General features: G+C 38.2%; 1 protein-coding gene and 1 long non-coding RNA gene across 2 annotated transcripts in view; one reads left to right on the top strand and one right to left on the bottom strand.

Annotated features, from left to right (window-relative positions):
- Positions 1-9,386: 9,386 nt before the first annotated feature.
- LOC115894003 (putative uncharacterized protein encoded by LINC00474) lies at positions 9,387-56,204 on the bottom strand. The gene is made up of 3 exons (XM_030920222.1): positions 56,133-56,204; positions 38,668-38,936; positions 9,387-9,706 (listed from the first exon to the last, which is right to left on the bottom strand). Coding segments are annotated over exons 1-3 (279 nt in total). The 5' UTR covers positions 56,135-56,204; the 3' UTR covers positions 9,387-9,698.
- A 14,885-nt stretch (positions 56,205-71,089) lies between these two features.
- Positions 71,090-72,089, top strand: part of LOC115893907 — a 16,866-nt gene continuing 15,866 nt past the window's right edge. Inside the window, exon 1 of the long non-coding RNA XR_004053921.1 lies at positions 71,090-71,195. This is a non-coding gene — a long non-coding RNA (uncharacterized LOC115893907). The remainder of the gene's footprint in view (positions 71,196-72,089) is intronic.

Genomic DNA, 72,089 nt, shown 5'->3' on the forward strand with positions numbered 1-72,089 from the left:
TGTACTGTGACAGTTTCTCAGACTTTTTATGCTCTTGACAGTATTGAGGAATACAAGTCAGGCATTTCATAGAACGTCCCTTAGTCTGGGTTTCTTTGATGTTTTCCTCATAGTGAAACTGGGGTTGTGGGTTTTGAGTTTATGGAGGGAAAAATCTCAGAGATGAAGTGTCATTCTCATCACAGTATACCAAGGGTACATGCTAGCAACATGATTTATCACTGAGGATGTTAACCTTGATGACCTACCAATAGTGTTTGCCAGGTTGGAAATGGATTAATTTTCAACCAACTCATTTTTAGCATTCAGAGAAGCAACAGGACAGAGGTTTCAGGTATGTGATGAAGTCAATACTTGTAAGTTCTTATTTTGGCCTTACCAACTTCCTGTGGAACTTCACCCTTCCACATCTCATCTGTATTCTATGGGGTTTAGAGAATTATTAAAAGGAAAAAGGAAACATACTGAGTTCTTCTTTATTTCATAAATTTTATGTTCTCACTTTGTATGTTTATCCCACTTTTATCAGTCAGAGTCTCATCAGAAAGAAAGATATGTAATTTGAGGAGAATATAATAAAGGAAGTATTGACAATGGTGAGGGCTGGGCATAGGGAAACTCAAGGTTTGAGGGCAACCTGCTAGGTCTAGTATGAGCAGGGTGCCTGTACTGACAGGGTGAGAGGAAGATGTTCTGTGGGGACCCCAGAGACACACATGCGGCAGGTAAAAAGCTTCCTGGACGGGGCTGTGAGAATCACCCAAAGAACACAGCCAGCCATTGGCAATCCTGGAGGCAGGGAGCTGATGGGTTAAGTCCCCTGACCTCATGCTCCTTCCCCACTCCTCCCTCTAATCTTCTGGATGAATCCAACCGGAAGCCAGAAGGCAAGGAGGGGCATGGAGATCAGATACCTGGGCCACAGGGAAGAGTGTAGAAGGTTAGAAAGTGTATCTGGAGAGACCAGTCCAAGATATCCAGCACACCTATATTTTGAATACTATGAGTTACAACTGAATCAGTTTAGCTCAGCATATAGCATGTTCAACATTATTTAATACAACTTTTACTTGCATATTTGCAGAGTCAGAGGACTCAATGAATTTCCAGACAGCCCACGTCGATGTGGTATAGTTCAAATTATTGAAGTCTGCCAACTACGTTTTCTGTTATTTAATCTCACACAATAGGTCTGATTTATCTTCCATGTCATAACTTGAAATATGTGCAGATAGCTCCAGCAAGCTCTCTGGAAGAGCAGATGCTCTGTTCTCCAGCTAAAAACCCCAAGTTCTTTGAAAATCAGGTAGGATATTGAACCAGTACTTTAAAGATTCACCCATATCTCAGATCTGTAAGTCATTGGAAATGCAAACCACTTTTCCCAAAATATTTATAACTGTAAGTTTCATTGATGTTGCATTAAGAATTAACATAAAGAGAAAAAAACATTAACATAAAGAGATTAACTGAAAGAAGATCAAAATCCTGAGGTTATGGGTCAAAAAACAGAGGACTAACTGCCTCTGTAAGGGCCATATATACAACAAATTGTCAATCAAAATGGCACTGGGAGGAGAGGGGGTAATCTGAGCCAGCTGGCAAGTGAGTCAGGAACTTCCAGCTGCATCAGATAGCCAACTGTCCTTTGCACAGAAATGATACCATCTTGGATTTGATTTGAGGGAAAAGATAAATAATACAAAAAATAAACTTTGAACCTGTTGCTTTACATTTGACAGAGCTTAAATATGTCTTATGTCATTTGCAAGATTGTGATGTAGACATTATTATGTCCATCACAAAGATGAAGAAAAAGAGGCTTGACTCACTAAGCACCTGGTCCAAAGTCACACTGTCCTAGCACAGGACCAGGCACATATTGGACACTCAGCAAACCAATCTGAAGGAATGAAACTTAATTAGCTTAAGTGCTGAGCTAATCTTCTAGAAAGGGCTGCCTGACCAGTTTCTACTTCCTGGCACAATTCTTGGGCACAGAGAGAAGTCAGCCAGAGCTCTTTTTTCATATTGTAGCCAGAGACTCATTTGGACACCTGAATGAAAGTAATTTTTATATTATCTAATGACTATAACTCACTTTCTATTACTTAATAAATGCGATGAATAAAACAGTCCTTGTGAAGCCAGACAGCATTTGCAAATGGGCTGCTGTGACTTGACAGATGGATTTGGAGCCCGAAGCAGGGACGAGAGTTGCTGAAAGCTGCAGGTGTCGGCAGAAACTGACTTCCGAGTCATTTCTCTTTCCTTGGACGGTGATAATCTGGGCTTTTTAAATGATTAGAAAACCTTAAAAGTGCTACTTAATTGTTTTAGTTTGTATATGAGAATCAGCTAACTGTTGGAATACAGAAAGCTTTTTTTCTTCATTCTTCCTAGCTAGTTCCAGCTTCTCTCCTCACTTTGAGAACTATTTAGCACTCTGAAAATAAGGTCATGAGGCCACCTGAGAATATCCTGTATACCTTTGCTAGGAACTGGGGAACGCAGGAGAAGCCACAGTATTGCTTTTTTTTTTTTTTTTTTTTTTTTTTTTTTTTTTTTTTACAAGCTATGCATTGTTTAATTTGTTGAGTTTACAAGATATTTTAAGTATTCTAATAAAAGATGGATTGGGGTCTTTAAATACTATGCCATGATCAGCATAACGGAAAATAACCTGGGTTTGGAGTTAAGAGTCCTAGGATTTTTAACATATCACTTATATCAGTTTGTTTTTTTAATCGGCCTGTTTTTAATTTTTACAAATGTCTCCATGTCCTTTATGAAAAAGTTACTTTGTTTCAGAATTCACAATTTAGCACAGTGGTTCTGAATTTGGGCTGCACATTAGAATCTCCTTAGGAGCTACAAACGCCCAAGTCAGTTAAAGCCTGTGTGTGAGACCAAGGTATTTAAAGATACAACACTCGCATGCATCTAAATTAAAAAGCTACTGCTTAGCAAATCAGAATGGAAGGTTCAGTTTTACAGGGACACAGAAGTTTTCTTTTTTTGTTTTGTTTTTTTAGACAGAGTCTCGCTCTGTCACCAGGCTGGAGTGCACTGGCTGGATCTCGGCTCACTGCAAGCTCTGCCTTCTGGGTTCAAGCGATTCTTCTGCCTCAGCCTCCCAAGTAGCTGGGACCACAGGCATGCGCAACAACACCCAGCTAATTGTTGTATTTTTAGTAGAGACAGGTTTTCACCATGTTGACCAGGATGGTCTCAGTCTCCTGAACTCGTGATCTGCCCCCTTCGGGCTCCCAAAGTGCTGGGATTACGGGCGTGAGCCACCGAGCCCGGCCGGGACATGGAATTTTTCAACGTTTACTCTAAGCCTCCCGTAGGTGGGAAAGTTGAAGCTCAGAGAGATTTATAAGCTTGCCCAGAACCATACAACTTGAAGCAGAATTCAGGTCTCCTGAAATCTAGGTCATAATATTTCCTGTGGAAGTATAACATTAGTCTCAGTTGCTCATAAGCTGCCCAGAGAAGACAACAGAGTTTGGGACAACAATGGCTTAATAAAATAATCTAGAGGGAGGCTAGCAATGAAGTTAGCCTCTATAATGGCCTGCACTCTGATTACCAACACCAAAACCTTGTATTTGACATAAACCAAGAGCCATGTAATCACATGTCCACCAGTGAGGTCAAGCAGACAACTGACCTGCATAGGATAGCACAGAGAAATAGGAACCAGGATGAAATGGAGAGTCATGTCCACCCAAAATCTTTAAACTTCCAAATTGTAACAAATTTCAGAGTAAATGAATCAAATTGATGAACTGGATTCCCTTATAGGCTGCTGGTTTGCAACCTTTGACTTCAATGTCAACTGATATATTACAAACTTCAGTCCTAGATTTAGGAGGAACTTCACAGTATGATATGACCGGGCATTTTGCCTTTAGTCTGGTTTTGTATCATCTCCATTCTAGATCTAAGGAAACCAGAGGCTGACGATGTGGAGTAAAGATGCAATGTCTCATGACGAGTGGGTAAGAACTAGAAGATAAGTCTTTGAATTCCCTGCTTCATGGCTCTTCTGGGTGTTGGAAGAGTATGAAACCTGAAGTTGGAAAGAAAGAGATTCAAAATAATAGTGACACCACTTCCTAGCTGGGAGACTGGGGCCAAGTTACATTTGCCTTAGCAAGCCTTGGCTTTTTCCACTATGAAATTTAAAATTGTAAAAGTAGTGATTTCATAATGTTGTAGTGGGATTAAATAAAACAACACATGTTAAATGTTTAGCCCAGTGCCAAGTACAGCGTGAGGATTTCTGCGCCGATGCTTTGTCATTGCTGTTTTGTTGTGCCTTGTCGCTTCCTATTTCAAAGTAATGCATTCTTAGAGTTCCTGATTTTTTAAGGGCCAGCTAATTTCAAATTGGCTTTCTCTCCACCAGCAAGCCTAGTGTCTCTGCCACCAGAGTGCAGACACACTTGAGTTCACCATATTGAGAGCTCCACCTGCAGTATGTTCTAATTGGCAGTGTGGTGTTTGGAACTAGGGCATCACAGCTTTAGGACTGACTGGTATGTACCTGAGGTCAGGGACCTGGTGCACGGCCACTCCAAGATGTGACAACCCCTTTTTGTAATGTATTCATGAGAAAAGATGTAGTTATATGTAAAGTAAAGGGAATCAGAAGCTTGAAAATCTTCAGGCCTCCTGGACCCTGGAAATGACTTACTTTTCCCATGGCCTGAGTAAGAGGAGTTTGGTCTGGAATGTTGGCTTGTGTTCGTTCCATCTCTGTCTCCTGTGTCTTGCCCCAGCCTGGTCCCATCTGTCATCATCTAGCAGACCTAAGGAGAGACATGTGAGTGTGGAGTGATGGGGGCGGACACATTTTGCAAGCCTCCAGGAAGCCCCAAACTGTGTTACTAGAGTTCACTCTTGGTGATTCTATGCGGGATGAGGCTTCCAAGGGTTATGGGACGTGGACTTGAAAGGAAACTCCTGTTTCCCATTCAGTGCATCCAGCCTCAGGGGAGGGAAGAATAAACCGGCATCTTCTGATGTGGGCTGCTGTGTTGCACAGCCTCTTCCCTGTCCTTGGTGCGGTCTGTGTTGATAACCACAAGGTGGCATTGCAGATTAAAGTGAAATACCGCAAAGTTGCTTCCCTGTTCCCAGGTGAGGCTCTGGTATTCATTCCACACCTGGGAGTTAAGAGGATATTTATCACAATCTGTTCATTTTACAGATGATGACATTGAGGCCAGAATCAAGGCATAATCTGCCTGAGCGAGTTGTGGTATAGAACATAAATCACCCAAGTACTAATCAGAAAGGGAAATGGATTACCCATTATTAAGTACCCAGGTAATGGAACTTGCCCTTCAATGTAACAAAGTGTGAAATATGTCAATGTGTATTTTAAAGAATTATTAGTATAAGAAATTCAAATGTATCCACCATGAGGGCAGGCATTGTGCCTATTTTGCTTGCCACATAGAAGATCCTGGAGGTTTTTTGTCTGTTTGTTTTCTTTTTGGAGTATTGGTTTATGTTTCCTAACTTGTATAGATTTAGATTTTTCAGCTCTAAATTAGAAGTTATTGGGGGCACACACTTTCGCCTTTAGCTCTCACTCACTCAATTAACAAATGGTTATTAAGAAGCCAACAAATGTGGGGGCTGGGTTGTGCCCCTACTAGGACCCTGGCCCTGTTTTTGGTACTCAGGGGATGACAAAGGGACACTGAGGACCCTGCCCTGCTCTTATATGTCCACTGTGAACTCACATATTGACTTTTCAAGATGATAGAGATGGAGCAGGGATGTTTGAGCTGCCTTAACCCTTACCTTAACTCTCACTCTCTGGCTCCTCCACGGAAATCAGGGTCCAGCTTAGTTTCCGACTCTAGGAGAAGTCAAGTGGTCTCTGAAGTTCATTGGTAGCATCCAGACCTCTGGATGAGCTTCCTGACATTGCTCTGCTGCAATACTAATACACAAGGGTTCCTTCTCATTCCAGGTTTGTCACTCTCTGAGGTGCCTTAAAAAAAGTTACTTTTCTTGGGACCTCAGTTTCCCTGTGTTTCTCAAAGCCAAATATCCTAATTTTCTAGATCAACTAATACCCCCCTGTCATGAAGTTTGTAAGCAATTGAATTGCCTCTCCTACTGCTTCTGCTTCTGTTCAGATTCCTTTATAGCAAAACATTGGCTGTGCAATGAGGAGTCCCTAATGACTGAATGTGGAATGTTTATTATTTGGGAAGCTCTGAGGTTGGGACTTCAGGGAAAAAGAAATGTCATCATGCTGTTTTAGAAAAATGCTCTCCCATCAGAGGAAGAGTCAGTGATTCTCAGTAGGAAAAGTTAAAAAAAAAAAAAAATCACGTGCCCAGACGAAGCTTAGTTTTGTTTTGTATTTTAATGCTCAAATAAGCCAAGTGACCTCACTTGGGACACTGAATTTCTTAGAGTAATATTCAAGAGTAGATAGATTTTCTGGTTTCAAATTTGAAAATTCCCACGGGTAAAAATCTCCACAGCAAGTAAAATCACCAATGTTGGGGAGGGGAATAACATTAAATCATTACAGGTGTGGGTATTTTTTAAAGTGATACATACTAATCGTACATATTTACGGAGTGCTTGTGATACATTCACACAATGTGTAATCACTGAAGCAGAGTATTTAGGATATCCATCACCTCTACCATTTATTATTCATTTGTTCTGAGAACATTTTAAATCTTCTTTTCTACCTATTTGAAATATATAATATATTATTGTTAACTGTAGTCACCCAACTGTGCTATCAAGTCCTGTAACGTATTTCTTCTGTCTACCTCTATGTCTGTACCCATTGACCAACATTTCTTCATCTTACTCTACTCTTCCCAGTCTCCGGTAGCTATCATTCTACTATCTACCTCCATGAGATCATTTCTTTGGTTCCTACATGTGAGTAAGAACATGCCATACTTGTCTTTCTCTGCTTGGCTTATTTCACTTAACATAATGTCCTCCAGTTTCATCCATGTTGCTGCAAATGACGTGATTTCATTCTTTTTATGGCTGAGTCGTATTTCATTGTGTGTATATAACAGATTTTCTTTATTCATTCATCTGTTGATGGACACTTAGGTTATTTCCGTATCTTTGCTACTGTGAATGGTGCTGCACTGAAAATGGGAGTACAGGTACCAATTCGATATTTTCTTTACTTTATATAAATACCCAGTAGTAAGATTGCTGGGTCATATAGTCATTCTATTTTTAATTTTTTGAGGAACCTCCATATGTTTTTTACAATGGCTGTACTAATTTACATTTCCATCCATAATGTATAAGAGTCCTCCTTTCTCTGCATCCACACTAGCATTTTATTTTGTCTTTTTTATAATAGCCATTCTAACTGGGGTGAGATGATAACTCATTGTGGTTTTGATTGCATTTCTCTGATGATCAGTGATGTTGAACATTTTTTATGTACTTGTTGGCTATTTGTGTGTCCTCTTTTGATTAGTCTTAGCAAAATCCTTCCTTCGTGTAAAATCCTGAGCTCTGGATTTAGTCTCCCAAGGCACAAGGAGATTTAACTGACAGTTCTCATGCTGTCCTGCCACCCTCACTTCAGTTCTGAGTGTTCCAGTATTCTAGCTTAGAGCTGTTTTTGTTCTTTCACTAGTTTCTCATATAACATTGTTTCTAGGCCCCTTTCCATCTGCTCCAGTTGTCCAATGTCCTTTTTGAACAGTGGTGGCCAGAACTGCAAAATCCCCATGTAATTCCTCCATGTAATTTATTTGTGTCCATCTCTGTGCTAAGCAAAAACAATAAGGAGATGTAGAAGACATGGCCTGTGTTTTTGAGGAGCTCTTCTACAAAACAAAGCTATCAAGTGGCAGGTAAACACAGAAACAGAAACAAAAGGCAAAAGTTTTAAGGTGGTTTTCCACGGATGGGACAGAAATCAGCACAGAGAGCAGACAAAAGCTTCTTAGTACTCATTTGTATTGTCAAGTTTCTGGGTGTTCTTATTTTATTTCGAATACAGTATGCCATTAAAATGCACGTCTACATTTATTGCCAATGAATGTTACCCACATGAATATTAAAGGGAAATAAACTCCCAGTGGGGAGCAAGGCTGGTTATATTTTTTCTTTTGTTTCCCTCCTTTCTTCTTTTAAGTCAGGGATAGCCAAGTGCTCAGAGTAGACATTTTGTTTCATGAATCCCTTTCTTTTTTGAATATTGACACAGCTGAGACTCAGAGACAGAATGATGTTTGCACCCAACGCAGAATGGACCAAAGTGCTAGATTTCCTTTGCAAAGAAACTCATCTTTGCAGTAAATGTGTGTTTCTTTTTTTTTTTTTTTTTTTTTTTTTTTTTTTTTTTGCTGATGGCCCTTATGAGATCATCAGGCTCTGGGTGTGAATGCAGCTTCATGGCCTCAACCTTTGCATCTTTGCTGACTGAGCACTGTTCTTGGCTGTTCAAGGCATAGGTGGAGGGAGGAGTAATTCCCCAACTAATTTGGAGACCCCTTTGCTTTCTCTGTAATTAGTGTAGAACCCACATCTTGGCCACACATTTGTAGACCATGTTACTGGTTACAGAGCAAAGTCATGTCCATCATTTTACTTCCTCCTCATCATAGCCCTGTGAGGCAGGTGAGAATACCACTATTTATACCTAAGGAGACTGAAACTTTCAGATTGCAAGAGATAGGCCCTATACCATGCAGGAAAGACCAGGCAAAGGGGCAGAGGCTGAATTTGATCTCAGGGCTTTTGACCTCAAAGCTCTTGGTAAATATTTACACTTTATGGCTGCCTCTAAAACATTCACCTTTGTGTATAATGTGTAACCATCTGCAAAGCCTTTGACACATAATTCTAGTTCAGTTATGCCTCACAACAAGCCATATAGGTTGATGTGCCTATTTTACAACCAAAGTGCAGTTAGCTTTCCTTGAATTTCTTCACTTTGTGTTTGGGAGAAATAGGACAATTATATAAAGTTGAAGAATGGAATTGTGTGTGTGTGTGTGTGTGTGCACGTGCACGCATGTGTGTATGCATATATGTGTGTATGTGTGTTTAATCAGCACAAATCTCCTTTCCTGTGTTCTAGAAAATCTAGTGGGGAAAAATTAGAAACAACTCAATTTCCTCTGCTTCTCTTCAGTCCAGGACACTGAAAATATTCCTTCACAAAAAATGTACCCCAAACCATATAAGATACAAAATATTTAAACAAAATTCACATTATTTTCAATATAATCCTCTCCCATGAGTAAAAATGGGAATTATGTGGTTTTTAAAGATGCTAAATATGTTCATCAAAGTTTGATTCTCTCAGTTAACAATAACTTATGCTTCCTGGTAATTTACAATTGACCAAAAGATTTTGAATATAATGTATTTCATTCTTCCGGGAATCACACAAGGTAGACATTATCATTTCCACTTTACAGATGCAGAAACCAAGGCATAGAGATGGTCATAAATTTCCCAACCACTGAGTGACAGAGCTCAGTCATGCAGAACTCAGGTTTGCATGACTCAAATTATGTACAAGTTCTTGGAATTTTCCATAAGGAACAACTGTATCTTTTGTCCACCAACAACTAGAAACGACTCAATGACTCTTTCTGTGAGCAAATATCGAGGTCTTAACCACTTTAGTTCAAGGAAGTTCCTTTTTTCTTTTTTAAAAATCAGGTTGCTGGAGATGGTACACAAAATAAGAGAAAGAAGGCCTAATTCATTCTGTCAGCTCAACTTGTAGTCACTTGACATGTGAAAATTACAGATGACAGCTTCTCTATCTGTGACTTTGACACACTAAATCATAAATGTGCCTCTCACGTCTTTGCTGAAACAGCAGGAACAATAAGTGTCCAATTGCAGCACTGGTAAGCAGTCAGGACCAAAATTATTAGAGGTATCAGTGTAAGTAATAGTCATTCCACCCAGTACAAACCAGTTTTCAGATTTGGCAGTGAACTTCTTAGAGCCTGGACTTGGGTTGCACCAGACCCTGGAGTTAGAGTGGACTCTGAGGAAAAATATAAAAATCATCAAAGCATTTCATCCTATAGTTTGATAAGTTCAATAACATTATGTAATTAGAAGACACCTTATTTACCTTCTAATTCATTCATTCTATGTCTCAGATAAAATTACAGAGGCCCAGGGAGGGAAATGATCTGCCTAATATCCCACAATAGGCCAATTGTGAAGCTGGACATTTGGCTCCTATAGAGATTTTTTTCTTCCGTTACACAGTAGAGATTCACTGCACTCCTATCCCATATCTGGTTCCTGAGTAATGACACTAAAGAAAAAACAAACACATGAACCTGCCCTTCAAGCTGATGAGAAAAACCGATCAGTTAATAGAATAATGATGCATGTAACAATGACTACAATAATTTAAAATAATAACACCAGCCAACATATATTGAGTGGAATCTATTATTCTTATAGTGACCCCAAGAGGTATATGTGTAATTATCTTGAAGAGGTAAAAGGAAATAGGATACTGGAGGTTAAGTATCAACCAAAGTTATGGTCTTCAAGTAATGGAGCTGGGACTATGTGTACAACTGGTGGTTTGGGTAATCAGAGAAGGGGAAACGCCCATAGCATCCTAGGAGGAAGGAAAAAGTGATGCCTGCACTGGGTTTTCAAGGAAAAATAGAAATTAGACAGGTAAAGAAGGAAAAAGAATGTTAGAGACTGAGGAAGAACGTATACAAAGTTAGAAACGCTTGTGTCACATCAAACAACTGGAGGAAATTTATTTTTTTGGAATATCGGATTTGTGTGGGAGAACAATGATGGCTGAGGATTGGTCGGCAAATTTGGGAGTCTCAGATTATGAAGGGTCTTGGTCAACACTTCTAAAGAGCTTAAATTTTATTTTAGTGCAATTTATTAAGGGCAATGGGGTGTTTTAAGCAAATGAGACAGCATGACCAGAGTTTCATCTTAGATTGATATTTTTAATCAACAAGCAGAGGTAGAGTGGTCTGAAGAGCTTAGGAAAGAGTCAAGCAACCCACTGCAGAAGAATTTACATCGACAAGGATGTGCTGGTGAGTACGCTCCATGGATAGGAATTAAGAGTCAAACCATAACTGTGCTACACCTGGCATAATGTGTATGCATGCGCTTGCATTCATTTCATGTATACATATACATATTGCCTATATTATGTCATAATACATATAACATACAAATAGATAATTTACATATATATGTACAGGCATAGAGTATAGATCAATTACAATTCTTCCAGTAACGCATAGTCACTCTTCTTACAACAAAAAATGAAAAAGGATACTTTCTAAACACTTTAATCCAACTCACAAAGCTTTTTGTGTCTGTTCCTGTTCACCAATCTGGCCTCATTCTTCACCAATGTACCCCCAGTCTACCCTTTAGGCACACTGTGCTTCGTTTTTTACCCCTTCTAAGACGCTTTGCTCTCTTTTATTTCTCCTCCCCTGATTATTTCCCACTTGACATTCAGCTCTCAATGTAGATGTCACTTTCTCTAGGAATTAAGTCTGCCCTAACTGTCCATATTAACTTAGGGAGCCCTGCTATATGATTTCAAAGTACACTCTGCATTTATCCATCATAGCAGCTATTGTACTCTATGAAAAAGCCTGTTCTCAGCATTGTCCATGTCCTTATTTTTATCTCCATGATTATTGCTCTGTTGTGTCATCTTTACATCTTAATTCTTATTGCCTATGCCTAAACAGAGGGTAAGAAATGAGGTTTATATGGCCAATAGTAGGCAACCAGTAAATATTTGTTTATATTTATTTTAAATAAAGAAGCAAACTAATGAATAAGTAAATAAGGAAATGAATGGAGTACAGATACACCAGCCAATAAAACTAAAATATTAGAGTCCTCACAGACTCCATTACCTCTCACTATTTGGTGGTATTTGAAGTAATTCTGAAATTTCTACCTTCTTCCCTATGCTAACCTGCCACTGAGTTTCTAAGGATCCATTCTATGGCAAGAAAACTCTCACTCGAAAATTTTTAGGAAGTGCTTGAAAGAGATGAACCTGCCTTTAGTCACCTGGAAATACTGGGTTGAGCTTTACACACTGAGCTATGACATTCACAGGCTAGAGAAGGCTTTTAAAAGTTTATTTATTTTTTTACTTTACTAGCACTTTTGTTGGTTTTAATAGGCCCCATTCAATCACTTTCAAAGAGTAGAATCATTGCTACTGCATCAGTCATACAAGTGATGACCAGTTAGCAATTATAATTTGAATACTTGATATTTTGGCAATTTTCAAAAGTTAAAATGTCTCCAGAGTGTCTAACCAATATTTTAAGTTATTCTATTGTATTACATTATATTCTATTCTATCCTAGACTCCCTGGTTCTATTCTATCCTATTCTCTTCTAGTTTTTCCATTTCCAATCTTTTCTATTCTTTTTCATTTACATTTTCCATGCCATGACTCACACTAGGTATTAGCAAAAGTTGTGATGGTAGCAAAAAATAAATAATCCTTGACCTCAATACTTCAGTAAAAATATTAATTTACAAAACTATTTCAAATATATGTTGGTAAGTGCTCTATTCAACCTTGTGCGAAGTTCAGCTCTACACAGAAGAATCCATTTATTTTTATAACATCAAAATTATTTTCTTGGAGAAGATAATAAAAGAAACATTGTTTATAAGGGTGAGTAGGAGTTTGTGAAAAAAAAAAGGACTACAGAAGGTCATATTCTAGTCAGTGAAAACAGAATATTGAAAACGATAGGTGAAACACAACGATAAGCTCAAAAATCTATAACTAATGACATTTTGCTAGTATACAAAGTGCAAGGTGCTTCTTCCTTCAGAAAGATTTGGCAACCATCTCTGTCTTCTTCCAAATTCATCAGTCAACCACATTAAAAGTAATAATAGTATAATACCATATACAATGGCTTGTACTTAGGTGACTTAACAAATTCAAATTCAAAGTGAAAGTGATGTCTTAGTACTTCAAATTTCCATATATTTGGGTCTTACATTTTTAATTTTAATCTAAATCCCTTAAGTACAGTGACTGCATCTTTAGTCATCTTCATTGCCATCAAGATCAATATACACACTGATCTCAAACTGTGTGTAGGATTTTTTTTTTTTTCTATATAAAAATCTACATGCACAATGAGATACCATCTTACACCAGTTAGAATGGCGATCATTAAAAAGTCAGGAAGCAACAGGTGCTAGAGAGGATGTGGAGAAATAGGAACACTTTACACTGTTGGTGGGACTGTAAACTAGTTCAACCATTGTAGAAGACAGTGTTGTGATTCCTCAAGGATCTAGAACTAGAAATACCATATGACCCAGCCATCCCATTACTGGGTATATACCCAAAGGATTATAAATCATGCTACTATAAAGACACATGCACACGTATGCTTATTGTGGCACTATTCACAATAGCAAAGACTTGGAACAACGCAAATGTCCATCAATGATAGACTGGATTAAGAAAATGTGGCACATATACACCATGGAATACTATGCAGCCATAAAAAAGGATGAATTCATGTCCTTTGTAGGGACATGGATGAAGCTGGAAACCATCATTCTCAGCAAACTATCACAAGGACAAAAAACCAAACATCACATGTTCTCACTCATAGGTGGGAACTGAACAATGAGAACACTTGGACACAGGAAGGGGAATATCACACACTAGGGCCTGTCGTGGGTTGGGGGAGGGGAAGGATAGCATTAGGAGATATACCTAATGTAAATGACGAGTTAATGGGTTCAGTACACCAACATGGCACATGTATACATATGTAACAAACCTGCATGTTGTGCACATGTACCCTAGAACTTAAAGTATATTTTAAAAAAATGTACTTGCAATAAAAAAAGATAATAGAGGATACAGTTGTAATAGAGAGTATGTTTAGCAACACAGATCATATAATTTATTTATTTATTCAACCAGTAACAATCACTTACTATGATCTAGCACATTTTAATCTAAAACATGTGTGCCGGACCACAATGACACATTGATATATGTTTGCAGAGGAATGGCTAAATTATTGACAATGAACTTAGGAAACATTCCCGGGTTCTCTACTAATCCAAAGACAACACCATTAAGCAGATGGAGCATCTAATTACAAAAACAAAACAAACAAACAAACAAACAAAAAACCCGAGGACACTCATCTCAACTAGGTCTCCTGCCATTAAAAAACTGAAGCATCACATGTATAGTAAACGACTGTCTTCAGATATTGAGCAACAGGTAAAGCATAACAGTGATCACTAAGAAATGGGAAACAAATGTAGTGAATCCTCAAATCAACAGGCTTACAACCAGGGAATACATTTTGGCCCATAGGGCAGGAAGTATTCCAATATGGAACTGAAGGAATAGAACTTATACTTCCAAACTGCTGGTACGAGCTTGAGAGGAAAGAGTTATATGGAAATGTGGAAATCTCCACACAGAAATTTGGATCTCCCTTTGAGTATTTGACTGGATACTTAGTTGAACCTAATATATAGCCTGCAAGTCTAGGCAAGAAATAAAATAAAGCAGTAGGAAGACAACTACTAGGGGTATATTAGCTAAACATCTATGAGCTGTGAGATTCTTAAGTTTGTACAAAGCAAGCCAGAATGAAGAGATATGATCCATCTTAGATGAAATTCTAAACAGCTTTCACCTTAGGAATAAGACTAATCAATTCACAGAGTATAGGCTAATCTACAAGTTTTCCTAAGAAAACTTACCAAAAAGCCCCAGAAGAAGAAAAAGACTTACATAAAAGCCTCAGAAGAAATTAACTGCCTGGCAAAACAAACATCAACTATCTAAGTAAAGGCAAAATCCAGGCACTTAGTAATGAAGTATCCACATGTTCACGTACATAAATCAAGATTACTAGACTTGGAAAGAAGCAGAAAAGTTTGACTGACAATCAGTAGAAAGATTACTCAACAAAAAATGCCTACAAATAACACAACTAATGGAATTACCATACAAGGACTTTTAATCAGTTACTATAAATATATTCAAGGACTTAAAAGAAAATGTGAACATAACTAGAAAACAGGGATCTCAATGTAGAAGTAAAAATTATGTTTAAAAAACAAAATAAATTATAGATTAATAAACCCAGTATCTGAAATAAGGGATATTAACTGAATGTATTTAACAGCAGACTAGATGCTGCAGAAAACATAAGCAGCCTTGAATGCATAGCCATAGAAGTTATATTGATAAACATTCTAATTAAAAAGCAGGGATTAAAATGACTTTAAATTATGAATATACCTTCAATGATCTGAGGGATAATAGCAAGCAGTCTAATACATGTTTAGAGTTTTAAAAAGAGGGAAAAAACAGATCAAGAAGGGAATATATTTCTTTAAATACTGGCTGAAAATTCCCCAGTTTAATAAAAATTGAATAAACCATGTATTTAAGAAACTCAATGAAACTAAAAAAGACTAACACAAAGAAAACTACATTTAGGCACATCATGATCACACTGATGAAAACTCAAGACAAAGAGGAAATCTTAAAAGCAGTCCTCAGGAATAGTGACAACAATTATCAGTAACTTTTCATTAGAAACAGGCCAAGAGTATCCAGAAAATAAAAGAACAACATCTTCAAAGTTCTAAAGTAACATGGAAGTCGGCATTCAACAATAAAATATTTTAAATTAAAAATATTCCTTATGAATGAAAAAGACAGTCAAACACTAAAACAGTTTGTCAGCAGCAAACATGTTAAAATAATATATAAGAAATATTAAAGGACATTTTTCAGACTAAAGGAAAGTGATGCTAGGTGGGAAACAATCTATACAAATGAACCGCACTAGAAATGAAACTTTAAAATATGTGTTTTCTCATTCCATAATACCTGTAAATATAATTGGCTGTTCAGTGCAAAAAGCAATAACAATCTATGGTTGGATTTACAACATATGAAGAAGTAAAAAGTATGTAAACTAATTACTACAGGCAATGTGTTTTAAGTTAGAAGACACATACAGGCTACAAGTATAAGAATAAAAAATATTTATAAAGTGGTCATTGATTATAAGAAAACTGGCATGCTAGGAGTGCTGGGTTAATATCAGTCAAAATAAACATAAAAATGAATATTTCCAGAGAAAAATAGAGACATTTCTTAATAATAAAGATGGTAAAGTCAATTCACTGGGAAGACTGAATAATCCTAAATGTGCACGAACATAATAGGAGTTTCAAAATGAATAAGAACTAATAGAAATAAATGGAGAAATATACATATTTGTTGAAAATTTTAACATTCTGCTTTTAATAATTAATATAATGCATAGAAAATCATTGAGAATGTAGATGAAAGAAACAACTCTCATATGAACTTGTTTTAATTGGAATTTATGGAAGACTCCACACAGCGGGAAACACATTATTTTCATGTATACATGGACCGTTCACCAAAATAAACCATTTACTGGGCTATAATAAAAGGATCAATACATCTATTGGGGAAGAATAAAAGCAAAGGTAGCATTGAGATCTGATTTCATTTTTTTACATAAATTGATTATAGCTGCATTAAGTCATTAAAATATCCAAATTAATATTATTACAGTTCAAGTTTGTTGCTCTATTAACTCTTTGTGCAACTTGGCACGTTTTTTTTTTTTTTTTTTGTATCCCTGAACCTCAGTTTTCTCAAGCATCAATGTTTAGTTTTAACTAGACAATGTCTCCTTAAACTAATTTCTACTATTATTTGGGAAAAGAGCATCCATCACAATGTTTTGTATATAGAAGAGCACCTCAACAAATATTTGTAAAAAATGTTAAATAAATTAATAAAAGAGAGACTTTGACAGTACTTTGCTGCATTTCATCCTTTACATTTCTATCTTTAAAATATGCCTTCTTTCCTAAGTGCAGTAGACTAAGTCCCATAGGATAAGGAATTGGAATTTCTTATCCTTACTTAAATACTTGCCCTTTCCTAATTTATTGTAGATATGGAAATAGAGTATAATTTTCAGTCATCTGTTTATTGAAGTAATAGTGTGATATCATTAGGTAATTTACAGTATTTATTTGCTGGAGTAGTACATAAAAACATGTTGGCTTTTCTGTTATACAAAATGTTATTAATGCCTGTGAAATATAAAATAGCAATAAGGGAATTAATGCAAAAAATTCAAAGTATTACTATCTTTGGCCCCTATCTGCATATAATATCTTGCTAAGTCCATTTTGCTGTTGAAAGTGTGAATTCTGGATTGGGTGTGGTGGCTCATGCCCATAATCCCAGCACTTTGGGAGGCCAAGGTGGGAGGTCACCTGAGGTCAGGAGTTTGAGACCAGCCTGGCCAACATGGTGAAACCCCATCTCTACTAAAAATACAAAAATTAGCCTGGCATAATGGCAGGCACCTGTAACTCCACCCACTTGGGAGGCTGAGACAGGAGAATCGCTTGAATTCAGGAGACAGAGGTTGCAGTGAGCCGAGATCACGCAGTTGTACTCCTGCCTGGGCAACCAGTGTGAAACACCATGAAAGAAAAAAAGAAAGAAAGAAAGGAAGGAAGGAAGGAGGGAGGAAGGAAGGATAGGGAAGGAAGGAAGGAAGTGGAAGGAAGGCAACGGAAGGAAGGGAGGAGGGGAGGGAGGGTGGATGAGCTGGAGCCATTTCTCGAAGTGATGCCTTCTTGTCATCTTGAGTCCCGGCCGGAATGGACTTCCCCCATTGGCTGCCCGCCGCTCCGCCCGTCCTTCCCCTTCCGAAGGAAGGAAGGAAAGAAGGAGGGAGAAGGCAACAAAGGAAAGGAAAAGGGAAAAGAGAAAGAGAAAGAAGAAAGAAAGAAAGAAGAAAGAAGAAAGAAAGAAAGAAAAGAAAGAAAGAAAGAAAGAAAGAAAGAAAGAAAGAAGAGAAAAGAAAGAGAGAAGAAGAGAGAGGAGAGAGAAAGAAGGAAGGAAAGAAAGAAAAAGAAAGAAAGAAAGAAAGGAAGAAAGACAGAAAGAGAGAAAGAGAGAGAGAGAAAGGAAGAGAGAGAAAGAAAGAGGAAGAAAGAGAAAATATGAATTCACAGGATTGCCACCTAAAGCGTAAATAACAGTGTGTCAATTGTTTTAAGAATGAAAGAGAACAGGGGAAGCAGCAGAGGCCTGAGCAGACGCGAACAACTCTGTCTGACAGCTTTGAAGAGAGCAGTGGATCTCCCAACACGGAGGTTGAGATCTGAAAACGGACAGACTGCCTGCTCAAGTGGGTCACTGACCCCTGAGTAGCCTAACTGGGAGACATCCCCCACTAGGGGCAGTCTGACACCTTACACCTCACAGGGTGGAGTACACCCCTGAGAGGAAGCTTCCAAAGTAAGAATCAGACAGGTACACTTGCTGTTCAGCAATATTCTATCTTCTGCAACCTCTGCTGCTGATACCCAGGCAAACAGGGTCTGGAGTGGACCTCAAGCAATCTCCAACAGACCTATAGCTGAGGGTCCTGACTGTCAGAAGGAAAACTATCAAACAGGAAGGACACCTATACCAAAACCCCATCAGTAAGTCACCATCATCAAAGACCAGAGACAGATAAAACCACAAAGATGGGGAAAAAGCAGGGCAGAAAAGCTGGAAATTCAAAAAATAAGAGCACATCTCCCCCTGCAAAGGAGCGCAGCCCATCACCAGCAACGGATCGAAGCTGGTCAGAGAATGACTTTGACGAGATGAGAGAAGAAGGCTTCAGTCCATCAAACCTCTCAGAACTAAAGGAGGAATTACGTACCCAGTGCAAAGAAACTAAAAATCTTGAAAAAAGAGTGGAAGAATTGACAGCTAGACTAATTAATGCAGAGAAGGTCATAAACGAAATGACAGAGATGAAAACCATGACACGAGAAATATGTGACAAATGCACAAGCTTCAGTAACCAACTCGATCAACTGGAAGAAAGAGTATCAGCGATTGAGGATCAAATGAATGAAATGAAGTGAGAAGAGAAACCAAAAGAAAAAAGAAGAAAAAGAAATGAACAAAGCCTGCAAGAAGTATGGGATTATGTAAAAAAACCAAATCTACGTCTGATTGGGGTGCCTGAAAGTGAGGGGGAAAATGGAACCAAGTTGGAAAACACTCTTCAGGATATCATCCAGGAGAACTTCCCCAACCTAGTAGGGCAGGCCAACATTCAAATTCAGGAAATACAGAGAACGCCACAAAGATACTCCTCGAGAAGAGCAACTCCAAGACACATAATTGCCAGATTCACCAAAGTTGAAATGAAGGAAAAAATCTTAAGGGCAGCCAGAGAGAAAGGTCGGGTTACCCACAAAGGGAAGCCCATCAGACTAACAGCAGATCTCTCGGCAGAAACTCTACAAGCCAGAAGAGAGTGGGGGCCAATATTCAATGTTCTTAAAGAAAAGAATTTTCAACCCAGAATTTCATATCCAGCCAAACTAAGTTTCATAAATGAAGGAGAAATAAAATCCTTTACAGATAAGCAAATGCTTAGAGATTTTGTCACCACCAGGCCTGCCTTACAAGAGACCCTGAAGGAAGCCCTAAACATGGAAAGGAACAACCGGTACCAGCCATTGCAAAAACATGCCAAAATGTAAAGACCATCGAGGCTAGGAAGAAACTGCATCAACTAATGAGCAAAATAACCAGTTAATATCATAATGGCAGGATCAAGTTCACACATAACAATATGAACCTTAAATGTAAATGGACTAAATGCTCCAATTAAAAGACACAGACTGGAAAACTGGATAAAGAGTCAAGACCCATCAGTCTGCTGTATGCAGGAGACCCATCTCACATGCAGAGACATACATAGGCTCAAAATAAAGGGATGGAGGAAGATCTAGCCAAGCAAATGGAGAACAAAAAAAAAGCAGGGGTTGCAATCCTAGTCTCTGATAAAACAAACTTTCAACCATCAAAGATCAAAAGAGACAAAGAAGGCCATTACATAATGGTAAAGGGAGCAATTCAACAGGAAGAGCTAACTATCCTAAATATATATGCACCCAATACAGGAGCACCCAGATTCATAAAGCAAGTCCTTAGAGACTTACAAAGAGACTTAGTCTCCCATAAAATAATAATGGGAGACTTCAACACTCCACCGTCAACATTAGACAGATCAACGAGACAGAAAGTTAACAAGGATATCTAGGAATTGAACTCATCTCTGCACCAAGCGGACCTAATAGACATCTACAGAACTCTCCACCCAAAATCAACAGAATATACATTCTTCTCAGCACCACATCGCACTTATTCCAAAATTGACCACATAATTGGAAGTAAAGCACTCCTCAGCAAATGTAAAAGAACAAAAATTATAACAAACTGTCTCTCAGACCACAGTGCAATCAAACTAGAACTCAGGACTAAGAAACTCAATCAAAACTGCTCTACTACATGGAAACTGAACAACCTGTTCCTGAATGACTACTGGGTACATAATGAAATGAAGGCAGAAATAAAGATGTTCTTTGAAAGCAATGAGAACAAAGATACAACATACCAGAATCTCTGGGACACATTTAAAGCAGTGTGTAGAGGGAAATTTATAACATTAAATGCCCACAAGAGAAAGCAGGAAAGATCTAAAATTGACACTCTGACATCACAATTAAAAGAACTAGAGAGGCAAGAGCAAACACATTCAAAAGCTAGCAGAAGGCAAGAAATAACTAAGATCAGAGCAGAACTGAAGGAGATAGAGACACAAAAAACCCTCCAAAAAATCAATGAATCCAGGAGTTGGTTTTTTGAAAAGGTCAACAAAATTGACAGACTGCTAGCAAGACTAATAAAGAAGAAAAGAGAGAGGAATCAAATAGATGCAATAAAAAATGATGAAGGGGATATGACCACCGACCCCACAGAAATACAAACTACCATCAGAGAATACTATAAACACCTCTACGCAAATCAACTAGAAAATCTAGAAGAAATGGATAATTTCCTGGACACTTACACTCTCCCAAGACTAAACCAGGAAGAAGTTGAATCCCTGAATAGACCAATAGCAGGCTCTGAAATTGAGGCAACAATTAATAGCCTACCCACCAAAAAAAGTCCAGGACCAGATGGATTCACAGCTGAATTCTACCAGAGGTACAAGGAGGAGCTGGTACCATTCCTTCTGAAATTATTCCAATCAATAGAAAAAGAGGGAATCCTCCCTAACTCATTTTATGAGGCCAACATCATCCTGATACCAAAGCCTGGCAGAGACACAACAAAAAAGAGAATTTTAGACCAATATCCCTGATGAACATCCATGCAAAAATCCTCAATAAAATACTGGCAAACCGGATTCAGCAGCACATCAAAAAGCTTATCCACCATGATCAAGTGGGCTTCATCCCTGGGATGCAAGGCTGGTTCAACATTCGTAAATCAATAAACGTAGTCCAGCACATAAACAGAACCAAAGTCAAGAACCACATGATTATCTCAATAGATGCAGAAAAGGCTTTTGACAAAATTCAACAGCCCTTCATGCTAAAAACGCTCAATAAATTCGGTATTGATGGAACGTACCTCAAAATAATAAGAGCTATTTATGACAAACCCACAGCTAATATCATACTGAATGGGCAAAAACTGGAAAAATTCCCTTTGAAAACTGGCACAAGACAGGGATGCCCTCTCTCACCACTCCTATTCAACATAGTGTTGGAAGTTCTGGCTAGGGCAATCAGGCAAGAGAAAGAAATCAAGGGTATTCAGTTAGGAAAAGCAGAAGTCAAATTGTCCCTGTTTGCAGATGACATGATTGTATATTTAGTAAACCCCATCGTCTCAGCCCAAAAGCTCCTTAAGCTGATAAGCAACTTCAGCAAAGTCTCAGGATACAAAATTAATGTGCAAAAATCGCAAACATTCTTATACACCAGTGACAGACAAGCAGACAGCCAAATCAGGAATGAACTTCCATTCACAATTGCTTCAAAGAGAATAAAATACCTAGGAATCCAACTTACAAGGGATGTAAAGGACCTCTTCAAGGAGAACTACAAACCACTGCTCAGTGAAATCAAGAGGACACTAACAAATGGAAGAACATACCATGCTCATGGATAGGAAGAATCAATATCGTGAAAATGGCCATACTGCCCAAGGTTATTTATAGATTCAATGCCATCCCCACCAAGCTACCAATGAGTTTCTTCACAGAATTGGAAAAAACTGCTTTAAAGTTCATATGGAACAAAAAAGAGCCCGCATTGCCAAGACAATCCTAAGTCAAAAGGACAAAGCTGGAGGCGTCACGCTACCTGACTTCAAACTATACTACAAGGCTACAGTAACCAAAACAGCATGGTACTGGTACCAAAACAGAGCTATAGACCAATGGAACAGAACAGAGTCCTCAGAAATAATACCACACATCTACAGCCATCTGATCTTTGACAAACCTGAGAGAAACAGGAAATGGGGTAAGGATTCCCTATTTAATAAATGGTGCTGGGAAAATTGGCTAGCCATAAGTAGAAAGCTGAAACTGGATCCTTTCCTTACTCCTTATACGAAGATTAATTCAAGATGGATTAGAGACTTAAATGTTCGACCTAATACCATAAAAATCCTAGAAGAAAACCTAGGTAGTACCATCCAGGACATAAGCATGGGCAAGGATTTCATGTCTAAAACACCAAAAGCAATGGCAGCAAAAGCCAAAATTGACAAATGGGATCTAATTAAACTAAAGAGCTTCTGCACAGCAAAAGAAACTACCATCAGAGTGAACAGGCAACCTACAGAATGGGAGAAAATTTTTGCAATCTACTCATCTGACAAAGGGCTAATATCCAGAATCTACAAAGAACTCAAACAGATATACAAGAAAAAAACAAACAACTCCATCAAAAAGTGGGGAAAGGATATGAACAGACATTTCTCAAAAGAAGACATACATACAGCCAACAGACACATGAAAAAATGCTCATCATCACTGGCCATCAGAGAAATGCAAATCAAAACCACAATGAGATACCATCTCACACCAGTTAGAATGGCAATCATTAAAAAATCAGGAAACAACAGTTGTTGGAGAGGATGTGGAGAAATAGGAACACTTTTACACTGTTGGTGGGATTGTAAACTAGTTCAACCATTATGGAAAACAGTATGGCAATTCCTCAAGGATCTAGAACTAGATGTACCATATGACCCAGCCATCCCACTACTGGGTATATACCCAAAGGATTATAAATTATTCTACTACAAAGACACATGCACACGTATGTTTATTGCAGCACTATTCACAATAGCAAAGACTTGGAATCAACCTAAATGTCCATCTGTGACAGACTGGATTAAGAAAATGTGACACATATACACCATGGAATACTATGCAGCCATAAAAAAGGATGAGTTTGTGTCCTTTGTAGGGTCATGGATGCAGCTGGAAACCATCATTCTTAGCAAACTATCACAAGAAGAGAAAACCAAACACCGCATGTTCTCACTCATAGGTGGGAAGTGAACAATGAGATCACTTGGACTCTGGAAGGGGAACATCACACACTGGGGCCTATCATGGGGAGGGGGGAGGGGGGAGGGATTGCATTGGGGAGTTATACACCATATAAATGATTAATTGATGGGTGCTGATGAGTTGATGGGTGCAGCACACCAACATGGCACAAGTATACATATGTAACAAACCTGCACGTTATGTACATGTACCCTAGAACTTAAAGTATAAAAAAAAAAAAAAATGAAAGAAAGTATGCTATGATTTTGCAACTATTTTTGACCTAATTTTAGGATTAGGAATATTTAATTCAAGATTCTTCAAAGTGTACTTTGTAAATCATAGTCACACAGGCTATCAATGTTATGAAGAGAGTAGAGAAGGAATGAATCCCAGACTCAAATAAGTTTTGAAAATATTGACCAAATAAATTCACTGACTTAATAGATCTTTTAATATATTAATGTATATTATAAATCTCTAAAAGGTGGAAGGGAGATCATTGTATAAAGGGATCCCAGAACTTTTCACCATGTGTATTAGAGTCCTGTGGCTGTAGTAACAAAGTAACACAAACTTGGTAGTTTAAAACAGCAGAAATGTATTCTTTTATAGTTCTAATGGCTGGAAGTCCAAAGCTAGCATATCAGAAGAGCCACAGTTTTAGCAAAATAGCCTCAAAAAAAAAACTTTCCTGCTAATCAATAAGTGTGCTTTAAAAAATGCTAAGCATTCACTAAAACACTTCAAAAAATATACAATGAATAAAATGTATCTTTTCTTTCGCTAATTTAGCACATTTAGCAATTTGGCAAATGTTTTTAAGAATGTCATATTTTCAAAGAACTGAGATATAAAAGTTGATGTATAAGACATGGTCCTTGCCTTTATGAAGCTTAGATATGCTTAGGAAAATAGATGTAAACATAAAAAATCATCTTCAGAATAATAAGATAGTCTATTAGAAATATAAAGCAAGAAAACGAAATATAAAAAAAATCATGGTGATAATATGTTAGCAAAATAAAAAACTAAAATAAAGTTCTTATGGTGAATAAATGAAAGCATGGATTCAATGAAGAGTTAAAGAATCAAGTGGAAATTCAGACTAATGAATGTACATGGAAGATATTGGAAAGAAATATATTGATTAATATTCTTTTAACTTAAGGAATGTAAAGGAGTAAAAGAGAGTTGCCAATTTTTATATAATAGGAATACTGGAAAGAAGTTAGTGGGGGATGCATAAAAAGCATGCTTGAAGAAATAACAATTGAGACTGTCCTAAAATAAAACAGAAGCAAAATTACAGATAGAAAGGTCTCAGAGTGCTAAATCATGTGAAAAAGAAATCAAAACAAACAAGAAACAAGGAAATAAAAGAAGACTGTACAGTAAAATTAAAGACTTCAGTAAAGGAGAAAATGTTATCCAATTCTAGGGGAAATAAAGACCTGATCTATAGAGGAAGAGGAAATCAGGTAGAAACCAACATTGTGTATGAAGCACCAGATGCAAGAGGATAGTGGAGAAATATTTCCAAAGTGCTAAAAAAGAGTTCGTGTATATCAACTCTAAATGAAAAAGCGAAATAATCAGTCTTAGGCATAAAAAGTCTAGAAAGTTTTAATACAAAAATATCAGTTTTGCAGACATTTTTATAAAAAAAATTACAAGTAGACTATTAAATTCAGGAGAATTATAGAAGATCTTGCTAACAAAGTTAATTAATTACCTTAATAAAAGTTATTGTCTTAATGATCACTCACAAAATAAAAAAAAAAGTGAGAAAAGAGAAAAAATGTATAGGAATTAAGATTAAAACTCAGTATGATACTATGAGAGGGTGAAGAAGAAGAGGACAAGTAAGAAGAAAATGGGCTAAAGTGTTTTTCTTGATCATGGAAGACATGCACATTGAAAGTCTTAAAAATTGATAAGAAAATGGCAAAACAATATAAAGTTCTTAATAAATGTTCTCTAACTATCAGAAATAATTCAATATAATTTTTCTAAACTGCACAATGAAATTTACTCCATTAATTGGAGGCAGGAAGGAAGATGAAAAGAGAAATAACCATGGCAAACAGAACTGCAAAATAAAGTTACAGAAATAAGTACAAATATAATCATGATACATTAAATGTTCATGGTTTAAATTTACTGTTCAAGACTCAGAGATTCTTAAACTGTACTTTTTAATGCCAAAATCCACTAATTTGTTATCTTTAAGAAAAAAAATTAAAAACAAAGGATATGGTGCACACAAAAAAATAGAAACATATATATGAGGATAATATGTACTACAGATGTCTGAGATAGCAATTTTTATAACGTATTAATATAATTTTAAGTAAAGTCAGAAAAATAGTAAAATAACATAGGTAACAGAACAATAGATCAAAAAAGAAACAATATTCATAAACATACATGCACCTAAGGAAATAGACACAGAATTAATAAAACAACAGTATAAGAATATCAGAGAGAAATAAATGTGGCAATAACTTACAGGGTGAGATTTTTACATGTTCCTCTAACGGATCAAGTAGATTTTTAAAATAAGTGAAAGTGTTTTAAAAAAATACAAAAATATGATTAGTAGGCACTATCTAATAGATACATACAGACCACTGTACCCAACAAAGTATATACATTTTTAACGGACATATAAAACAGTGACAAATATTAACATGTAAGAGATTACAGAGTTCTATTAAATAATAAAAAGAAAGGAAAGGGAATATAAAGTGTGGGAGTTGCAATTTCAAAAAGAATAAAAAGTTTGGGGTTGCAATTTTTTAAAGAGCTTCAGTGAAGTCTTCATTTATAAATTGACATTTGAATAAAGACTTGAAGGAGAGGGAGTGACCCATGTGAATGTCTAGGGGAAGAATATTGCAGGCAGAGATAACATACACTGCGTTATATTTAGCTGATATTTACAATTGTGCCTTATTGTATATGGGGTGAGAGAGTTGATATGGTTAGGCTTTGTGTCCTGACCCATATCTCATCTTGAATTGTAATCCCCATAATACCCATAGGTCAAGGGAAAGACAAATTGAAGGTAATTGAAAGTGGGGGCAGTTTCCTTCAAGCTGTTCTCATGATAGTGAGTTCTTCATGAGATCTAATGGTTTTATAAGGAGCTCTTTCCACTTCCCTCCACAGCTCTTTCCTGCCACCTGTGAGGAAGGTGCCTTGCTTCCCCTTCGCTTTCCACCACGATTTTAAGTTTCCTGAGACCTCCCCAGCCATGCTGAACTGTGAGTCAATTAAACCTCTTTCCTTTATAAATTACCAGTCTCAGGCAGTTCTTTATAGCGGTATGAAAACGGACTAATACAGGAGTGAAATGGGAACCCACTCCCTGCCCTGCAGGTGGGAGCCTGAACTGGTGTGGCCAATTTCGAGGGCAAATCTTGGTAGTACTAAGTGAAATGTGTATGTGGCTAGGGATGTAGGAATCCTACTCTTGGGTATCTACTCCAGAGAAAGCCATGCACAAGTCTATCAAGGGATGTGCATGACAAATTTATTCATAAGATATGTATGGTAATAAGGAAGTAGATCAATCTAAATGTCTATTACCAAAAGGTTGGGTAAATTAAAAAGAAGAGGGTGATCAATACAAAGCAGAATTATAGATAGAAGACAAAAACTAGATGTACTTAGAGGAATAAGGTTAAATGTTAAAAACACAGTATTTATTGAATAAATTAAGAAATAGGATAAGTAACAAATGTATAATTTTATTTGTGAAAATTAAAAATGTATATTTACATAAAACAACAACATATGTGTTAAGCTTGACTGTATATCTAAGAAACATCAATATGCTAGTCTGGATGTTTTGAGGAACAAAGGGGAAAAGAGGAGGGAGAGAAAATGAATAGAAGATAAAATGCAATGTAAAATAAAACAAGTATGAGGCCTTGAAGGAATCAAGATAATTACCATGAAATAGAGTAAGATTGACTCAATTATATGCTTCATCTAAGGTTGAAAACAAAAACAACACAAACAACAAAACAGTTGAATATAAAAGTATGCAAGTAGTATATAAAGATGAAAAATAAAAAGTTTAGACTGAAAACTAGAGACATATAGATCATATTTGTGTGTGTATGTGAGTGTGTGTGAGTGTACACACGCACACTCACACACATTTTCAGTTGGTGGGATATAGGTGTTTTATGCTGTTTTTAGAACTTTATTTATTTTGTATATTACCACACCGAAGCTCCTTTCTTATAATCAGAGACAAGGAAAAAAGAAAAGAAAAAGTGCCTAAAGGCATCTATATTTCATTTTGATATTTTCCTTTTTAATGTCATAAAATATAAAAATGTAAAGTAAATTAAAAAGATATCAAGCAAAGAAACCAAATAGTCAAGAAAAGGCAAAGGCCTAACTTACGCATACCTCCTGATTATAAGACCAATACACAGGCAAGCTTGACTGCCTCTCAAAGCTAGTTTTTGCTGCATTTTTAACTGTTTCTGTAGCACATATCAAATTCAACATTTTACCCAAGCTTATTAGTTGAAAGACTAAATATGGAGCCTTTGGTTCTCTCCTAAAAGGTTCTCATTACTATGACTAAAGTTTAAAAAGAGTATCATTACTAAGCCTGCAAAAATGGTCATGCCAATAATGAGATGGAAAAATCCAGACATGTGGTGCTTTCTAAAGAAATAATAATTTTTTAAAAGGGTAATTCCCTGATGTCAAGGCTTGGCCATTTTTAACTTCCACAAGCTATTTAAAAGATCAGACTTTTGATGCTAAATCAAGAAATCCAGTTTAGACCCTTGCAATTTCGCTGCCTTGGGTCACTAAAACATAGGCTGTAGCTATCCTGGAATTCCAAGAAATTCACAAGTATAGAGCACTTGGTCCTAAGAGATGTTGGCAGACCTTTGTAAAATAAGGATGAAAGCAGCTTCATCCCAATACCTCTTACGGTATCCTTTGGTAGAGACAAAGTCCACCAGGACTGTTCTGGGCTGAAAACTCTAAAAATTATTTCAAACTGATAGTATTTCTTTTTTCTTAATAATACACATATCACATTTTACACTCCTTTATAAAGATTTACAATTTTCTCATCTTTCTGTAAAAATTTAATTCATCTTCTCCTCTTTCCCCTCCTTCCTGTCTTCCTCCTCCTCTTTTTTCACCTTGTTCTTCTTCCTTCTCTTCATCTCCCTCATCCTTCTCCTCCTTTTCCTGCCCCTCCTCCCTTTTCTTCATCTTATTTTTATGTCTTCTTACTTGTTTTTATTACTTTCTTCTTCATCAGAAAACTAGCTTCTAACTGACTCAAATACATTTCAGAAAGTAGTGCTGGTTTTCAACAAAAGAGTTATTATGATGTCACCATTTTCATTATTTTAACAGACATATATTGAATATCAACCATGGCCAGTAACTAGGCATACCATTTTCATAGACATGGCTACATCCTCTGATGCATTCTGTCCCCAAGATCCTAATTTTATAAATGGAAAAACCAGTGTGCATTGTGTATTTCACATAGGGTAGATTCTATGTTAAATTCTTTACTTAAATCATTTTACAAAATATTAAGAATACCCTATGTATTATATCTAATTAGACCATGATACAGATGAAAGAATTGCACTTCAAGAATATACTACATTTCACAGGTCAGTGAAGAAAAAGATTTAGAAAAAGATATATATATATCTCAACTGAATCCAGATTTGTCTCATGCCAAAACAAGTACTCTTTCTACTACTAATTTCATTGCCCCCAAGAGATTGAAGGGAGATAATTTAAGTGGCAGAACTAGGTTTAAGACCCACTTATATCAGTATAATTGACTTTCTACTTTAATGCGTTGATACTTTTCTATAATTTTATTTCAGCTTAACTTGGAATTATATATTATTTTTGATATCCAGACTTTGAAATTTTTTCTATTTGTTTCTTCAGGTGGGCAATGTAAAAAAAAAAACAAATTATTGTCAACATTAATATGAACTCATTATAAAATGATGACTGGCAATTTTTGTCCCAGTGGCATATGGAGGACAAAAACTCAGTTCAATTCAAGAAACATTTATTGGTTGGGTGCAGTGGTTCAAACTGTAATTCAAGCATTTTGGGAAGCCAAGGCAGAAGGATTGCTCGAGCCCAGAATTTCAAAATCAGCCTGGGTAACTTGCCCAGACCCTATGAGCTGTGTTCATATAACTGAACTCCAGCCTGGGTGACAGAGAGAGACCCTGTCTTAATAAAAGATTATGGAGCATCTATTATGTGAAAGGCACTGTGAGTCTTTCAGGATACAAAGAAAAAATAGGGGGGCGGAGCAAGATGGCCGAATAGGAACAGCTCCAGTCTCCAACTCCCAGTGTGAGCGACACAGAAGACCGGTGATTTCTGCATTTTCAACTGAGGTACTGGGGTCATCTCACTAGGGAGTGCCGGACAATCGGTGCTTGTCAGCTGCTGCAGCCTGACCAGCGAGAGCTGAAGCAGGGTGAGGCATCGCCTCACCTGGAAGCGCAAGGGGGAAGGGAATCCGTTTTCCTAGCCAGGGGAACTGAGACACACAACACCTGGAAAATCGGGTAACTCCCACCCCAATACCGCACTTTAAGCAAACAGGCACACCAGGAGAATATATCCCACACCTGGCCGGGAGGGTCCCACGCCCACGGAGCCTCCCTCACTGCTAACACAGCAGTCTGCGGCGATCTATCCGGAAGGCAGCAGCGAGGCTGGGGGAGGGGCGCCCGCCATTGCTGAGGCTTAAGTAGGTAAACAAAGCTGCTGGGAAGCTCGAACTGGGTGGAGCTCACAGCAGCTCAAGGAAGCCTGCCTGTCTCTGCAGACTCCACCTCTGGGGACAGCGCACAGCTGAAGACCAACAGGGGAAGCAGCGGGGGCTGGTGCAGACGCGAACAACTCTGTCTGACACATTTGGGGAGAGCCGTGGATCTCCCAACGCAGAGGTTGAGATCTGAGAACGGACAGACTGCCTGCTCAGGTGGGTCCCTGACCCCTGAGTAGCTTAGCTGGGAGACATCCCCCACTAGGGGCAGTCTGACACCCCACACCTAACAGGGTGGAGTACACCCCTGAGAGGAAACTTCCGAAGGAAGAATCAGACAGGTACACTCACTGTTCAGCAATATTCTATCTTCGGCAACCTCTGCTGCTGATACCCAGGCAAACAGGGTCTGGAGTGGACCTCAAGCAATCTCCAACAGACCAACAGACAATCCTTCTGACTGTCAGAAGGAAAACTATCAAACAGGAAGGACACCTATACCGAAACCCCATCAGTACGTCACCATCATCAAAGACCAGAGACAGATAAAACCACAAAGATGGGGAAGAAGCAGGGCAGAAAAGCTGGAAATTCAAAAAATAAGACCGCATCTCCCCCTGCAAAGGAGTGCAGCCCATCGCCAGCAACGGATCAAAGCTGGTCAGAGAATGACTTTGACGAGATGAGACAAGAAGGCTTCAGTCCATCAAACTTCTCAGAGCTAAAAGAGGAATTACGTACCCAGTGCAAAGAAACTAAAAATCTTGAAAAAAGAGTGGAAGAATTGACAGCTAGACTAGTTAATGCAGAGAAGATCATAAACGAAATGACAGAGATGAAAACCATGACACGAGAAATACGTGACAAATGCACAAGCTTCAGTAACCGACTCGATCAACTGGAAGAAAGAGTATCAGCGATTGAAGATCAAATGAATGAAATGAAGTGAGAAGAGAAACCAAAAGAAAAAAGAAGAAAAAAGAAATGAACAAAGCCTGCAAGAAGTATGGGATTATGTAAAAAGACCAAATCTTCGTCTGATTGGGGTGCCTGAAAGTGAGGGGGAAAATGGAACCAAGTTGGAAAACACTCTTCAGGATATCATCCAGGAGAACTTCCCCAACCTAGTAGGGCAGGCCAACATTCAAATTCAGGAAATACAGAGAACGCCACAAAGATACTCCTCGAGAAGAGCAACTCCAAGACACATAATTGCCAGATTCACCAAAGTTGAAATGAAGAAAAAAACTTAAGGGCAGCCAGAGAGAAAGGTCGGGTTACCCACAAAGGGAAGCCCATCAGACTAACAGCAGATCTCTCGGCAGAAACTCTACAAGCCAGAAGAGAGTGGGGGCCAATATTCAATGTTCTTAAAGAAGAGAATTTTCAACCCAGAATTTCATATCCAGCCAAACTAAGTTTCATAAATGAAGGAGAAATAAAATCCTTTACAGATAAGCAAATGCTTAGAGATTTTGTCACCACCAGGCCTGCCTTACAAGAGACCCTGAAGGAAGCCCTAAACATGGAAAGGAACAACCGGTACCAGCCATTGCAAAAACATGCCAAAATGTAAAGACCATCGAGGCTAGGAAGAAACTGCATCAACTAACGAGCAAAATAACCAGTTAATATCATAATGGCAGGATCAAGTTCACACATAACAATATGAACCTTAAATGTAAATGGACTAAATGCTCCAATTAAAAGACACAGACTGGAAAACTGGATAAAGAGTCAAGACCCATCAGTCTGCTGTATTCAGGAGACTCATCTCACATGCAGAGACATACATAGGCTCAAAATAAAGGGATGGAGGAAGATCTACCAAGCAAATGGAGAACAAAAAAAAAGCAGGGGTTGCAATCCTAGTCTCTGATAAAATAGACTTTAAACCATCAAAGATCAAAAGAGACAAAGAAGGCCATTACATAATGGTAAAGGGAGCAATTCAACAGGAAGAGCTAACTATCCTAAATATATATGCACCCAATACAGGAGCACCCAGATTCACAAAGCAAGTCCTTAGAGACTTACAAAGACACTTAGACTCCCATACAATAATAATGGGAGACTTCAACACTCCACTGTCAACATTAGACAGATCAACGAGACAGAAAGTTAACAAGGATATCCAGGAATTGAACTCATCTCTGCACCAAGCAGACCTAATAGACATCTATAGAACTCTCCACCCCAAATCAACAGAATATACATTCTTCTCAGCACCACATCGCACTTATTCCAAAATTGACCACATAATTGGAAGGAAAGCACTCCTCAGCAAATGTAAAAGAACAGAAATTATAACAAACTGTCTCTCAGACCACAGTGCAATCAAACTAGAACTCAGGACTAAGAAACTCAATCAAAACCGCTCAACTACATGGAAACTGAACAACCTGCTCCTGAATGACTACTGGGTACATAACGAAATGAAAGCGGAAATAAAGATGTTCTTTGAAACCAATGAGAACAAAGATACAACATACCAGAATCTCTGGGACACATTTAAAGCAGTGTGTAGAGGGAAATTTATAGCACTAAATGCCCACAAGAGAAAGCAGGAAAGATCTAAAATTGACACTCTAACATCACAATTAAAAGAACTAGAGAGGCAAGAGCAAACACATTCAAAAGCTAGCAGAAGGCAAGAAATAACTAAGATCAGAGCCGAACTGAAGGAGATAGAGACACAAAAAACCCTTCAAAAAATCAATGAATCTAGGAGTTGGTTTTTTGAAAAGATCAACAAAATTGACAGACCGCTAGCAAGGCTAATAAAGAAGAAAAGAGAGAGGAATCAAATAGACGCAATAAAAAATGGTAAAGGGGATATCACCACTGACCCCACAGAAATACAAACAACCATCGGAGAATACTATAAACGCCTCTACGCAAATCAACTAGAAAATCTGGAAGAAATGGATAATTTCCTGGACACTTACACTCTCCCAAGGCTAAACCAGGAAGAAGTTGAATCCCTGAATAGACCAATAGCAGGCTCTGAAATTGAGGCAACAATTAATAGCCTACCCACCAAAAAAAGTCCAGGACCAGATGGATTCACAGCTGAATTCTACCAGAGGTACAAGGAGGAGCTGGTACCATTCCTTCTGAGACTATGCCAATCAATAGAAAAAGAGGGAATCCTCCCTAACTCATTTTATGAGGCCAACATCATCTTGATACCAAAGCCTGGCAGAGACACAACAAAAAAAGAGAATTTTAGACCAATATCCCTGATGAACATCGATGCAAAAATTCTCAATAAAATACTGGCTAACCGGATTCAGCAGCACATCAAAAAGCTTATCCACCATGATCAAGTGGGCTTCATCCCTGGGATGCAAGGCTGGTTCAACATTCGCAAATCAATAAACGTAATCCAGCATATAAACAGAACCAAAGACAAGAACCACATGATTATCTCAATAGATACAGAAAAGGCTTTTGACAAAATTCAACAGCCCTTCATGCTAAAAACGCTCAATAAATTCGGTATTGATGGAACGTACCTCAAAATAATAAGAGCTATTTATGACAAACCCACAGCTAATATCATACTGAATGGGCAAAAACTGGAAAAATTCCCTTTGAAAACTGGCACAAGACAGGGATGCCCTCTCTCACCACTCCTATTGAACATAGTGTTGGAAGTTCTGGCTAGGGCAATCAGGCAAGAGAAAGAAATCAAGGGTATCCAGTTAGGAAAAGCAGAAGTCAAATTGTCCCTGTTTGCAGATGACATGATTGTATATTTAGAAAACCCCATCGTCTCAGCCCAAAATCTCCTTAAGCTGATAAGCAACTTCAGCAAAGTCTCAGGATACAAAATTAATGTGCAAAAATCACAAGCATTCTTATACACCAGTAACAGACAAGCAGACAGCCAAATCAGGAATGAACTTCCATTCACAATTGCTTCAAAGAGAATAAAATACCTAGGAATCCAGCTTACAAGGGATGTAAAGAACCTCTTCAAGGAGAACTACAAACCACTGCTCAGTGAAATAAAAGAGGACACAAACAAATGGAAGAACATACCATGCTCATGGATAGGAAGAATCAATATCGTGAAAATGGCCATATTGCCCAAGGTTATTTATAGATTCAATGCCATCCCCATCAAGCTACCAATGAGTTTCTTAACAGAATTGGAAAAAACTGCTTTAAAGTTCATATGGAACCAAAAAAGAGCCTGCATTGCCAAGACAATCCTAAGTCAAAAGGACAAAGCTGGAGGTGTCATGCTACCTGACTTCAAACTATACTACAAGGCTACAGTAACCAAAACAGCAAGGTACTGGTACCAAAACAGAGATATAGACCAATGGAATAGAACAGAGTCCTCAGAAATAATACCACACATCTACAGCCATCTGATCTTTGACAAACCTGAGAGAAACAAGAAATGGGGAAAGGATTCCCTATTTAATAAATGGTGCTGGGAAAATTGGCTAGCCATAAGTAGAAAGCTGAAACTGGATCTTTTCCTTACCCCTTATACGAAGATTAATTCAAGATGGATTAGAGACTTAAATGTTAGACCTAATACCATAAAAACCCTAGAAGAAAATCTAGGTAGTACCATTCAGGACATAGGCATGGGCAAGGACTTCATGTCTAAAACACCAAAAGCAACGGCAGCAAAAGCCAAAATTGACAAATGGGATCTAATTAAACTAAAGAGCTTTTGCACAGCAAAAGAAACTACCATCAGAGTGAACAGGCAACCTACAGAATGGGAGAAAATTTTTGCAACCTACTCATCTGACAAAGGGCTAATATCCAGAATCTACAAAGAACTCAAACAAATATACAAGAAAAAAACAAACACCCCATCAAAAAGTGGGGAAAGGATATGAACAGACATTTCTCAAAAGAAGATATTCATACAGCCAACAGACACATGAAAAAATGCTCATCATCACTGGCCATCAGAGAAATGCAAATCAAAACCACAATGAGATACGATCTCACACCAGTTAGAATGGCAATCATTAAGAAGTCAGGAAACAACAGTTGTTGGAGAGGATGTGGAGAAATAGGAACACTTTTACACTGTTGGTGGGATTGTAAACTAGTTCAACCATTGTGGAAAACAGTATGGCAATTCCTCAAGGATCTAGAAGTAGATATACCATATGACCCAGCCATCCCACTACTGGGTATATACCCAAAGGATTATAAATTATTCTACTACAAAGACACATGCACACGTATGTTTATTGCGGCACTATTCACAATAGCAAAGACTTGGAATCAACCCAAATGCCCATCTGTGACAGACTGGATTAAGAAAATGTGGCACATATACACCATGGAATACTATGCAGCCATAAAAAAGGATGAGTTTGTGTCCTTTGTAGGGACATGGATGCAGCTGGAAACCATCATTCTCAGCAAACTATCACAAGAAGAGAAAACCAAACACCGCATGTTCTCACTCATAGGTGGGAACTGAACAATGAGATCACTTGGACTCAGGAAGGGGACCATCACACACTGGGGCCTATCATGGGGAGGGGGAAGGAGGGAGGGATTGCATTGGGGAGTTATACATAATATAAATGATGAATTGATGGGTGCAGCACACCAACATGGCACAAGTATACATATGTAACAAACCTGCACGTTATGCACATGTACCCTAGAACTTAAAGTATAATAAAGAAAAAAAAAAAGAAAAAACAAGTTGTTAAATAAAAATACCTCATTATAAAAAAAAAGAAAATAAATAGATAGATAAATAAATAAATAAAGCCACTTGAATGTAAAAAAAAAAAAAAAGAAAAGAAAAAAGAAAACTATCTCTGATCTCAAAACAAAACAAAACAAAACAATAAAACACTGAAACAGATAATCACAATTAAATGTACCCATGCCAAGTTAAGGTTAAGCCCTGGGAACTTTGCCAGCATAGCAGAGGGGATCCTAAATGTGCCAGGTGAGAGTGAAGAGATGGCAATGGAGATTCTCTTGAGAAGACAGTTGATGATGAATGTCAATAACAAGAAAAAGTCAACTGGATGGAGAAAAGAACAGAAGGCTCTCAGAGGAAGTACTGTGAGCAGAGGCCTAGGGGCAAGAAACACCTGGAGAATTTAGAGGATGGTGATTAGATTAGTTCATCTTAAGCTTAAAGGTCTTGTTGAAGACTAGTGTGAAATGATAAGTGGAAGTTTTCCCTGAAAGACCCTTTAAGTGAGACTGAGTGACCCGGGATGAATTATCTGGACTGAGGATAGGGTCGTTGTGAATTGGGATTGCTATTGGGAGCCATAGATCAGCAGTGTTCTCCTTCCTCTACTGTACTTAAGAGAAATCTGCATCCTAGAGAGAGAAAGCGAGTTTCTCCAACTCACATCTAGTCAATTGGCAGAGCCATTTATTCAGTCATTCAATAAACATAATGGTTATTGAGTGCTGACGATGATAAGGATACTGCAAGACCCACAGTGTTCTACCTTCATAGATTTACCTACCACTGAGCATTTAAAAATAACTACCATGTATTGAGCTTTTACAATGTACCAGAAATGGTGATGAGCTGTTTAAGTAAATTATCGTAATTTTAATAGAATTAATTTTAATATAATTATCTTAATACATAATAGAATTTTTAATAGAATTATCTTAATTTTAATATGAAAATTATCTCACATTACCTACTTCCCACTAGATTCTAAACTTGTAAGAATACGCAACCTGTCTTATCTCGTTTCATTGATGTATTTTCAGAGCCTAGAACTGTTCCTGGCATGTAGTAAAAGCTCAATAAATATTTCCATTAAAAAGTCCTCTTTATTAATTGGCCACTTTTGTTAAACCCATTTTTTCATTAAGATTAAATAATCCTTCTGACTCTCAGGCCAGGGTTCTTGGCTCTGAGCAAATCTTTCCTCTCCTCAGTACCCATCCCATCTCTTTTCACTCTCTGGGAAGCCACATAAACAACTGCAAATATAATCTCATTTTCAAAGAGCTTGATCTTTCCTCCCAAGGCCCTGACATAATCCTCCACATGTGCAGGAAGGCAAATGTGTTTCCCAGAAGCCTCTTCTAAGCAGGAGGCAATAGTCCCATGGTATGGCTTGCAGGTGGTACCCATTCTAACATCAGGGAGACAGAACTTGGAGGGAAGGTTTCAGCTTGGGACAGGATGGTAGAGCCCTGTCAGGGAAGATTCCCAGGGAACTGTGGGAAAAACCCTACAGATGAATCTGAGGGTGGTTACAAGGGCCCACCTCCAGAGGCTGTGGACCTGATGTGGGGACTGAGATGTCATCAACCCTACCAGAGTGAATGCTGTGTGACTGTAACTTTGTGCACATGCTACTCTTTAAGCCCTCTATAAGATTCATCTGTGACCCACGGCTGCTTGCAGAATTCCAACCCACAATTGGTACCACTTGACCTCCCCAACACCACCCCTCACTGCATCCTACATACCCCCAGCCCACCCTGACAATCCTCTCCACCAATCCTTTTACTTTTCTTTGAATACTATGTTTAAAATACTAAACATGCATTTGGAATCTAGGTAGTTATATGATCTCAAAGTTAGAAAGAAGCTAAAAGGTCGCTGAGCCCAAATATCCCATTTAGTGCGGAAAAAAAGCCCTTCGAAGTGGATTAAACCCTGGATGGTTAAAATGATGTGAACAAAATCAATGTTTATTAAGGAAATGTTTAGTTCTTTTTTTTTTTTTTCTGATACATGGAATAAGCACACCTCAGAGCCAAGATGGAAAAAGAGGGAATCTTTGGTAAACAAAGATTGACTGAAACAGCCAAGTTTTTTTATTTAACTGTGCATTAAACTGGTGGTTGAGTGAAAAATTTACAAAGCAATGCAGAAGACTTCATAAGTAAATGGAATACTTTATATAAATAAAATTATAATGTTCCTTGACCTCTTTCGACACACACACAAAAACCCACGGAAGTTCACTAAAGTGACTAAAATACACAGAACTAAAGACAATTAGAATTTATTGAATTATCAATAGAATACATTAGATTTTTAATTTTTGTCAAGCTGTTAGACCTAAAGTGGTCTGTCACTGTTGTTATGTCTATTTCTGTTTTGGATTGTTCATTTTTACTTTTCTTTTATTATTGGTGAGGTAAAGCATATTTTTATATTTTTTAGCCCGTTGTAATCCATTATGTTTTCTCTTCTGTCAATTGGCTATATATAATCTTGGCTTATTGAAATTTACATTTTTATTGATTTTAAGGTTCTTTATATATTATGGATACCAATCTTTTATCTATCTCTGAAACACTTTATAATAAAAGATTTTTAAAAGACTTACCTGTAACAAGTCCATTAAAGTATTTATTTTGCCCGAGACAAAATAAAATAGTTGTTACTATTTTTCGCGTCATTGAAGAAGATGATGAGCCATAAACAGCAAGTTCATTACATAGGTCACATCCCTGCAATCTAGATTCAGGAGTCTGCATACACCCACCTTTTTCACTGAAGGAAGAGCCCCAGTCGCTAGTTCGAGAGATCGCCTTCATCTTATCATCGTATTTCTTTGAGGAGTACAGGTTGCTTGTGAATCCTCTAGCACTGAGCCTTTGGGAAGAGAAGTAGGAGAAATAAAACCAGAGATTAATTAAATTCAGCATATTTTTGTTTTTTGTCTGTTTTATTTTTTTGAAAATATAATTTTGTTTTATTTTTTGTTGAAGTACAATCAATAAATATTGCTCAGTATGTATTTAAGGTGCACAATGTGATAATTTGATAAATGTGTGCGTTGTGAAATGATTATCAACATCAAGCTAATTTATACATCTGTCACTTTCTTTCATGTGTGCATGTGGTGAGGACACATAAGATCTACTACCTTAGCACATTTCAAGTATACAATACAGCCTTGTTAACTACAGTCACCATTATTATGCTATGTTTGAGATCCCCGGAAGTTATTCATCTTATAGCTGAAAGTGTGTACATTTGGAACATCTCCCTATTTCTCCCACCTCCTACTCTCTGGCAATCACCTTTCTACTCTCTGCTTCTGTGACTTTGACATTTTTACATTCCACATGTAAGTGAGACCATGCAGAATTTGTCCTTCCATATCTGGTTTATTTCACTTAGCCTAATAGTCTTCACGTTCATCCTTGTTGTCACAAGGCAGGGTTTCCTTCTTTTTTCTGGCTGAATATACTTCATTGTATATATATGCCACACTTCTTTTGTCTATTCATCCATTAACAGACACTTTGGGTGTTTCCATATCTTGGCTATTGTGAATATTACTGCAATTAATGTGGGTGTGCAGATACTTCTTTGGCATCTTAATTGCATTTCCCTCACAATGGAATTAATAGCCATAGTGGGATTTATGGAGCATTTTTTAGTGGTTCTACTATTCATTTTTTGAGGAACCTCCAAACTGTTCACCTTAATGGCCATGCCAATTACACTCTTACTAATAGTGTAAGGGTTCCCTTTTCTCCATAGCCCCACCAACACTTGCTATCTCTTGTCTTTTCGATAATAGCCATCCTAACAGGCATGAGGTAATATCCCAATGTGATTTTTATTTGCAGTTCCCTGATGATTAGTGCTGTTGGGCACTTTTTAACATACCCATTGTTCACTCATATGTCTGTTTGTGAGAAATATCTATGCAAATCTTTTGCCTATTTTTAGGCTTGTATGTTGTTATTTTGTTTTGTTTTCTTAGAGTTTTGCTAAGTTGTATGAATTTTTAATATATTTTTGATATTAATTCCTTATCAAATGTATAGTTCGCAAATACTTTCTCCCATTCTGTGGGTTGTCTTTTCCTTTTGTTGATTTTTTTCTTTGCTGTGCAGAAACGTTTTAGTTTAATATAGTCCCATTTGTTTGCTTTTGGTGTCTGTGATTTTTGTGTCATATTTTTAAAAATCATTGCCAAGACCAAAGAGATTTTTCCCTACATCAAAGAGCTTTTCCCTTATGTCTTTGTGTACTCATTTTACAATTTCAGGTCTTACATTCTTTAATTCATTTCTAGCTAGGTTTTGCCTGTGATAGAAGAGTTCAGCTCTATTCTTTTACGTGTGGATATCCAGTTTCCCAACACCATTTATTTAAAGACTTTCATCACTGTGTATTCTTGGAGTTTTTGTCAAAGATATGACCTTATAGGCATGGGTTTGTTTCTGGGTCCTGCATTCTGTACCACTGGTTCATATGTGTATTGTTTTAATGCCAATGCCATATTTTTGAAATTACTATAGGTTTGTAATATAGTTTGAAATCATAACGTGTGATTCCTCCGGCTTTGTTCTTGCTCAAGATTGTTTGGGCTATTCAGGGTCTTTAGTGGTTTCAGGTAAAGTTTAGGACTGTTTTATCTATTTTCATGAAAAAATACCATTGAAATTTTGATATGGATTGCATTGAATCTGTAGCTCGCTTTGGGTAGTATGGATATTTTCACAATATTACTTATTCCAGTCCATGCACATAAAACATCTTTCCATTTAGTTGTATCTTTTTCAACTTCTTTAATCAATATCTTACAGTTTTCACTGAACAGGTCTTTCATTTCCTTGGTTAAAATTTTTCTTAAGTATTTTATTTTATTTCTGATGTTATTGGTAAATGAGAATATTTTCTTAATTTTTTAAAAAATAGTTTAATAGTATATATAAATACAACTGATTTTTGTCAGCATATCTTAATGAGGACACTGAAGAAGGGACAGAAGAACTAATATATAAGCAATAACTGCAATAGGAACACAAATTTTCTAGACAAACTGAGATTTATAATTTGCAAAGCACTTCATATTATTAGATCTTATCTCACTGGATCTTCCTAGAAATAGCCTTAGTATTTTCTCTATTTCACTGAGAGAGAAATCAAGGTTTGAAGGAGTGTCTAACTAAGTTCATACAGCTAACAATTAGCAAAGCAGGGGTTCAAAATTATTATCTTCTAGTCCTAGATCCTTTTGTCTGTTACTTGAGGGCAGATATATTTCGATGAATTGGCATATAAGCTGCCTGTGCTAGAGCTTTAGTTCACTAACGGAACCACAAAATATATTTTGTAGTGTAAATTGCTTGTCCTGTTAAAATTGCATTTATTTTCCCAATTTTTAAAAAGTGAAGGGATGAGCACAAAAGCCAGTAAATTAAAAAGTAAAATTCTCTGCAAGCTGACCTGACACACCAGAGTCCAGATGTTCATCAACTACTATAAAGGCCATTTACACAAGAATTTCCTTGCTCCACACAAGCAACCACATGAATTATCATTGCAATAATAATAATAAGAAGAAGAAGACTTGCTTTATTCATTCTTCACTAACCAACCCTGGTACAGAAGCCAAATAGAACGTTTTACTTCCCTCAAATACACATTTTGACATATGCATTTTTATTTTCTTAAGAGTTGTCATTGTTATGTTCTCACAAACTGTCACCAAATGACTGGCTCTGTGAGGCTTTTACTGATCTTGGGGGTCCACTTATAATGCTGCCCTTCAGAACCTGAATAAACTCATATGCTCAGCCGCAGTTTCCAGAATCCATTTCTCTCAAGTCCCATGGTCCCCTAGTAAATAGCATTTTTTTAGTGTCCCCTTTTCATTTTATTTTTGCTTATTGAAATGCCATTTGGTTCAAATAAAAACTTAAAGCCTTTTTCCAATACTGTCCCTTCTCTTTTACATGTGCAAATGTCACTCTGTAACTCATTGCCATCAGCACACTATACCAGCTGCTTGGGAAGGCCTTACCTGCCCTATGAGCCTACAAGCTCCTTGAGGGAAGGGACTGATAGGTCAGAGACAGCCTTTTGTAAGTCTGGACTATGTTCATGTTAATGCTCTTGCTCTTTGTTAAGGGCCAGATTCACAGATATGCTGCAGAGGATGTGCTGTGTTTTCCTGCACGTGGGGTGGGGGATGCAGCTTCCGTTGAGGCTCTGAGTAGCAAGCGATGATCATAAAGGCATTTTACCACACCCTTCTCATCACCTCAGCAATCGGAAACACTGATCCCAAAGGAAAGACAATCATAGAGTACTCAGGGTAAAGAGACAGAGTGCTCACTCATTCAACAAATATCTATTGGGCATCTTCCATGTGCCAGACACTGTCTCAGGGGCTGGGGATGGGAGGCTGGAGGAGGGCCCAAGACTCATAGTGCTTATGATAAGAGAATAGGTATAGACAATACATCAAATAAATAAGTGAAACGAGTCACATGTTTAATGGGAGAAGCTGTATGCAAAAAAAATCAAATAAGGTGATGATAGTTAACATTAATTTGATTGCACATTTCAAAATTGCTAGAAGAGAATAAGTTGAATGTTTCTAGCATAATGAAAAGTTAAATATTTAAGATATTGGATATCCTAATTACCCTGATTAGGATTGTATGAAGGTATGAAATTATTACATGTACTCCCAAAATATGTACATCAAATATGTATCAATATAAATAAATAAATAATAAAGCAGGAAATGAGACAAGGTTTCAGTGGGAATATTATATAAGGTGGTCAGAAGGGGCTTTCTTGAGAAGATGTCTTTGGAGCAATGACCTGAAGAGGTGACGAAGTGATCCAGGCACATATTTATGGTACCTCACCTCTAGTCAGAGGAATAGTGAGTGCAGAGGCCCAAGGAAAGAGCAAGCGTAGCATGTTGGAAGAGGGACAAACAGTCTAAGATAGTTGGTGTGGAGACAGAAAAGAAAAGGTTGTTGACATCATGGGGAGGCAGATTGGAGAGGCATTTGTAGGCCATTTTAAGGACAGGCTTCCAGTCTGAGCAAGTTGCAAAATTTAAGAGAGTTTTAAGCTAAGGAGAGCTGTTATCTGATTTATGTTCTAAAAAAGCTGCTTAGTCTTCTGCCTTGAAACTAGGGGAACGGGGTAGCAGCAAAGACATTATTAGTTAGGAGGCTCCTGCACTAATCTAGCAAAATACAGTGGCATCTTGCTGTGGAAGGGGGATAAGTGGATGAATTCTGTATTCATTAATGGATTGGAGATGATGGGGGATGTTGAACAAAAGAGGTCAAAGGTTACTCTAGCAACTGCAGGTTAGAACAGCCACTTCATGAGGTAGGGAAAACTACTAGAGAGCAAGTTTGTTTATTTGCTGTATGTGTGGAAGATAAAAGGTTGGGTTCTAGTCATGTTAAGTTTGGGATGCTGATTAGACATACACAAAGAAATACTGATCAGGCAGTTCATTTAATAAACAAATCTGAAAGTCCAAGAAACAGGTCTGGGCTAAAAAATAAAATGTTTCATATTTATCTGAAATAAGAATGCTTTTTCACCCAAAAATATTAACCCTAGATAAGAAAGTATCCAAAGACGAAGACCTGGGCATTTCAATATTAAGAATTCCAAAGGAGACTAAGGTGTGAGCAGAAAGAACAAGAAAAACAAGGAGAGTTTGATGTTCTAGAAATAAGCGAACATAAAATTTTAAGGGAAAGCCATTATAAGGCGACTATAGCTTCTCAAGAAAACATAGTTGGTTGCTTGGTCCTTTAAGGCTGCTGCATCTCAAAACAGCCTGACAAAGGTAGGATAGAAAAATGGAAAAAGAAATGTATCTATCAACGTCCTTCTCTGTTCCTGTTTTCCATTGACAAAAGTCTTCCTGGTGGGTAGATTCCTGGTTTGACTCTACCAAGTATCATCCAGGTGAATGTGAAAAGGGTTTTACCACCCAGCCTGTGTATGAGGCCAGAGTCTCCATGGATCCCATCACGGCTGGAGCTTCTGGGGCTCTAACCGCAGTGGGCCTGATGGAGGCCATTACCAAAACTAGTCCCTCACCCAGGAAAAGGTGAAAGCTGGGCTTTGTAGCCATCAGGATAGTTTGAACCACCTGTGGTGCTATTCTGGCTAGCAAACAAGGCAAGTGGATGAGCTTCAGGAAGCACTTAACACCAAGTAGATATGGAATGTGCTTAAACTTGGTCAGTTTCCTCTGTGAAGGGAGAAGTCATTCGTTGCATTGCTGTTTTCTTTCTCAATTCCACCAAAACAAACTCTTGTTTCTTTCTTGCTTAGTCATATATCATTTCTTTCATAAAGCCTTTCGAAACAATTTCAGTCTTTCTTCCTCTTTTCTGTCTCAGTGCCTGAACTGGTCAATCAAGGATTTTATTTTGAATTTAAAAATTCTGGGAATCCAGGTTTGATTCTACCACCTATCAGTCAAGTGAATCTGAGTAGACCATTCTTCCTTTCTTTACATCATGTCAATTTAGTACTTTGTGTAAGCTAGAGGAAATTATATTTGCTTTCAGTATCACCTAAGAAGATCATTAGGTTACCACATGTGATAATACTTTTATAAACCGTAACATTGTGTACATCATCATCATCATCATAATTCTATCTTTGTTTCCTGTGATTGAGACCTTGAGGCCAAGAATGACGCATCTTCTTTTATCTGTCCCCCAAATTTCTAGTGCAATGATAAGCCACTCAATGACAACTACTGGCCCAAACAAACTTGGAAAGGAAAAAAAGAATACAAATCCTTTGCTTCAAATTCTTTGTGGAACTCGGTTAGCCATAAATAAATAAATAAGCACATGTAAATAAATTACAAATCCAACTGTGTGCCTTGCCCTGAACTCTGTGTTTGACGTTAAAAACCAAGCCTCCCTCTTTTAAAATTGAAATATGAAACATTATGTTTGATTATTTTTTCCCTTTTAGATACAGAGCTGTGGTTGCAGAAATAATTTAATATACTGCATTGCATTTCCCCCGCAAGTGTGCCAATTCTGATTACATGTTTCCAGATGCCCTTGTTTGTTGCTGTTCTTTCACTAGTACCTGGCCAAGGAGCTGAACGGCTTATCTCTGTAGGTAGCTCTGGCCAGCAACACTCAGTCAATAGGTGCTCTACATACAAAGAGCACCCACAGGATCATTCACCCTGAGGTCAGCATTCTAGAGTCCTCTGGAGTCCCAAGCTCAGCACCTGTACTTTATGTTTAAGAGCCAAGAAATTGAGGAAGAAGTTGAACTGGCCAAGATAGTCCAGCAGGCAACAAGCCTAAAACAGATTTAATAAAAGATCTCATTCCTTTCCACCACGTTTTTGTGAGATATTTCATGGGAATTGCCACTTGGGATGTCCATGCAGCCAGCCTGGAGGATGGCCAACCACAAGCTTAAGGCTTTCAAAGGCTAACTCCTGGTCTATAGGCAGAAAACCCCAAAGAGTGGAGACCGCTTCCAAAATTCTCCAGCCCATGAGCTTTTTGCAACAGTGTGAGAGTGGGCACTAGAAAGTATATTGTTTGAGTACAGAGATTTAAATTCTAATTGAAATGCAGCAATTTATTCACTATTACCTTGGACAAGTCTATTTTTCTCTGCAAGCCTCAGTATTCCCATCTCTAAAATGAGAGGCCTCGGATATCTAAGGCATTTTTCAGTTACACTCTTTTGTAATATGCTCCGTGGAGGCAAACAGGCTGTGTTATATGGCAAAAAACAGTGCTAAATTTTGAGCCACACATCCTGGGTTCCTATTGGCTGTAGTTTTTACTACCTTCTGGCTACATGATTTTACCCAAGTTTTCCCCTCCTTGAGCTTCAGTTTCTCCAAATATAAAACAAAGAAGGAACTGAGCAAACACGCCAAGCTCCATTTTGATATTCTGGCATCCTAGTTCACTATACTCCTTTGTTTTGTATCGGACAGCAAGACTGTATCCTATACCCCATCAGCTGCCACATCTAGAGAAAAAGAAACCTGTGAAAACTTCCAAGGGGCTATCAGAGATGCTCTCTTTAAACCCTCTCACCTCAGAAAGGCTTGAAGTTTGAACTTCTCTCCCATAATCCCTTTGCTCAGGAGAAAAGATTAAGGCATAGTCCTAGCAATAAGGATGCAGGAAAATGAGCTGCCTTGAGGTGAATCAAAATCTTCACCTACTTTTGGTTTTGCACTTACCTGTGTGTATTGGGGAGTGGTGGTAGGGTTAAGACTCAACGTTTACTTTCTGAGTTTTCCAATTATTAACTCTTGTCAGCTTTACACATGCATTTAGTGTCCCAATTACATCTTGGGTTCCAGCCGAAACACAGTTGCTCTGGTTGCTCCCATTGCCTAGAAAACCTATCTGTCTTCTCTTGCCCATTGCTCTTCAATAGCAGATAATCATGATCATACTATTACTGCTAATAATAATAACAATAATAAAACAACTATCACTTACTAAGTGATAATAGTACAGTGTGATTTACATACATATCGCATCTCTCCTAAAGTTGGACTCCAAGTAAAGATTTTTTGGTATCTCTCACCTTGCCTAGGACAAGAAGAATGATAGGCACTCAAGAAATGATAGATTCAATTATCTCATTTAATCATCACATTGGATCGGAGGAAAATATGTCAAGAGATGCTCAGAATCTTCTCAAGGTCACACAGCTAATGTAAATGTCAGAGCTAAGATTCAAACAGAAGTCTGCAAGATCATAAATTTCATCAGGATCCGTATTGCAAGAAAGTACTTGCATAAACTTCAAGCTTTTTTTAAAAAATCTCTCAGGGAAGAAGGCATCAGGCTGTAATGAGAGCTGGACAAACTGGGAATAGCTAGTAAAAGCAACCTGGACATCTGTATTTTGGTAGAGAAGTTGGAGGGAGCAGTGTACATGGTAGCAGAAGAATTGCTGGTCAAATACCCTTTTCTCTTCCACTTGAAAGGCCTCTCTCTTTTAAGTACATATTGATTAGAGTCCAAATATCTCAATTCTATTCTTAGCCCAGCACCTTAATTACAATGGATTCTCAGTTAAGCCTGATGGTTCAGTTCCCCATCATCCTCCAACCCAAACCCCTTTTAACACAGAGATCAGAATAATGCCTCAGAATGGCTTTCTTTTTTAAAGAAATGATGATCTATGAGAAAAATATATTAACAACATTATATTCATGGTAAATATTTTAACCTTAATGACCCAGAGTCATTTTTCTTGGCAGGCAAAATTTCAATGCCTAACTTAAAAAATAGAGTTATATAATATTTATAGTTAATTAATAATATTGATAACAACAGCAACAACAACAATAATAATCAATTTTAAGCACTTGCTATGTAGCAGGCACTATGCTAAAATAATTATATGCATTATTTCATTAAATATAATCAACATCCTATAAAGTAATTACCATTATTATTTTTACTTTGTAAAACTTGGCCTTAGAGAAGTGAAGAAATTTACCCACAGCAGCTAGTGAGTGAAAGAATTTGCAGTCTTTCTGGCCCCAGAGTCTGAGTTCTTAATTATTAACATAAACTGATTCTCCTAGTGAGAAACAGGATGATACTTCAAGAGCTGTAAGATATAGATTTGGGACTCAGAGGGGTTAACTCCCAAAGGAAACAGACATAATACGAGTAGAATAAGAAAATGCACATGCGAGCGCCTTTGATTTTTTTAAAGGATTAGAAAAATTTAAGCAATTGCTCTGTATGTCATAGAATTTTACGTCAGGGACAAGGAGACCTTCATGACCACCAGCAGCCGACCTTAATACCTCTTTCACTTGAATATCACTTTATAGTTATCCGGCAAAGCTTATTCCACAGTACAGTTGCATAGTTTCTTGTGAAGTAGCTTAGTCAGACTTGGACACTGTAGTGCAGAATGCTTAAGTGTTTGGCTTCAGATCACAAAGTTAATACATGGAAGTGCCAGGTGTCAAATCTTTGTCATTCTGTTTCAGTTACAGGATTCTTTCTTACAGATAAAAAAGAGTTTGATGAATTTTAAGCATCTTGACAAAAAGTTCAGCTATTTGGTAGCATTGTCAAAATGGTTTTTAGAGACACTGGGGAAAATCAGAGAGAGCAAAAATGTGTTTTGGATAATTCATCAGAAATATTATAACAAGATTTAGGTCTTTCAGAAGGAACTACACACTATTAAATGCACCAAATCATGACCAGCAAATATGCAGGTTTTCTGGCTTTCAAGGGCTGAAATTAGGTAGCTTCTCCTGAACATGGGGAAAAGGATCCAGAATTTTCCTTCTTCACAAATACTCAGGAATGAAATCACAGAAGATTTGGAGGTCAAGGACTTCAATTAAAATCTTGCACAGTTTTCTCTACAAGATTGTGAGATCCATCACTAGATCTTTTTGGGATATTAAGGCTGAGTTATGAGTATGAATTTAAGCAATGGGAACCACCTTGTGTGTGTACATCTATGAAAATGTTCAATCCAAATGGAATCCAGATCACATGGGAGGAATATGTCTGAGAGGCAGCATTGTTACTTATACCACAAATCATTTTTTTCTTTCCATTTTATAAATTCCACTCCAGGATGAAACATTCAAGTTGTGGAAACATACAAGATCAGTTTCTCTTAGTGGCTATCATGGACATACTGAAGCAAGATGAGGACTGGCCTTGAGCTATCTTGCGGAAGCTCATTTGGGGTGTCAATTCCAGGCTTGTGTTTGAAACTTAGAATTTGGGGATGTCAGTTCCAGGCTTCTATGTAACTTAGATTTTTTGGTGTGTGTATGTTTTTTTATTCTATCCTGGTGATGTTTTCCAGACTGAATGCACTATTGTGGTTTCTATAGAAAAAGAGGAAAACTGGAATAATAATACTCCATGGTGTTTGTAGTTTCCTGCTCCATGTGTGGAGTTAGAAAGTGAAGAGGAATGAACGTTAACATAGTGTGGGCTACTCCAGCAGAGCAGGGGCTTGGGGAAGGTCTTAGGAATGGCTTTGGGAGGGTAGGCCCTGAACTGTGTGTTGGTGAAGAGGTTAGGATAGTCAAAGCACCACACTTTGATTACTTTCTCTACTTATCTCAAGGTCTGACTCCCTGCTATTCCTCAAATATGACAGGCATCCTCTTGCCTCAGGATCCTTGCACTAGCTGTGATCTCTACTCAGAATACTCTTCTTCAAAACTGACTCCCATAACACCTACAATGCTTGTTCAAATCCCATTTTTTTCAGTGAGGCTCACTCTGATCACCCTATTTCAAACTGCAACTTGCATCCTCCCTAAATCCTTGTTTTCCCCATACTTACTACTTTCTAACAAACTTGTGTATTTATTTAAATTTGTTTTTAGTTCCCTTTAAGAAGGTATACTCTGAAAAAGAGAGGATTTCCATCTACTTTGTTCACTGATAAATCCCAAGCACACAGAATAGGACTAGCATAGGATATAGGCACTCAGATATTTTTTAAATAAGTGGTTAATATTTTTCATATTGTTTCCTTTAATTGCCTTTTTATCACATTATGATGTAAAGCCTGTCCATATACTTCCTTTTAAAGTTATTTCTTTCTGCTGGGTGTGATGGTTCATGTCTGTAATCCTAGCAATTTGGGAGGCTGAGGTGGGCCTATTACTTGGAGATCAGGAGTTCAAGACCAGCCTGCCAACATAGCAAAACCCTGTCTCTACAGAAAAATACAAAAAAGTAGCCAGGCCTGGTGGCACACGCCTGTAATTCCAGCTATTCTAGTGGCTGAGACAGGAGAATTACTTGAACCCGGAAGGCGGAGGTTGCAGTGAGACAAGATCACGCCACTGCACTTCAGCCTGGACTACAGAGTGAGACCCTGTCTCAAAATAAAATAAAATAAAGTTATTTTTTTCAAAAGATAACCAATTTAGTAAACATGCTCAAGGGATACAACTGTACCTACGTCCAAGTCATTTTAGTTTTACAAATACATAATTAGTCAAATAAAAAAAGGCGTGTCTGACAGATGAATGAATGTTAAGTCAATGCTAAATAACCTTTAAGGGGAAAGGGTGAGGAGGCAGAGGTGCTTGTATGTATCATCTTCCAGGAGCCAGGCATTGGCAAACACCACTATTACAAATAAAAGCCTGAGATTCTGAAAACTTAAGTGACTTATGGAGGTTACACAGCTAACAAAAAGAAGCGGTATGATTTAGATTCATTATTCCTGACTCCAAATCCTATGATTTACTGCAACATAGTGTACTATCTTCAAACTGTAAATCCTTCAGAAATGGTTATTGTAGACAATTTACATGTTGGATGCAGTGTAAAAGGGAGTCCTTTTCCCAGATGTTGGCATTGCTGTTCACTCTCAGCTCTCCAGCTACCAACTGCCCTCTACTGCAGGGAGCCTCCTCACCCTAGGTCACACCCCTTCCCAAGGCCAGCCCATATCCAGTATTCTTCAATGTGGGGTACAAAAACATGGCCCTCTTGCCTCATGTGGAACAACTCTGAAGGCCATCCCAGCTCCAGCGCTTCTGGTGGGACTCATGGAAGCCTCTGTTGTGACTTCACGAGACCCAACTCCTCCCTTTGCCCAGCCCTAGTGCCTTCACACTCCCAAAAGCACCCCTTGATGAACTTCTGACACACAAATCTCAGCCTTGGAGTCTGTTTACAGGGAGCCTGATCAATGTCAATATGTTAGGTGGTATTGTTGAGTTCAGAGATTAGTGAATTCAACAATACCAGTAACATATTCCTTAGATAAGGTCCCAGACCATGTGCAGTGTTGGGAACTCCTAGCGTCACAAAATTTGAGGCACTCTCTCCTAACTTCCAGAAGCACTTTGGCAAAAACAACTATGATACACAATTTCACCCTTTTGAGATCACCTGTTAATTTGACTACCTTGGTAGTACATCACCAATTTGACAGTTGTCTTTGTCTATGCTCACATTGTGATAAAGAAATACCTGAGACTGGGTAATTTATAAAGCAAAGAGGTTTAATTGGCTCATGATTCTGCAGGCTGTACAGGAAGCTTAGCAGCTTCTGCTTTAGGGGAGGCCTCAGGAAGCTTCCAGTCATGGCAGCAGGCAAAGAGGGAGCAGGCATCTTACACGGCAGAAGCAGGAGCATGAAAGCGAAGGGAGAGATGCACACTTTTAAACAACCAGAACTCACGAGAACTCACTCATTACCATGAGAACAGCACCAAGGGAATGGTGCTAACCCATTCATAAGAAATCTACTCCCAAGATCCAGTCACCTCCCATCAGGTCCCACCTCCAACATTAGGGATTACAATTCAACAGGAGACTTGGTAGGGGGCAGGAGCGGAGATGGACACAGATCCAAACCACATCAGCAATCATCACAGCCAGCAGGTAACTTACTCTGAAAGCTCCTACATTCAATAAATAAGACCATCTGTGAGCTGGGAATTACGCTGCATTACAAGAAAGTCAAAGGTGCATAAATCTAGTTCTATCCTCAAGTAGCTCTTAGTTTAGAAAATAATTCTCTAACTTTTGTTCACCAGAACCACCCAACAAGCTTGTTAAAAATTATCATGCTTTGTCTTGGAATCAGAACTAATAATGATTTCTGCAGGGTTCTAATATTAATATTGTGACACAAGTGATTCATGAACCACTTGTGGAGAAATTCAAATCCCAAAGATGACATAAAACATACACTGCTAGTTCTAACCATACTAAACACCAGATACTGTGCTAGAATCTGTGAAGAATTTTAAAGAGCACATGGAATGTAGTCCATATCCATGGACTGTAGTCCAAAGTACATAAAGACATATAATCTACTAGGAGTGATAATATTTCAATAAATCTATATATGTTTGATTTTAAAAATTACATATTAGGTAACATGCTAGCCTCTAAGGCAGCACCAAGGTGAAAATACATGGTTCTCCTCCTCAAAAAGTTCCATCAGCGCTAGATAAGAGTAATTAATTTCTGCCTTCACTCATATACCTCTTTGTTGCATCAATTAATTCATTTCTTTATGCATTCAATAAATATTTACAAAATAGCTGCTAAGTGAAACGTGCTATCATCATGGCAGGAAAATACGTGGTGAGCACCTACAGAAAAGTACCAATATCACCAATATCGTACTATGGGAGGGTTGACACCTTAACTTGCATACATTTTTCAATATCTAAGTCTTGGATAATTCAAATGCTGCCTATGGCAATGAAATGCAGTCATCTTAAGGTAATAATCACTGTTAATATATGTGTAATTGGATAACCCTAATTCACTTTAGCTTAAAAAATCTGTGGGTGGGAATCAGTGGTAAGAGTTTTCTTTGGTTTGGCTGATTCAAATGAACCATTTTTGAATTTGGAGAATTTCGTAATCACTAGCCTGACTGGCCCACACTAGCAGTTTTCTGGATTTCTAGGAAAATCTCTGGTATGCGTCATAGTGAAGAAATATTCCAACAAAGAAAGGGGATAAATGAAGAATCATAATCATTTAGAAAGAATTCACTGAGAAATAGAGATCTGCGTGGTGTAACTGAGAATTGCACAATGCGGTTGCAGGGCATGCGGGATGCATGACAGGTGGGGCTGCCTGCTCTTCCCCCTCGCCCTCCTGAGGCATCAGGGTGAATCAATCTGAGATCTCATTTCTATAGAGCACAGTTGGATCACAAACTGAAAACATACCACAGACATCCACTACCAATTAATTAGAATTGGCATAAAATATGTTATCTAGTTTCCATTCCTACTGCTGCTTTTTGGATTTAAGAGTGTGGAGACTGGCCGGGCACGGTGGCTCACGTCTATAGTCCCAGCACTTTGGGAGGCCAAGGTGGGTGGATCACTTGAGGTCAGGAATTCAAGACCAGCCTGACCACAGTGGTGAAACCCCGTCTCTACTAAACACAAAGAGTTAGCTGGGCCTGGTGGCGAGCACCTGTATTCCCAGCTACTTGGGAGGCTGAGGCAGGAGAATCACTTGAACCCGGGAGACAGAGGTTCCAGTGAGCTGAGATCGTGCTATTGCACTCCAGCCTAGGCAACAAGAGTAAAATTATGTCTTTAAAAAAAAATGTGTAGAGATTTTGAATTTAGGTCGAGTTCTACGAACCGAATATTTCCAGATATTTTCAACTGACTTAGTTTCTCTTGATATCAGCTCATTAGTCTTTCTGGTAGATTACCTATCTAACTAATGCCTCTCTTTGTTTATGAAGATTGGGGCAGAAAATAGGTGACTCAGCATTGAGAAAAGAAAGCGGGCAAAGGCCAACCTGCTCATGAATAACAGGGCTTTGTTTGACATGATCCCTGACTTCCTCACTTCTGTGCCTTCTCTCCACTGGATGCACCTGCCCACCTGCAATCTACCTTTTGGACATTTTGAACTCCTATCATTTTCCTGAACTTCTATTATTTTCCTTTCACTTTATCCCTTATATGCTATAATAAATGCTGTTTTCTTTTGTCTGAATAAACACCTCTTTTTCGCCCCTTGCCAAATTCAGGACTACTTATCTCTTGACTACACAATGTACTGAAATTCATTCTTTAGCTTTCATGACCTGTCCTCTGATATTCTCGTTAGTGGCATCCATCTGGGTCATACCACACATACCACATCCTTCCACCACTCCCTGTAGTACCCTTATCTCGGCAAGAGCCTTTGACTGTATCTCTTTTGTAACACACATTTTATGTAACAAAATTACATGTTAGATTTTCATAAAGCAGAGAATAATTTAAAAGCAACTCATAAAAAACAGTGAAGGTTTGGTAATAAATTTTCCCATTACCATTTACTAAGTCACTTCTCTATGCCATGAAATGGAAAAATTAAGAAGAAAACAGCAGCACTGCCTCTCCTGTCAAAGCGTTCACAGCCTAGTAATAGAGACAGACTCAAAATATTTGACTTTAAAATAATGAGGAATTGGGTACTAATCATTTGTTCATATTAATGGAGTACCTGCAGACTTCATCTTTTCAGGCTGCTATGACAAAATATTAATAGCTTAAACTGGATAATTAATAATCGACAGATTTTGTTGCTTGTATTTCCGGAGGCTGGGAAGTCCAAGGTCAAGGCACTAACAGATTCAGTGTCTGGTGAGGGCCTGTTCCTCAGATGGCACTTTCTGATCCTTACATGGTAGAAGGGGCAAGACACCTTTCTTCAACCTTTTTTATAAAGGCACTAATCCCATTCATGAGGGCAGAGCCCTAAGGACTTAATAACTTCCCAAAAGGCCTCCCCTCTTAATGTTATTATATCATGTTGGGTACTAGGTTCCAACAAACGAATTTTGCAGTGTGAGGGACGGGAGCACAAACATTCAGACCATAGCAACTACTATTTGCCAGGCACTGTTCTAGGCAGTGGGGTGTACAGGTAAACAAAGCCAAGCCTCATACTCAGTGAGCTTCTATTACAGAGCTTTCAGTGGGAAATCTGAAAAGCCATGAAGTTTACAGGAGGAAAAGCCTTATTCTGCCTAGGGTTGGAGTTTAGATCTGGCTTTTATGAGGAGATGACATGTTCACTGGGCCCAGTGGAGCAAATGCAGTACTAACTTCTAAGGGTGAAGGAACGCTCACTTAACTATGGAGCATCTAATGCATGATGAATGTGGTTGTAGGAGCAGAGTTCCTGGCATGAAGTAGGTACTGGATAAATGTATCATATTGGGATGAATAACCCAAATCCAAAAATGAGTACTCATTTGAGAGTCCCTTCCCTCAAGGATCATGCAGTCCAGTGGAGAAGTTCATTCACTCTCATTCGCTCATAACAATATGGCAAATGAAAGGAGAAGCCAAGAGTGGGCAGAATGGAAACTCTAAAACATACATTCCTCTCCTATCACCATCCTCCCAAACATCCCCTAGTCCCTCTGTTTCCTCCTCTGAAAACTTATATTCTTCTTGGGAGTTCTGAGTTCTCTGGTGTATGTTTCTTTTGCTGGGTGCTTCACCTTGGCTTCCTCCCAAATGCCTCCAGCAAATGTTTATTTTTATAAATGTTGTATACACAGGGCAGAAGATAGAGAAAGGGGTGAGCCAGAGTCATTTACGAAAGCACTTTGGCGCTCTGCTCTGGAAATCATTTCCGCAGGAGGCTACCCTGGACAGAGTGCACTTACTCTCAGACCTCCCATCCCCACTTCCAAGCAGAAGTCAATGCAATTTTTATTTACAGTCAGAAGCTCCATGAAATTCTGAGCCAAAAGGCTTCTTTCCTGAAAAGCTGGTAGTGACCTCCAACATTCAGCTATCACCTTTAACAGGAACTCTATGCTGTTTGCACCAAACAAATAACCAGGTACCTGGGTCAGAAGCAGAATTAAGCACCTAATTTGTCTCCATCCATGGACATTTAATCGACACCTACTTGTGCAAATCCTATCACAGCCACTGAGAACACAAGACATAGGATCCTAAAAGAGCAGGAAGAGGCTGTCTTTTATTGATGACATATCATATATTGTGATGATTTACTTACATAAAAAAGATATTATCATCCCACTTTACAGATTGGGGAAAGGAGGAAAGAAGGAAGGGAAGGGAAGGGGAGGGAAGGGAAGGGAAGGGAAGGGAAGGGAAGGGAAGGGAAGGGAAGGGAAGGGAAGGGAAGGGAAGGGAAGGGAAGGGAAGGGAAGGGAAGGGAAAGGAGTAGGGGAGGGAGAAATGGAAGGAGGGAGGGAGGAACAGAGGGAGGGAGGATTTGAAGTTCTGTAACTTGTGTAAAACCCACAGCTCATGAATAAGCTTTCTACTCATTTTCTCTTCATCACTCTTAAATCACACTTTCACTTCCACCTCTCCACCAAAATTGTTGTTATCAAGGTTATTATATATAAGCCTAATTATTATAATAATGATTGACACCCACATTGCTAAACACAAAAGTCAAACATCAATTCTCATCTTGGTTCACTGATTAGCAACATATAATACAGTTGACTGCCTCCTTGTCCTTGAAACTCTTTCTTCACTTGGCATCTGAGACATCTTACATGATCTCTTGGTTTTCCTGGTGCTTCACTACCAGCACATTCTCAGTCTCTTTAGCTGGCTTCTGCTTGTCAACATCATCTTCTGCTATTGAAGTATCTCAGAACTCAGCCCTTGGACACATTGTTTGCTTTATATACATTCACTTTCTTGGTGACCTCTTTCCATTTCATGCTTCAAATCCCACCTGCATACCAATAGCTCTAATTTCCTCTATTCTGTACCACTTCTCTAAACTTCAGCTTGATATATACAACAGCGTACTTGCTATCTCTCCTTGGGTGTCTCAAACTTATCAGTTTCAAAATTAAATTCCCATTTTTCTCCACAAAACCTATTCCTCTGATAGACTCCCAAGTCTCAGTTCACGGCGACTTCATCTTTCCTGTTGCTCAGAACAAAAAGCCTCTTTTGGTTACACCCCACACCCAATCTGATGGCAAACTGGTTTGTGTTACCCCCAAAATACATCCTGGATCCAGCAATTTCTCACCATCTGCCCTGTGACCAGCCTGCTGCAACTCTCAGTCTTCTCTTATCCAGATTACTTCTTGGAGGCTCTTCCTTTGTATTTGCCCCATACAGCCTGGTCTTAACTCAGTCACCAGTGTGATCCTAATAAACCTGTTAGACTTGTGGTTCCTGAACTCACAGCTCTCCAAAGGTCTCTCATTTTATTCAGAGTAAAATCCAAAGACCTCAAAACAACTGAAAGGACCATACTCCCTGTTCCCTCCCTGAACTCATCATTTATACCCCACCCCCATCCCAGCCACTCTGCTCTGGCCACACTAGCCTGCCTGCTGTCCCCTCTCTCTGAAATTCTGTCTCCCAGAAACCTACACAGCTGATTTTCACATCTCCTTCAGGTCTTCACTCCGATGAGACTTTCTCAGCAAAGACATACCTGACCACTTTTCTTAAAATTAAAATCCTATCCCAACATTTATTTTGTTTCCCTCTCTTGTTCTATTTTTCTCCATAGAAATACCTCCATCATGTATTCTATATATCTTATTTGTTTTGTGTATTTTATCTCATTTCCCACACTAGGAAGTAAGCTCCTAAGGGCAATACTGGTCCTCTCCACTGATATATATGTAACTAATCTAATAATACATAAATAATAAATATTAATTGACAGTGAATAATTGTGAGACATATATCTCACAGCACTTTAGAGAAGCATATGTCATGTATGGGAACTTCAATTGATAAATATTAAGTAAATAAATCCAAACAAGAAAGAAAAAGAGAGGCATAACTGAGGCTTTTCATAAGCAAGGAAGACTTTGTGGAGAAGAAAATAAAAATAATTTTTGAGTACTTACTGTGTGCCAGATACTATGCTAAGTGCCTTACAGCTATTATCTCATTAACCTCTCTTAATGACTCTGTGAAATAAGTTCATAAAATCACTGTGTCCATTTTACAGATTAGAAAACTGTTGTGTCAAAAGGCTAACCCACTTTCTCAAAATCTGTGCAACAATTTGTATAAGATGCCAGGAGCCAGACCTTTAACTCTCTGGTTGCCAACCATGGGGTACCATTTTAGAAATCTTCTTAGAGATGAAACTATCCTACTTGAATTAAAGAGAGAAAAAAAATCAAAAAGAGTTACATTTGAAAAGAACAACTAAGTGTTTATTAATTAATTAATTAATTTATTCAATAACTGTTATTATTAGCTCCTTAAAGCAATTCCATTATACTGTGCGCTGTACCCATCGGATGGAAACATGAATGAAACATTGCCTGCTCTCAGTGAGCTTACAATCTAGCACAGCCTAGTTAGTGTAAAATTATTAGTATTTTATTTATTTTTTATTATTATTATTTTTTTTCTGAAACAGAGTTTCGCCCTTGTTGCCTAGGCTGGAGTGCAATGGCACAATCTTGGCTCACGGCAACCTCTGCCTCCCAGGTTCAAGCGATTCTCCTGCCTCAGCCTCCCAAGTAGCTGGGACTACAGGCATGTGCCACCACACCCCGCTAATTTTGTATTTTTAGTCGAGATGGGGTTTCTCCATGTTGGTCAGGCTGGTCTCAAACTCCCGACTTCGGGTAATCTGCCCGCCTCGGCCTCCCAAAGTGCTGGGATTATAGGTGTGAGCCACCGCGTCCAGCCAGTTATCAGTATTTTAACAGCTTTGTGCTTTAAGAGCACAGAGGAGGGAGCAATTGATTTCCTTAGGGATGTAGTTATACAAGAAATATCTCAAAGACAGATGGCATGTAAACATAAGCCTGCAGAATGGATTACACCATTGCTAAATGCAGAAAGTGGTTTTCAAGCAGAGGCTGTAGCAAGAGTATGGGATCTGCTCAAGGAAAAGAGCTTAGCAGGTAAAAATAAGGAGATGAACATGCCTTAAGGGTGGTAGGAAACCATTGCCACGTTTAATCTGGGTTGTGGGCTGGTCAGATCTGTGCTTCATTGAGGTCACTCTGACAGTCATCAGGGAAGATGGATGGCAAGGGATAAAAAGGGAGACAGGATGGTGGGTAAGGGCCTTGTGACATCTGGGAGAAAATGGTGAAACCACAGTTGATATGATTAGGCTTTATGTCCCCACTCAAATCTCATCTTGAATTGTAGTCCCCGTAATCCCCACATGTCAAGGGAGAGACCAGGTGGAGGTAACTGAATTATAAGGGCAGTTTTCTCCATGCTGTTTTCATGATAATGAGTGAGTTATCACGAGATCTGATGGTTTTATAAGTGTTTGATAGTTCTTCCTGCATTCATTCTCCCTCCTGCCACCTTGTGAGGAAGGTGCCCTGCTTTCCCTTTGCCTTCCGCCATGACTGTAAGTTTCCTGAGGCCTCCTCAGCCATGCAGAACTGTGAGTCAATTCAACCTCTTTCCTTTATAAATTACCCAGTCTCAGGCAGTTCTTTACAGCAGTGTGAAAACGGACTAATACAAGTGCTAAGTCAGGAGAAGCGAGAATGATGACTCAGGTATCCATACTTAGAGAATTAATCAGTTATTCTCAAATGTGGATGTCCATTGAATGACCCGGGGAGCTTTTAACAACTCTGGAACCCCGCACACAGCCCAAACCAATCACATCAGAAATTTTGGGCATGGGGCAGAGTATCAATAGCTTGTAAGGCTCCACAGGTAATTTGAATGTGTAGCTAAGTTTGAGAATCACTGGTTTACGAATTACTGGGTCTGGATGACTAGTTGCATATGACTGAGAAGAAAGAAAGAGGACATAAAGAGAGATTTTCTAGCTCACATGACCTGGGGAAATGCTATTGGTTTAAGGTCTTGTCTCCTGAATCAGAGTGGGTACAACAGGTGCTTGATGGTAGCCTTGGGCAAATGACACACTTCTAGCCTAGAAATAATGGTAAACTCACCTTATGGAATTACTGTGAGGATTAAATGAGATAATACATATAAAACACATAGCATAGTGCCAGAAACATGAGTGCTCAAAATTTTTATTGTATAAACTATTTAATTATGGTAGGCAAGAACAAGTCTATAGGAAAAAGAAAGATGAGTGATATCTAGTAGTTGTTTGGAAATAATACTTAGTGTTCAAAAGGGAGTTCAATGCTATAGGTACAAAATTGGTGTAGTTCAGTGGTATTGTTTAAATCATATAAATATATCATTCAGGGAAAGGGCATAGTGAGATGAGAAGGTGAAAGACTAGTATATCAGTGGGTTCTAATTGTTCTAAGCCTCAGGTGTCTTTGCTGTAGAGTGAAGATAATAGTATCATGTTTTACAGCATTTGTGTGGTAATTAAATGACATGATGCAGGTAAAAAGCATTAAAAATATGAGGCATCTAGAGTGCAAGAAGCCAGATGAGAAGAAAGGGAAACAATTTTCGGAAAAATAGTTGTCAAGGAATAAGAGTTTGAGACTTGGAGGAACAATCTTTCATGTTAAATATACAAAATAAATAATTTTGGGACTTGGTTTTCCCTTTGGTATAACCAACCCTTGAATTAAAGAGTATTTAGATAAGTATTAATTTATAGTCCAACTTTAAATATGAGCTTCCTAGCACAGAAAACAAAGAGGGAAATGCAATTAGTCACATGATTGAAATACTACTTCCCAAGAAAAAGCAGTTATTTGCCTGTTTTGAAGCTGGAAATCAGTTTTGTTCCTGGGTCCTAATTGAAGGAAAAATGTGTAATATAATGGCGCACAATACCCTCTTCAATATCTCTAAAAAGCTTTTAAAAATGAGCTTTATGAGGCTGCTTCTCATAAAGTTTCTCTGTTTAATGCTACCCCATAAATGCATATTTACTAGGGACCAAATGATAATATTGTTTAATAATACCATAATAATGAAATAAGCTACCATTTAGCGAGCATTTATTATGTGTCAAACACTGTGCAAAGTATCTTATTTACATTGTTCTTATGCATCACCAGAAGAAGAGAGAGGGCAAGTGTTATCCATGTTTTTCATATGGAAAATCTGAGGTTCCATGAGACTAAATGACTGCTCAAACTTAAACCACCAGTAAGTAGTATGGCCAAGATTTAAAACCAAGTCTGCTCACCTTCAAGACCTGTGCTTTTGATACTGCCCTGCTCTAGCATTTAACCTACTGTTTTCTAAACATGGTTTGTTTGTTTGTTTGTTTTGAGGTGGGGTCTCACCCTGTCACCCAGGCTAGAGTGCAGTGGTGTGATCTTGGCTCAGTGCAGCCTCTGCCTCCTGGGTTCAAGCAATTCTCCTGCCTCAGCCTCCCAAGTAGCTGGGATTACAGGCACGTGCCACCATGCCTGCTAATTTTTTTGTATCTTTTGTAGAGACGGGGTTTCACCATGTTTGTCAGGCTGGTCTCCTCCTGGACCTCCTGACTTTGAGATCCACCTGCCTCGGCCTCCCAAAATTCTGGGATTACAAGCTAGAGCCACCGTGCCCAGCCTTGCAAATATTGTTTTCAAGGTTAATGAGGTTAATGAGAGTGGTTAAGGCAGAAATCTACTGATTTTATTGATAAGGAAAAAGAGGCTCTGAGAGGTCGGAAGCTCTGGGATCCCATGAGTTTTTTGACAGCAGGTACCATATGCTGAGCCCCTTCCAGATGCCATTTTATTACATTCTGCCCTGTCAGACATAATGTTGGTTGATATGAACACAGAACATAGGTTCTTATGTTCCATCCTGCTTATGGACAGAGGATATTTTCAGAAAAGTATGGAAAATGTCAAACAGATGATTTAGTCGTAAGTCCTGAGCCCTACGTTATCAAAAAAAAAAAAAAAAAAAAAAAAAAGATGCTACTTTCTAGTTTTCTTTCTGAACAAAGTACTAGTTTTACTTTTATTATCATTATTATTATTATTATTTGAGACAGAGTCTCAGCTCTGTTGCCAGGCTGGAGTGCAGTGACACAATCTCGGCTCACTGCAACCTCTGCCTCCCGAGTTCAAGCGATTCTCCTGCCTCAGCTTCCCCAGAAGCTGGTACTACAGGCATATGCCAGCACGCCCAGCTCATTTTTGTATTTTTAGTAGAGATGGGGTTTCACCATGTTGGCCAGGATGGTCTTGATCTCTTGACTTTGTGATCCGCCTGCCTCGGCCTCCCAAAGTGCTGGGATTCAGGTGTGAGCCACCGTACCCAGCCCAGTTTTACTTTTAAGATGAGTCATTGGCCAATGAGAGAAGACTGAGTGGAGGAGTCTTCAGCCAGCCCATCCGAGTTCAGCAACACACAATAAAGGCACTTTCTCTCCAGGGGAGCAACACCAGCCATTGCTGTCTTAAATCATTTTCCCTTACCTCTCACAATTTATATTCTCTGTCTCTCTTCAGCTACAAAGAAAATTCCCCCCCTGCACTTCAAACAGCAGAGCTCTGCCAAATACTCTGCCCTCATCAGTCTTCATTTAAATGCCAGCAACATGACCCTATGAATAAAGGTGGTGAGTTAATAAATCAGCATCCTTTTAAAGAATTTTCTTTTAGTTGACACAGGGAATTGGAATGACCACCTTAGAGGAAGAGGAAGTGATGAAATATAGCAGATTTTTAGACCTGAGGACAGCCCAGCTTCAAATCAGGGCCCTGCTGTTTACCAGCCCTATGACCTAGAGCAAGTCCCTTACTGGATGAGTCTTGGGTTTTCGTTTTTGTTTTCTTCTTTGTGTTAAGGGAAAATTAATTGCACTGTTTCCTATAGTAATTGAGAGTACTGTTGCCAGCAGGGGTGGGGGGGCTGTGTTTTCATGTGGAAGATGCCTATGATCAAACACTTCTAGATCCTCTCCACCTCTCACACAACTTGTTGGAACAAGGAGCTGTATTCATAGCTCAGCACTATCCCTTTCCTCCTTGGAATCTTTCTGTCTTCACAGAACCTTTGCCTGGGTGTGCCCTCTGCCATGCAATGAACCGGGCAGTAAAGGCCCTGGCCATGCCAGAGAGACCTGGGGATATCCATGATTGCTGTGACCAAGTGGGCATGTCTAATTCCAGAAGAAGTCCACTGCACATTTCATACAGCTCTTTCAGTAATAAAGCCAACATTTGGCTTCCTATCCACTCAACTCATTTGTGTAACTTGGTTATACAAATTCAGAACTTGAGAAGCTCCCTAGAATCCCAACAAGTTTTAAATAAAATAGCGTAGATCAAGTGATTAATACAATGCTCCTGGTTCTGTTTGGAGGCATACTTTCAGATTCTCTTCCTTCTAATGTAGATTTTGTGTATCATTCTAATTGATGCACCTGCTTCCCATTATTAACAGTTAATTGCTAATTATTAAGATTTTGTCTGGTACAAGATTCTATATATCAGACTGTATACAATGTAGAGGTAAAAAAATAAAAATTAAAAAATGAAACAGAGTCAACTCACTTCCCCGGATTTATCAGGCTAGTGATGAGAAAAAGAAAAATGTATACATGTTTATACAAAGAGGTAGAAAAGAAATACAACACAAGAAAGAGTCAGATGAACTGCTATGAAGGTTAGCACATAGAAGGTACAATTGTTTTTATTCAGTAAGGAAGCAATTTGTTTTTGTTTTATTTTTTATCATGAAATTGATATGAATAAGCTCCAACCTTTTTTGGGGCCTCTGGTTCTGCATCTGGAAATAGAGGAGGACTATTGAATGTCATGGTCTATTAAGATCTTCCCTGGGCTGACATGCTCTGCTCCATTTTCTTCTATATCTCAGGGTATTGTAAAGACAGAAATAAGAAATGCAGGTTTAAAGTTCCTTATTGGGACTAGGAGGCAGGGTGAGGAAGATCCCAGGGCCCACCCTACCTCTGCAGAATTTCATTTTCTCCCAAGGCATCACCCAAAGAGATTCATGCACCTTCCTGAAGACATGCCACCACTCCCATCCTCCTTCATACTGTCTGCACTTTGTCTTTAGCCAAAACTGAAACCAGTTTCAAAGGTAATAAGATGTGTCCCTGGTCTTAGTCCCCCTTAGGGTGAGGTTTGCAGTTCCACATGTTTCGGTGGGAGAAGGGGAAAATGATGGGATGAGTGGAGCAAAAACTGGATTCAAAAGAGAAGAACTATTTAGTTCAGTATCCTAAGAGTTCAATGCTGAGACTTCAGGGAATCCAGCCAACCTCTCTCCCCAGTAAATACAAAATAGAAATAAATGACCCTCACTCTCATTCCCACCCCTCATATCAGAGACCACATTAACGTAACAGAAAGAAAAAAATACTATCATGACAATAACTATTCTTTACTGAATAGATTATATGTGCCAAGTACCAGGCTAAGTGCTTTATATATTGTTCTATTGAGTCCTTGTAATATTATGAGGTAGTTCTATTATTGTCATAATTTTATACATGAGGAAACTGAGGCACACAGTATCGTAGTAACTTGCCCAAGGTCACCTAGCTGGGATGGAATATTTGTCTGTCTCCAAAACCTCTACTATGGCATCCCTTCTACGAGATCCATGTATGACAGAACGATTTTTCTCCTGTTTCCTTGCCTGAAAATTGGCTCTTTTCCTTTTCTGTCTGCCTTCTTATCATCATCATGCTGACATTGCTCTGGTCCAGGGCATCAACACTTTCATCCCACTTACGTTCGCCCCTTATCTCCACTTCCTCGACATCACCCTGGTTCAAGGCATTTTCACCTCTCATCTGAACTGGACACTCTGGGCCTGTCTCTTGCCAATTCATCTCCCATCATGTAGCATATGGGATCTTTCCCAAAACCAACATCAGCCACAGGTCTGACCCTTACTTTAACTCTTCAGTGGCTCTATTAGGCATGGCCTCTTTAACATGTAAAACAAAGCTTTCACATTCCAGTTTGTGTACCCCTTCAGCCTCACTTATTGCTAGTCTCTCTGTCTCTTTCTGTGTGTGTGTGTTTTACACTTTATTCTCCACTCACAATAAGCTTCTGCTGCCTCCATTAAGTGTCATAATTTTTTCTTGACTCTTTAATTGAGCATATGCTGGTCCCGATTCCACTCACCTCTGATAATTCTTTCTTATCCTTCAACTGTGAATTAGTGTTCATGGAGGGCATCCCTGTGTGCTCCATATCCAGGTTAGATGCCCTTTCTATGTGCTTCCACTCATGCCACACAGACCTTTGTCATACCATCTCTCCCGCATCCATATTTACATCCCTTTGTGTGCTTCACTCAGCTGTCTGCTCCATTACAGGAAGGACTGTCTCTTTTTTATCACTGTGCCCCGTGTCCCTGCCTTCATTATATTTGATGAATAAGTAAAGTAGTAAAGGAGCAAATGAGAGAAATTTAAGTTGGAAATCATGAAAATTAAAACCCCATACCATTGTTTCCTTTGTGCTCCAAAGGTTCTTGACAATTCAAAATATAAAAGTGGCAAACACACAGAGGGGATTACAACTTGCGTTGAAGTCACTAATATTATTAGTGCTTCTCCTTATTAGAATTTGCTTCCTAAAGACAGCGAAGCTGGATGAGTTAATGCTTCATCAATAGCCCCACAATAAAATACCATAAGTAGTTTAGATAACAGAAAAGAAGGCCTTTCGCCCTTGAATGCACTTTGATGTTCACTGAGGTGGTAAGAATCTCTCAAAAGCAAGGGGAAAAATAATCCTCAAAGTTTCTTATAACAAAGAGATTGAAATTTCCAAACTCTACCTCGTTAAAAATACTGTACAGTTTCAAGTCCTCTGAAGACTCTCAATAAATATTAATTGAATCGAATGTGAATTGAACTAAGCAGAACACGTATGAATGACTCATTTTTTTCCTCAGAAAAATTTAAGGAGCTGTAACACCTGCTTATTGTCCTAAGATAATGGAAATGTCCAGCCATCAGCCATGGAAAGAAGGGAAAGAGGTGAGAGAAGAAAGATAGATTACAATCAAACAGAGGTCAGTTCAAATCCCAACCGTACCATTACATAGCTGTGCATCCTCAGGCAGCTTACTCAAATGAGCCTTGCTTTGCTTGTCTTTAAACTGGAAATATTGATACTTGTTTTTTGGAGATTACAAGTTTATTGTGAGAGTAAAACATATGTGTGTTATAACTCTAAATTAGAATATACATTAAAGAAATTACTTGTCAATCCATACAAGTCATGCAATATATTGCCATGTCAATGTATTTGGACTTATTCACCTCTGGAATTGCCTTATGAGTGGTGTGGTAAACTCACTACTCTCTCTCTCACTCTCACTCATTCTCTCTTTCTCTCACTTTCTCTCTCTCTCTCTCTCTCTCTCTCTCTCTCTATATATATATATATATATATATGTATATATGTGTATGTGTGTGTGTGTGTGTGTGTGTGTGTGTGTGTGTGTGTATATATATATATATATATATATATATATATATATATATATATTCCCTGCCTGAGATTACATAGTACATGGAGGCAGGAGGCAGGATGAGGAGGGGTACTAGCATGGATGAGACACCAGAAGACTGAACTTCAATCCTGGTTTCCCTGAATTCCCTTCTGTGTGACCTCAGGCAAATCATCCACTTTCTCAAAGCCTTAGTATTATGGGAATTTAATATATAATGAGTTTCAGTGGGTTTTGCAAATTACTTCATGAAAGCCTTGATTCATATTATTTAAAGCAGGGATTCTCAACTGGGGGCAGTTTTACACAAACACCCCCTAGGGATATTTGGCAATGTCTAGAGGCATGTTTTTACATTGTAGGGAAGGGGAGTGCTACTGGCACCTAGGAGGTAGAGGCCAGGGATGCTGCTCAACTTCCTGCAATGCACAGGGCAGTCTCTTTTCACTCCTCAGCAAAGAATAATCTGGCCCCAAATTTCAGTAGTATGGAGTTGAGAAATTCTGATTTAAATGTTGATATAATGAAAATTTAAAGGTGGTCTCTTAATAACAACATTCAAGAACATTTGTTTATTTCTTAAATTAGCAATTAATGATAGCCAGCGTGATCAGCACCTCATGGTGTATTGTTTCTTCTCCAGCTTTATTGGAATATCATAGACAAATACAAGTAATATGTATTTTAGGTGTTCAACTTTGTTTTGATATACTCATATACTGTGAAATGATTAACATCATTCATATGATTTGGCTGTGTCCCCACTCAAATCTCATCTGGAATTGTAGTTCCCATAATCCCCCACATGTCATGGGTAGGACCCGATGGGGAGGAGGTAATTTAATCATGGAGGAAGTTAGCCTCATGCTATTCTCATAATAGTGAGTTCTCATGAGATCTAATCATTTCATAAGGGACTTTTCCCCTTTTTGCTGGGCACTTCTTGCTGCTGCACTTCACTCTGCACTTCACTCTTCACTCTGCACTTCACTCTGCACTTCACTCTTCACTCTGCACTTCACTCTGCACTTCTCTTTCCTGCTGCCATGTGAAGAAGGACATGTCTGCTTCCCCTTCTGCCATGATTGTACATTTCCCGAGGCCTCCCAGCCATGCTGAACTATGAGTCAATTAAACTTCTTTTCTTTATAAATTACCCAGTCTTAGGTATGTCTTTATTAGCAGCATGAGAATGGACTAATACAATCATCAAACTAATTATAATATCCATCAACTCACATAGTTACCTTGTGTGTGTGTTGAGAACATTTAAGATATACTCTCAGCAAATTTCGAGTATACAATACAGTATTTTAACTAGAGTCACCATACTGTACATTAGATCTTTAGAACATATTCATCCTGAGTAACTGGAAGTTTGTACTCTTTGATCAACATCTTCCCATTTTTCCCACCCCCACCCACCTCCTGGCAACTACCATTCTACTCTCTGCTTCTCTGAGTTTGATATTTTTAGATTAAAAAACACACAACAATGAAATTATAGTCTCTCTATTAAATAGTAATGGGAAAACTGGATATCCACATGTTGAAAGAAATTAGACTTTTATCTCACATCATGTACAAAAATTAACTAAAAGGGATTAGACTTAAACATAAGATTTGAAACTAAAAATCACTGCAGAAAAACATAAGAAAAATGTTTTCATATTAGCCTGAGCAATGATAACATCCCAAAACACAAGCAACAAAAGCAAAAATAGACAAAGGGTATTGCACAAAACTAAAAAGTTTGTGCACAGCAAAGGAAATAATCAATAGAGTGAAAATACAGCTTATGGAATGAGAGAAAGTATTTACAAACTGTACATCATGTAAGGTGTTAATATCCAAAATGCATAAGGAACCCAAACAACTCAATAGGAAGAAAATAAATAGCCCAATTTAAAAATGGGCCAGGACCTGATTAGACACTTACCAAAGAGGACATACAAATGGTCAACAGGAATATAAAAAAATTCCATACATCACTAATCATTAGAGAAGTGCAAATTGAAACTGCAGTGAGATATTACTTTATACCTGTTAGAATGCTATTATTAAAAAAAAAAAAAAAAAAAAAAAAAAAAAAAACCTAAGTGTTGGTGACAATATCTAGAAGAGAGGTCCTCTGCACATTGTTGGTGGGAAGGTAAATTGGTATAACCATTATGGAAAACAATATGTAGGTTCCTCAAAACATTAAAACTAAAACTCCCATACAATCCAGCAATCCTACTCCTGGGTATATATCTAGAAGAAATAAAATCAATATGTTGAGGTATCAGCAGTCCTATGTTCATTACAGCATTATTTGCAATTGACAAGATATCAAATCAACTGAAATATCCATGTATGAATGAATAGATAAAGAAAATGTGGTATGTATACAAATAGAATATCATTCAGCCTTTTAAAAAGAAACCCTGCCATTTATGACAGAATGGATAATCCTGGTTTTTTCAGATTCACCCATATCATGGGAGAAGATATTATGATTCTTTGATACAATGTCCTTTCAAAAGAATGTGTTTCTATGTGAACACACACCATGTGAATGTGTGTTCAACATGTTCGTTGAGTGCTTTCTGCTTTTACCTATAAAACAGAGCACCCCTGTAAGGTAAATAAAGCAGAAAGTATTATCCCCATTTAACAACTAAGAAAATCAATGTCCAGAGGCCACATGACTTGACTGAAGTCACAATACTTTTAAGTAGTAAGGATTTTGTGTGTGTATGTGTGTCTGGACATCAGAATTTAATAGCTATATAGAAGCTGATGCAGATGGGCATTCATGCTGAGATTTAGTATTTGTTTTGATTCAACATTTCGGTTAAAATCAGCAAGAATTAGTTAGGTATTAACACTAAGTTTGTCATACCTAAATGACTCAATTCCTGCCATCAAATTTTCAGAGATTTGGATAAATTTCTAATCTAAATATTGCATGAATGTAATGATGTTAAGGAAAAGTTGATTTCAAAATTACTAGGGTGAACAGGTGTTCAAATAAATGTTCTAGGAAAACTGTAATCACATGAAATTTAATTAGAAAGTTAATATAAATAATGAACTCTTTCCAACATAACATATGTTATGTACTCCAACATACATATATACAAATATGTGTTATATTCCCAAATGGATTTCAAGTCCCTTGTAAATAGTGACTCTTTCTCATAAAATGGTTAAGATGGTGCTTGGCTCATATTCGGTTCCTAATTTAAAGAAAATGTTTAGGGAGGGGAGGCGGGCAAAGAATAAATATATTGAAAACATCATCTATAAAACCAAGGAAGGATTACGTTGATGGACTAATAATTATATTTAAAATGTGTGGTGGATTATTACTTTTAAAGGGTCTTCTATTATTTATAACATCTCTCCAAATAAATAGGACTCCCCTCACTGAATGAAATGCATGCATTTCCATATATAAATTAAATGATCTGTCAGCATGGAATTGAGAAAAGTGAAACAAATCAAACTGAATTTCAACCCTGTACTGGACTTCATAGAGTTGTCCTAAACCTCTTGGAACATTATTCAAATAACCCCTAGCTCATTGAAGTGCATTGTGTTTCTTCACCTCACTTAGAGGACAGGATTGCTGTGAAATTCAAATAAAAACCCCTCTGTGAAAGCTGAACCATGAGGTAACTAGCATCCTAAACCTGCCTAACCTTCACACAGGCACCTGCCAGTCAACAGTTCTCCAAGAACTGATGAGCTCATGATCAAGAACATACCAACTAGGCAGAAAAGGAATCTTAAATGAGCAGCTTCTTAAAAAAGGAGAAGAAATAGAAGAAGAAAGATGATGGAAAGGAGGAAGGGATATCCAAAACAGATTAGAGAGAAGAGAAAAAAATACCTTCAATCATTTGACACCTCTAATTTCTCCCTACCAGTCATGCCCAGACTTCCCTTTCTTCCCACAGCTTAGATCCTGGGTGCCCACTTTAAAGAATTCCTTTATCAATAGAGTATTTTTACTTCCTCTACTATGCAGCATTCACTGATTTGCTTTATTAATGTTACAATCTGAACACTGCTGCTGAAAACTGGGAGAATTTTAAAAAATATCCAACCCTGTGAATTGGGGCTACAACAAATTGATAGTCTCAAACCTTACTGGAGCTCTCAACACTCTGTGGATTTGTCTGTTCAACACAGAGCAATCATTCACATTTCTCCTTCACTCTCCTCTCAAGCTGCCTCCATGGCCACTATTTCACTGACCCCAAGCGGGTCTGGAAGCTCTACCAATTCTTGGCTCTCCACAGGTAAAACCTCCCTTTATTAGTAATAGAATCCAGGACAGGAAATTTATTCAGTTTTCTCCCACAAGTCTTCAAGTTAAGCTTCGTTCCCATCCATTTTCCTCTCTTCCTCCCAACCCAATATATGGTTGTGTCCTTTGCTGTCTAAGGACAGTCCCTCTATCTGTGCTTTGGTGAACTTCTCCAGAACTTGCCCCTTTGAGCTATCCCCATGCCATTGTGTGTCATTAACCCCATCCCTGTTTCTCCCATGAATCCTTTCTATCAGCACTACACAGAGAATATGTTCACCCATGTTAAAATACTGAAGTTTCTCCCAGATAACAAACCACAAAACAAGCTGAGTATGTGTCCTCTTCCAGTTACTAACATTTTTGTTTTCAGCCCTTTGGAACCTAACTTCTATAAGAATTGTGCATACTCCTAGTCTCTCATTTCTCATCCCCTATTTTCAAATCAAACCATTATCGTCTGGCTTTCTTCCCTTCATTCATATCTCATCCCAATGGCACATGCCATTGTGCAATATGTAATTCATAAATATTTGGTGAATGAATCGAACTTGTTTTGCCCCACCTCCCCACTATCTTCAGCCAAGTTTATCAAAAACCTCACTGTTGCTATATCCACCAAACGTTGCTCATTTCTTATCAAATGGGCTTATTCGCAGCATATGACACTGCTGTCATCATGTCTTCTGGATTCCTCTTTTTTTCCCCTATAACAACTCTATCAAGCTACAATTCACATGCCTTAAAATTCACCTTTTTTGAAGTGTACAATTGAGCGATTTGTAGTATATTCACAGAGTTGTGCAAACTTAACCACTATCTAATTCCAGAACATTTACATCACTTCAAAGAAACCCCATACCCTATAGCAGTCACTCCCAGTTCTCTTCTTCCACCCATTCCCTGGCGACCACTAATCTACTTTCCGTCTCTATGGATTTGACTACTCAGGACATTTTATGTAAGTGAAGTCATTTAAAATGTGGTCTTTTGTGACTGGCTTATTTCACTTAGTATAATATTTTCAAGATTTATTCATGTTGTAGCATGTATCAGCATGTCATTTTTAAATGGCTGAGTAATATTCCATTGCATGTGTGTGTGTGTGTGTATATATATATATATATATATATATATATATATATCATTTTGTTTATTTATTCACCTGTTGATGAACAATTGGGTTGCTTCTAACTAACTTGTTACTATAAATAATGCTGTTATGGAAATGTGTGTACAAGTTTTTGTATGAAAGTGCATTTTTATCTAGAACTAGAAACATCCATTTGACCCAGCCATCCCATTACTGGGGATATAACCAAAGGATTATAAGTCATGCTGCTATAAAGACACATGCACACGTATGTTTATTGCGGCACTATTCACAATAGCAAAGACTTGGAATCAATCCAAATGTCCATCAGTGACAGACTGGATTAAGAAAATGTGGCACATACACACCATGGAATACTATGCAGCCATAAGAAAGGATGAGTTCGTGTCCTTTATAGGGACATGGATGCAGCTGGAAACCATCATTCTCAGCAAACTGTCACAAGAACAAAAAACCAAATACCGCATGTTCTCACTCATAGGTGAGAATTGAACAATGAGATCACTTGGACACAGGAAGGGGAGCATCACACACCGGGTCCTATTGTGGGGAGGGATGAGGGGGGAGGTATAGCATTAGGAGATATACCTAATGTAAATGACGAGTTAATGGGTGCAGCACACCAACATGGCACATGTATACATATGTAACAAACTTGCACGTTGTGCACATGTACCCTAGAACTTAAAGTATAATAATAAAAAAAAGAAAGTGCATTTTTATTTTTCTTATATACCTAAA

The sequence above is a fragment of the Rhinopithecus roxellana genome, chromosome 16 (genome assembly GCF_007565055.1).
Source record: "Rhinopithecus roxellana isolate Shanxi Qingling chromosome 16, ASM756505v1, whole genome shotgun sequence".
NCBI classification, from domain to species: Eukaryota; Metazoa; Chordata; class Mammalia; order Primates; family Cercopithecidae; genus Rhinopithecus; species Rhinopithecus roxellana.